Here is a 51,227-nt window from a genome sequence, read left to right on the forward strand (position 1 = left end):
TAGGAGCTTCTATTATATGCATCGATAGAAGTTGTAAAACTAAATGATATAGGTATTGTTTGTTTGAATCTTCCTATTGATGCTTAGGACTTCGACTGGTCAGTCTCTAATTGGCATATGTGCATACTGTGCGTATTGCCTCGATATTGCCTTATATCACAGGCAAATATGGACAGTGGCTAGCAATGGAATCCAGAACTTGCGTTTCGTCCTATTTGGGACTCGTCAGTTGGATGTACCTACATCGTAGAGTTGATGTTCACTCTAGAACTCGAACCCAGTACCTTTCACTTCAAATTATACAGGGGTTAATTTGGGAAATTTATTGAGCTTTATTTACATCTTTGGCAGTCTGGTATTAATAACCAGTAAATTATGTGTAAGGATGGCTCGTTGGCAAACTCAAGAAGCTCAGAAAGAGCCGGAGACATTCCATGCAATCACCGCCAGAGGAACATTCTAGAATGTTAATGTGTAGCTTTCCTATTGGGTGAATAAAACGGATCCCATATGTACCTATTGGCTGTCCGAAATGATGATTTACTTTCAGCCAAAAACGATCAATACATTAGTTTTTTTTGTAGTATATTTGACATTGTGTTGGGTATAACATTCCTACTTACTAGTCTTCTGTCTTGCGACGTTGCGGGTTCGATCGTTCAAGTAGTCTAGTAGTACGCAGCATAGAAAGCAACTAAAGCTCTAGATATAACATTATGTCATAGATTCTATAATCTAAAACGATGTGCATACTTAGATTAAGAATCCCAGAAATAATTCAACTTGTTAGTGAATCATTCAGTTTACACATATATCACTGATTCACTCTGTACATTGTTAACTGCTTAACTGGCATGATTAGATTTATACTAAAATGACTAAAAATTGGGAAGTAAAAGTGTTAAAATAACACGATTAGTCATTTATCAAATTATTCCATCTAAGTTTGTAATACTAAACTTGATAAAATAAAACATCATCTAGTCAATGAATGACCATTGACTTGTTCGATTTTATATGTAGTTTTCAGTTTAAGTTTGGAAAGGACAAGAGGCTAGATGACCTGTGTTAGTCTTAACAATGATGGTCTCTCAGTTGATCCAACTTTCTTTTGAAAGAGTCGACGGGTTGAGCTTCAATCATATGTTGAAGTAATGAATTCCATTCATTGATGATTCGATGGATATGTGAGGTAAAACATCTTTTGTTTAACCAGTTATTTAGATTTCTGTTCTTTTATTCTCTACAGGTTACATGTAACTAATGTCTAGTCTAATTTTTCATCAGGTTATTTTTTTTATTGGGAATACTTAATTACTTACCTACGCATGTTACTCCCAATGGAGCATAGGCCGCCTACCAGCATTCTCCAACACACTCTGTCCTGGACCTTCCTTCCTAGTTCTATTCAGTTTTAGTTCATTCTTCTCATGTCTGTATCCATTTCTTGGCGTAATGTGTTCTTTGGTCTTCCTCTTCTCCTTTGGCCTTCGGGATTCCATGTGATTGCTTGTCTTGTGACGCAGTTGGCTGCTTTTCTCAGTGTTTGTTTGTTAGGATATTCACAGGAATATCCCAAAATTATCTCGAAAGTAAAGTCGTATATTTTCAGACTCTTCACATATTTCGCATGTTATTTTCTATTGGTCATTATTTACAGTTGTCCTAACTATGACTTTCACGTGTCGTTTTCCTATTTGTCAATTTTGAGTTGTCCTAATTATAACCTTTACGTGTCCTTTCTTTCCATTGGTTACTGTTCATAGTCATTTTAACTGTATAAATATGCCTTGTCTGTAAACCATTTTTGACCTGCTTCTTACCCTATAAACAATTCTCATTTAACGGCTGTGTTCTGATTTATTGGAGTTGGGGAACAGTATTGGGGTCGAACTAGGATTTATTTATTTATTTAATCACATATATATTGGTACAAAGGGCACCGGATACATATGCGCCACACAAACTAATGAGAATGGGAGGAGAAGGAAGAAGATGCGTATATATAAAAGAAGGAAAAAAAAGAAAAGGAGAAGAGTAATGATGGGGGGAACTGAATGTACAACCAGAAGAGCTCTCTCAGTTAGGAAACTTAGCCACTCTTTATGAAGAAGGTAGAAGAATGTTACAGCAGGCACGCCACTGGCTTCTATTCTGAACCATATCTGATAACGTCTCTAGCCACTGTGTTGTACCATCTCTCGGACCCCACCCAGGGAGTCGTGAAGGACCAACAGAAGCTAGCCTTTTGCAGCTCTCTCTCATGCCACGACACCATGTCATACACTGACCTACTCTCCGCTTTTTCCAACCAGTCCCAGAGTCGGCAAATAATGCACGACGTGGAAGTCTCTGGGACGACATTCGTAAAACATGTCCAAGCCACCGAAGTCGGTGTTTCAAGATGGTGACACCAATTGAATTATCGTCTCTGCGCCCGAACACACGATGCCGAACCTCTGCATTACTAACATGGTGTTGCCACTGAATGTCAGCAATCCTTCGGAGACAACAGTGATTGAACACAGAGTTGTCTAACATCCTCAACTCAGAGAGGCCAGGTTTCACAAACACAGAGCAAAACTGCTCTCACCGACGCGTTGTAGATCCGACCTTTTACAGCCAGACTAACATCACGAAGGCGCCAAAGATGGCCCAGATTGGCATAAGCCGATCTGGCTTTCCTTATACGTGCATTAATCTCATCACTCACGCCACCACTAGCACTTATATAGCTACCTAGATACACGAACTTCTCAACCACTTCAATCTGCTCACCATCCAGGGTGAGTACAGGATTAGAATCCTGCCAGTCTTGTAGGAGTACCTTGCACTTGGAGGGTGCAAAGCACATACCATACCTGTGGACACTGATTGCCAACTGATTAAGCGCGGATTGCATGCCTTGGGCATTATCGCACAGTAAGACAATATCATCCGCATACTCGAGGTCGAGAAGTCGTTCTCCAGGCAACATATCCACACCGGCATTACTTACATCCATCAGAGCTGTTTCCAGGATGTCATCGATGGCAAAGTTGAAGAGGAATGGTGAGATCGGGCAACCCTGCCTAACCCCACTGCTCGAATGGAACAAGGGAGAAAGGTGGTTGTATGCCCTCATTCTGCCTGAGGTGTTCGTATACAGAGCCTTTAAGATGTTAATGAACTTCTCAGGCACACCCTTCTTCAATAGACAATCCCAGAGAACAGTCCTGTCCAACGAATCGAAGGCAGCCCTGATATCAAGAAACACTACGATTGTTGGCCTGCGATAAGCATGACGGTGTTCTAACATTTGGCGGAGGGTGAAGATGTGATCAATGCATCCTCGATCAGAACGAAAACCAGCCTGCTCCTCGCGAGTCAATCGTTCTCGGGTTTTAAACAACCTACGAAGAATGACAGAAGCCAATAGTTTGGACGCAATCGGGAGTAGACTTATCCCCCGATAGTTGTTACAGGAACAACGTGAACCCTTTTTAAAGATAGGGACGACTATCGACTCATTCCATGATGTTGGAACACTTTCTTGCTCCCAAACCTTTGCGAACAATACCGTCAGTTCCTTAGTCAGAAAGTCACCACCATCTTTAAAAAGAGCCGGAGGTAAGTCATTTGGGCCCGGTGGTTTGTAGCGCTTCAAGAGTTGGAGTTCCTTGCGGACTTCCGCCTCGTTTGGTGGATCAGTCGTCACCGGCCATGGGGGGCAGGACAAACTGGTCGATGTTGCCGGAGCAGCAGGCCAGTTGAACTGCCCTTCGAAAAATTCCGCCCATCGTCCAAGACGTCGAGAGATGTTAGTGATTGGCATCCCGTCATCCTCGTAGATTGTTTCACTCACACCAGACTTCTTGCTGCCAGTGGCTCGGATGAGTTGGAAGAGCTTCCGGCAGTTACCAGATGCAGCTGCTGCTTCCATCTCATTAGCACGCTCCGACCACCAGGCTTCTCGGTCCTTACGCAAGCTTTGCCCGATTTCATTACGTAACAGCCTTCGTTTGTGGTCATACTCACGGTCACCCGGAGTAGACCGACGGGCTTCGATCAGTTGTAAGGAGCCAGAAGAAACCCAGTGCTTGTAAGCGGGACGTTTCGCGAAGCCGCAAGCGGCTTTACTCGCCATTTTCATGGCGTCGTGAAGATGCAACCAATGCTCATCTATACTTTTCGGTGGGATGGTAGCTAGCCTAGAGGCTAACTCCGCTCGATACTTACTTGCAACAGATGTTGCAGCCAGTTTACTAAGATCGATCCGTTGGTGGTGGTCAATCCTTCGGCCACTGAAAAGTAAGGTGAGATTGGCGCAGACCAGGGCTTGATCAGACTCCAGATAGGTACTCCAAAAGGAGCGGCAGTCTTGTACACAACCACACCAGCGGTAGCTGATCGCGATGTGATCAATCTGAGTCCAGGCTTGGGATGCAGAGGGAGGACGCCAGGTAGCACACCAGCGATGACTGTGCCGGAAGTTAGTGCTGGCCAGAAACAGGTTGTGGTCTGTGCACAGTTGCAGCAGACGGTCCCCGTTATCTGTCCTGCGACCAACAAGTCCCCATCGGCCACCTAGACGCCCGACCTGTGCATTCAAGTCTCCGGCTAGTACTACAATATCTGTCGAACGCGCTTTCTGGAGAAGAACTGTTAACTGGTGGTAAAACTCATCCTTGATTGCATCCGGGCTGCAATCTGTCGGGGCATAGGCGGAGATGACGAAGAGACACCGATTCTCACGCCGATTTCTTCTCACTTTGATGGAACTTTCTTATCTAACAGCACATAACCGACTGTTAATGGGGATCCAGTCGATTAGTGCTGCCTCAGCTCTAGCGCTTAGTGCGACACCAACACCTGCAAGACCAGACGAAGATGCCACAGGGTCCCCGGATAAGCGCACGTGAAACAAGCTTTTCGAGGCGACAGATGGAGAGCGGATTTGTAGTACTTCACTAGAGTCCTGAATACGGGTCTCGGATAGACAGTAAACATCAACATTAAGACTTTCTAAAGACATAGCCGGCCCCATCTGTTGTCCAATCTGCATTAGTGTGCGAACGTTGAAGGAAGCCAGCTTGAACGGCGTACGTGGTTTCAGAAAGACTGCTTCAGTATTCGTAATCGGTGGAAGCATTCACTTTCAACCAGACAGTGACTGGAGATCGTTTATATAGGACAGATTTTCCACCAAGAGCGAGCTACTGCATAAGTTGAAAAGTAAGGTTACACAAATTGGGGATGTAAGGGGGTGAATTAGCGATATGGAAAATAATAACAACAATAGTAATAATAATAATAGTAATAATGCAAATTGAATTGTTTCTAGTATGAACGAGAATATAATTGTCAGCTGAATGTTCCATTTCATTTATTTGCGAGAGGGCTGTGATACTGCCCGGGTGCCCAAACCGAAGCAGGTGGTTTTCTTAGGGGGCCACACCCCGAGCGTTTGACCTAGAGGTCTAATCCACAAGGCAGTGGAGCATTGTGAGGAGATGCAGTCCCATGGTAGCCGTTGACCAACAATAGGTTCATTCGCCATTCGTCCCATCAGGATACTGGAGCCCATGTACACCATTGGTTTGGAATCAGGGTTTTCCAACTCCCCTAGGTGGACCCTCCACGTCCACCAACCCGGTTAAAGCGCCGGACATTCGCTTTTCGTCCTCTCACTTTCGTAAGCAACACCCCCGCCACGAGAAGGCAGTGAGTAGGACTTCTCTGGCCGAGGCTATATATTCGCGTGGCCATGTGAGAGCATTTGGAGAGGAAGATCAGACTCTCCCCACTCTCGGCCGTACAAGGGCATTTGGGGGCAAAAAACTAGGATATCTGAATTTGGTCAATCGGTAGAATTTCGTGTAGTCCAATCGCAATACGTAATATTTGGGCGATTTATATTAGTGATCTACCTACTTCTACCACTTCTTCCTGATTTCTTCCTCCACTGAAATTTGGTTTGTTCTCTCCCACAGTAGCTTGTTGCTGATACTGTCTGGCCGCCCACCAGCTTTCTCCAACCCATTCTGTCCTGGGCCTTCTTTTCTAGTTCTATCCATTTTTTGTTCATTCTTCTCATGTCTGTCTCTGTTTCTCGGCCTAATGTGTTCTTTGGTTTTCCTCTTCTCCTTTGGCCTTCAGGATTCCATGTGAGGATTTGCCATGTGACGCAGTTGGATGCTTTCCTCAATGTGTGTCCTATCCACTTCCAGCACCTCTTCCTGATTTCTTTCTCCATTGGAATCTGGTTTGTTGTCTCCCAAAGTAGGTTGTTTCTCATAGTGTCTGGCCAACGGATCCGAAGTAATTTGCGTAGACAACTGTTAATAAATACCTGTATCTTCTGGATAATGGCTTTCTTAGTCTCCGCCCCATACAATAGAACTGTCTTGACATTTGTATTGAAAATTCTAACCTTGGTGTTGGTTGACAACTTTTAGATTTCCAGATGTTGTTCATTTGTAAATATGCTGCTCTTGCTTTGCGGATCCTTGCCCTCACACCTGCATCAGATCCATCGTGTTCATCAATGATGCTGCCCAGATATGTAAAGTTTTTCATATCCTCCAAAGCTTCTTCGTCAAGTGTAATTCGATTGGTGCATGCTGTATTCTATCAGAGAGTCTTGCTTTTCCCTTTGTTTATATTGAGACCTACTGCTGCTGAGGCTGCTGCTTCACTGGTCGTCTTATCCTGCATTTATTGTTGCGTGTGCGATAGAAGAGCCAGATCATCTTTGAAGTCTAAATAGTCCAACTGCATCCTAGCTGTCTACTGTATCCCGTGCTCCCCTTCAGATGTTGACGTCTTCATAATCCAGTCGATCACTAGGAGAAAGAGAAAGGGTGAGAGTAAGCAACATTGCCTAATACCGGTCTTTACCTCGAATGAGTCGGTGAGTTGTCATCCATGCATAGGAATTCCGTATGATATTGACTATCTTCTTAGGTAAGCCGTAGTTTCGAAGAAGCTTCCAGAGTATTGTCCTTTCTACACTATCAAATGCTATCTCGTAGTCAATGAAGTTGATGTAGAATGATGAATTCCATTTAATTGATTGTTCCACAATGATCCGTAGAGTTGCGATTTGGTCTGTACATGATCGATCCTTAAATTCATGGATAATTATAATTATTTGCAGTCATTCTAATTAGTTAGTTTAGTTCTCATAATATTTAGATTATGATTGATTATCAAGACACATATGATTGACTTCGTTACTTTTCATATTGTTACTTCTTGAAGGTATCTATCTACTTTCCGATTCTATTATATAAATCATAGATTCCATGTTATATACGTGTTCCTACTTTAGAATTTAAAAAGGTAATTAATAAGTTTTTCTATGAACTAGATTTTGTATGACAGTAGTTATGTAATCTTTTGTGTCAAAAAAAACATTCCACATAACTCCATTCAGTCTACATGCTTGATAGATCACATCATTATCATATGAGTTACTATTATCTCTACATGATAGATTATTATTATGTATTTATTTGAACACATAAATATTGGTACAAGGAAGCACCAGATACATATGCGCCGCACAAATCTCATTTGATTGATGTATGTGTTATGATACTACCTAGGTGCCCAAACTGAAGTAGGTGGTTTTCTTAAGGGGCCACACCCGGAGACTGACATAAAGATCTGATCCACAAGGCAGTGGAGCATCATAAGGAGATGCAGTCCCATGTTAGCCGGTGACCAACGATTGGTTGATACACCATTTTTTCCCTCAGGGCACTGGAGTCCATGTGCACCATTGGTTTGGAATCAGGGTTTTCCAACTCCCGTAGGTAAACTTTCCGTGTCCACCAACGCGGTTAAAGTGCCGTACATTCGCTTTTCGTTCTCTCAATTTCGTAAACAACATGGATGCCACGAGAAGGCAGTGAGTAGGACTTCCCTGTTAGAGGCTATATATTCGCGTGGCCATGTGAGAGCATTTCAAGAGTGAGAGTTGACTCTCAAAATCAAAGATTATTTGAATATGGGATAAAAAGTTCAAAGTAGGAACACATTGATTATATTATCATCATTTTCGTTTTTTATCATTATCATCAATCACGACCTGTTTTGAACATCGAAACTACCTGTTCCTACCATCTAGATATTTCAACAAATGATCTAATTTTGTTTCAATACATCATTATGGTTATTAATCGCATAACCTATTCAGGCGTGTTTCGTTGTACAAGTTAGAAAAAGGCCCAATCAGAGATATCGTGGTTACTGTCAATATGTATGCAGCGAAAAGACTATACATTATTATTTAGATGTCGATCGACTGGATCGCTATGTTCTAATTGGTGATCACTCAATATTCATCGTCAGGAAGGATGAAGAAGTAAGAAATGGAAACTTGTTGAAGTACTTATTGCTGAGAATTCTATATTATATCAAAAATATAATAGTGAATAAGCCCATTAGTAATAATAATACTAATCAAAAGTGTATGCATTTTAAGTATTTAATAGAAAAGAAAAAGTAATCCCAATAAATAACCCAACAAAAAATGAGTGGGTTGGAGAATGTTGGTTGGCGGCCTTTGTTCCTTCACGAGGGATAACAGGAGTAAGTAAGTAATTAATTTAATCTTCAGATTTTAAAGTCATTTCCGGTGGTGTAATTGCTATTGGATAAAATTTATGCCATTGTGTAATCATTTGATCATTTGTAGCTAATACACGTTCCCAATGTTCTAATTCATCAATGCTTGTATTATATTTACCTTAAATGTTTATACAAAAAAAAAGAAAAGGATGGAAAACAACACATAATCATAGAAAATGTGTTTTAATTATTCTACATAATTTGAATAGTTAAGATCATGAATTCATTGAAGCTAGACTACCATGGAAAACCTGGAAGCATTGAACAGTCGTTTCGTCTTATCGTGAGACTCTTCAGTAGTACGCATCCACAATCTCTCCTCGTCCTACAATAGGACAAAGCGACCGTCAAGTGCTTCCAGGTTTTCCATGATAGTCTACCTTTAATTAATTCATGATCTCAACTATTAAAATTACTATAATATTCCCTCTTCTGATATTCTACATAATCTTTATGATAACAGTAAACTTCATTAAACTTTACAATAAATGAATAATGAATTAAATGAGATCATCAAAAGTTTCACTTTACATGATGAGGATAACCAAAGAACTATTTGTCATCATAAGCACTATCATAATATTGAGATGATGGAGAAGATTTATAAGTCAGATGGATGATTTTGATAAAGTTTTGTTCTCTAAGCTGGACGATGAAAGCTCCACGACTAAATCATCCAGTTCAGACAAAAAAAACTCCATCAAAAACTATCACAATATATTGACTTAACCGTGGAAGCATAACACTTTTTACATGAACAAAGTTGATGATTTATAAATTAAATGACATGACTCAAGATCGTTTGCAATGGTGAAGGTGCATTCACTCTTTGTGTTCTACCAAATTCTAATCTTCTAGATTCTTCATGTCTCTATCTTTTTTATCTTTTTCAAATTTATTTCACTGTATTATACTCCTTGAATAACATCTTCAAACCCTAATCTTTCGGATTACTACTTCTACCACTATGGGATTTGAATGGACAACTGTATCTCTCCGTGTTAATGTGGTATGGCGACTCGAACTGATCTACGTACGTACGAAGTTCTACGTTTTGACTGACTGATTTATAAATTAAAACATCTTTAAAGATCAGTTAAAAGTAGTTGAAAGTTTTAAGTCCTCCTTGTTTTAATCAATCAAATTATGAATAATTGATTTCATGTGATTATGTTTATTCTCTCTTTTCAAGTACTAAATGAATCTATTGTTAGTGGATACAATTTGGCAAGTTATTACATCTGATTGTTCTTCAATTCAAATCTTCATTCAAGTGGACATTCTTCTTCTTATTATTATTATTTCATATGGTTTCTTTCGTTCTCTTAATGTTCTAATTTGAAACAAAGAAACTTGCATCGATACACATTCTTGTTTTAAGTCTACAATGTCTCTAAGTGACGAATCCTACTTATAAAAGACTAGAATAGTAGTACTGTAAATAGTCACTTGACGACAACATGATAAATCTTTATTAATTTATACTCATAATGTCTTGAATTATCAATTTTTTAAAAAAGAATGCTGAAAAATTATGCTCCGATTAGCTAAAGCACTTTGTTCTCATACATGATAAATGAGTTGCTTTTAACTTATGTATTCAAATACCTTTCAAGGCTAATATTCATATATATTTTGTAAGCAAAGATGGAAAGTGGCTAGCAATGGAATCCAGGATGCACGTTTCGTCCTATTTGGGACTTGTCAGTGAATTTAAACTTTAGCACATTGCACAAGCAATTGGCTATCAGGATTTAGTAGCTGAATGGATAACGTGATGTCGTTTGAAGCGAACGATACTGGGTTCCAGTCCCATAGTGACCATCAACTCTGAGATGCAGGTATATCTAGCTGACGAGTCTCAAAAAGGACGAAATGCGCGTCCGGGATTCCACTACTAGTCACTATCCATCTTTGTTTATATCAACACATAGTTCTGATAATCTTCACCTTCTTATTACATTATTCATATAACTTACCTATTTTACATGTTCCAATTGTAATTCGTTTATTCAATGCTTTTCTTTTAATTAATAAAAATTCTATAGTGATTTGACCTATTTGATATGGTTTTATATAAAATGCAAATGTTTCATTCATATGGATTGTGGATTGTTTTTGATGAGATTCACTATGGGCTTTATGAATTAAACCATCCTCTTCTGTTCTAATAAATAATTTCACATAGATGCCTAATAAATGAAAAAAAAATTTAATAGATTATAATCAGAAGGGGAGATTTCAGTATTATAAGTATTATAATTGTTGAAAATATGAATCAATTGAAGCCACCAAGGAAGCACTGGATGGCCGTTTCGTCCTATTGTGGGACTTCTCAGTGGAAGTGCCCATCCACAATCTCGCCTCGCGAGATCCGAACCCTGGGCCTATCAGTCTCGAACCAGAGGACTTAACCGATAGACCACTGAACCGGCCGGCATTCGATAGTGTTAGTGTCTAACTTCAACCAATCCACGAAGTTGAGCAACCAATTACCAATTTTTTTCAGTGACTTACTATCTCACAACAGACTTGGTTGAACTCCACTGGTTACTGCTTGTCACTAGAACTCCAGCAAATTATAATCATTATTTTTTATTGCCTATAATTTTCATTATTTACTTGAATAGAATAAATACATAAGCAATTCATACAGTTTTACGGTTTTTTTTGTTTAAAAGCTCCTAATGGTACTTAAAATTGATTTATTAAAGTGTTCCATTTAGTAAATATAATGTATTAACGAATAAAAATCGTCATAGCAACTACACTGGGTTTATATATAAATGTTCTTAAGAAGTACATAGGTGACCATATGGTTTGAAATGTATTGCATTGATATATCATCACATATTTACTTGGTGTTGTCCACACAGGATACACATATACCAATAAGAGACTGATCAATTTGAAGTCCTAAACAACAATGGGTAGATACAAGTAAACGACACTAATTAAATTTAAACTTTACCCCATTGAACAAGCAGGTGGTTATTAGGACTCGGAAGTTGAGTGGATAACGTGATGACATTTGAAGCGAACGGCACAGGGTTCGAGTCACAGAGTGAACATCAACCCTGAAATGAAGGTACGTCTAGCTGACGAGTCGGAAATAGGACGAAACGCGCATCAAACTGGATTCCACCACTAGCCATTATCCATTTTTGCTCATATTATCACATAGTTCTGATAATCTTCGTCTTCTTATTACCCTATCCAAATTTCCAGTATACTGCTATGGAGATTGTTCAATTTCGTTGGAAACGCTGACCAATCAGAGCGACCATTGAAAACCTCAATCATTAGATGGCCATTTTTTCTTAGCATAAGACTTCTCTAGAGGTTAAGCATTCGTGCGCGAGGCCAAAGGTCTTATGTTCCATTTTCCGCTTACGAGGTCGTATATACCCTCCTCTGAAGAGTTCCATACTAGGATGAAACGACCATCTAGTGCTTCAAGTTCTCAATGGTTGTCTAAATTTAATCATTTCGCGGTTTCATTGAAAATAATTTTTATCACTATGCTTACCTTTATTAAAGTTAGATCCTAATTATGTGTTTAGAATCAAATCGATCTTCTATTTGGCTACTCATTAAGCAGTAGGATTTGATTTGATTTTCAATTTAGTTGTCAAGTCTTAAGTTTTTTCGAGATTTCAAAATAAATAAATCAATCAATATTATGCTTCAGAGTTTCCCGGAAAAGACTGAAAAAATTTATGTTCTAGTTTTATAGTTTGAATTTTCCCATTTGCATAGTAACAATTAGTTATAAATTAAAAATTCATACTCCCTATAATGACTAACTTCACTTTTTTTTCATTAGTTGTTGAATCTTTAAATGGTCTAATTTGTTAAACCTCTTCTAAGGTTAGGGGGTAAACTACATGTACAAGAAAATAAACTCAAACCTATTTAAAGCTTCAAGGTCGAAAAAAGAATTTTAGATCTCTTCATAACTGATTTCTAACAAATGTGAATGTTTTATAGTTGAATTCATGAATCAATTGAAGCTAGACCACCATGGAAAACCTGGAAGCACTGGATGGCCATCTCGTCCTATTGTGGGTATTCCTCAGCAGTGCGCATCCACGATCTTGCCTCGCGAGATTCGAACCCAGGATTTATCAGTCTCGCGCGTGAGCGCTTAACCACTAGATCACTGACCCGACCGGCATCCAACGGTGTTAATGTCTAACTTCAACCAATCCACGAAATTGAGCAACCGTCCACTATTTCAACTATTTCTTACTAAAATCGCCACAAACCCTTTTCTGAAAATGTGAGTGTGCTTACCAATTACCAGCTTTTGGAAACGAGCTACTTATTGAAGGTATATGTATGAATTTCCATACAGTCACTAAGTCATAAAACTGATAAAAGAATAGGAACATTAGGTACTTCAAAGTATTTATTTTCCCTCCTTAATCAATTGTATATTGTCTGATATCTTACAATTATGATACTTGGGTTGAAAGCTGAGAAGTTATTAACTAAGAGGTAACAGATATCCAATATTTTCTGGCTTTCATTGGTTCTCAAAGTATTATTAGTTCATGATGAAAAACAAATCTTGAATTTTAATAGTTGAAATCATGAATCATTTGAAGCTAGACCACCATGGAAAACCTGAAAGCATTGGACGGCTGTTTCGTCCTAGTATGTACCTCATCAGCAGCGCGCATCCATGATGCCGCCTCGCGAGATTCTAACCCAGGACCTATCAGTTTCCCGCGCGAGCGCTTAACCACTAGACCACTGAGCTGGCCGGCATCCAACGATGTTAATTTCTAACTTTAACCAATCCACGAAATTTATTGACACATCCACCAATGTCTTCATTGACTTACTATCTCACAACAGACCTGGTTGAAATCCACTGGTCACTGATTCTCTCTAGAACTGCAGGAAATTCCTCATGGAGCCATTCACTACTGAGCATATGTTGATTATTATCTGAAGGGATTTTGTGGATATTATAGTAATTTTAATGAGAGTCCCACAATAGGACGAAACGGCCGTCTAGTGCTTCCAAGTTTTCCATGGTGATCTAGCTTCAAGTGATTCATGATCTCAACTATATAAAATTACTAAAAACTCCACAAAACCCCTTCCCACAAAAATCTAGAATAGTAATTTAACCAGATAACTGGTTGTTGAGTTCTTTGATTACTTACTGTTTAGCTGTGATAAACGATTCAGTAGAATGATGAATTACCTGTTCTAGCTCTCTGGTCAAATGATCACTTAATCAACCTTCATTCTAGTTATTTCATTATCAAAAGTATGATATTCAAGTTATGAGATAAGTTATTACTTCATACTTCAGAAAATTTCAGTAAGTTAATGATAAAAGGCTTTATTTACGGCGAGACTATAATTTATGGATGAGCCAATCAGAAGCTTTTGAAGGATTTCAGGGTCGCGGCGCCAATTTCAGTACCTGATGCTCATGTACCATCTGTTCACAGAGGATTTTAGAGTAGACTTGACAATTAAGTGGCTACATTAAATGAGACTACAAATAAATTCCTTTATTTGTAATTGCAATAATCAAATGACTTGTAGACCTTGTGCAGACTACCGTGATGTTGTCCTTCGATGTTATACATTTCGAAGGAAGACGTGTGCTAGGATAGGAACCTTTATCGCTCGATCCAGATTGAGACTAAGGCATATTATAATAGTTGCCGCAAACTGTATACTAAAAGCATCAGTAACATTGGTTGCAATGATCGCAGATATCGCTGAAGCTTCGACTGTTCAGTAGTATGAGTATTGTAGGGACATATCCATAATAAAAATGATAAAATTACACAACCAGAGCACACATAAACAATAATGAAGCTATATAGTCGAGGCTGAGAGGGTTTTGGTAACCTTATCATGGTTCCGGAGATCAACTATTATGGAGCCGTATGGATGAGTTCCTCTACTTTATGCATTACGATTTTAGAACCTTTGAACCTTTTTCTAACCTTGATAAGTTTTTGGACCATATAAAAGAAGTGTATCCATTTTAATTCTTTGGTTTTGTATGACATATTTCTACTCTATGCTGATTGTTTACTGGTTGGCTAACATTTCTCAAGGTCACTTAAGATTCGTTCAAAGGTCGTCCATAAATTATTGTCTCGCCGCCAATGTTATATTTGTCTATTAGTTAGTGCTGCCTAATATTGTCAAATAAGTTACAACATAGCAACTAGTTTAAGTGACTTGAAATGGTGTTCGTTGTAATCGATAATCGGATCATAGAGACAATCAACAAGAAATTCATGACACTAGGTAACCCAGTTTCGATTCTAATATGGTATGAGATTATAGGTACGCTTTACCAATCAGTGACTGCTAAGATAAAACCTAACTCAAAGTATTCCTGTCAACTGGCTTCAATTACTTCATATTCATTTTCATATTAGGTTGTTCTGTATTGAACAAAACAGGACTGGGGACAATCGAATGTATTTAAGCATAAATCACAGACTATCTCACTAAATTCTGACAACCATACAGTAAACAGTTTATTGTGTAAAGTATTAATCAATTGTCTCAATCTTCACTGTTTCTTCTGTAAGTATCAGTTTATCTTCTCTAATTCCACTGTTCATGCATTTCCTTACCAATTGCGCTTCATTTCAGTTCTTTCCTTATCGTTCTTCTACCAAAATACATTTTATATCTGATCATCGCCATATACTACTTATATGGATGTAAGTAGACCATACTACACTTCGATTAACTTGAATATTTGTAAGATTTATTCCTTTAGTAAATCTTTCCTTAGGTAAAAGAAACTCATTATAAGATAAATATTTACGCATAACTTACTTCGTTTTGGTATTTTACTTATCCTTATATCAATAAGATTAATTTGTTGAATACAACATTCAAATCGTCCAGTAGTTTGATTCAATCGAAGCATCAATAAAACTTTAGATAATCGTGTATTCAAAATTATGACATTTTCATTCTGTGGACAAATTGATGGTCGATCTTGATCGGTTGGTTTTGAAGTTACAGTCTTATTATTACCGTCTGTTTCATTTTCTGTCTGTTAAAGAGATGGTAAAAAAATTATTTTCAATGGAAAGTTTGGATAAATCATTTGTATATAAAGATTTTTGGGCAGAGACTTACTTACTTACTTACGCCTGTTACCCCTCACAAAGAAGCATAGGCCAAACACCAGCATTCTCCATCCAACTCTGACCTGGGACTTCCTTTCCAGTGGTTATTCATCCTTTTCATATCTGCTTCTATTTCCCGACGTAATGTGTTCTTTCGCCTTCATCTTTTCCGCTTCCCTTCATCATTCCAAGTTAGGGATTGCTTCGTGATGCACATTGGTGATTTCCTTAATGTACGTCCTATCCACTTCCAACGTCTTCTCTTAATTTCCTTTTCAGCTCGAAGCTGGTTTGTTCTCTCCCATAAAACGTTGTTGCTGATAGTATCCGGCCAATGGATGTTGAGTATTTTGCGTAGACAACTATTTATAAATACTTCTACCTTCTTGACGATGGATGTAGTAGTTCCCCACGTTCCTGCTCCGTATAGTAGGACTGTCTTGACGTTCGTATTGAAGATTCTGATTTTGAAATTGGTTGAGAGTTGTTTTGAGTTCCATATGTTCTTCAATTGTAGAAATGCTGACCTCGATTTGCCAATCCTCGCCTTTACATCTGCATCCGATCCTCCTTGTTTATCAACGATGCTTACCAGGTACGTGAATGTTTCCACATCTACCAGAGTTTCGTAATGAAGTGTGATTGGGTTGATGTTCTCCGTGTTGTATTTGAGGATCTTGCTTTTTCCTTTGTGTATGTTGAGGCTTATTGATGCAAAGGCTGATGCTACATTTGTTGTCTTCGTCTGTATTTGTTCGTGTGTGTGAGATAGGAGGGCTAGGTCATCTGCAAAGTCCAAATCATCTAATTGGGAAGAGAAGTAAGTCAGAATTCGGAGACAACTTTGAGTTACTGTGGTAACAGATTCCAATTACCGTTTTGGACTAGTGAATTCAGACTCATTGCGATAAGACTATAATTTATCGATGACCTTTGCGCAACGCTAAAATGACTATGGAATATTCATCTATTTACTAGGGTTAAATGAGAGTTGCATATTAGTGTGAGTGATTAGAATCGGATTTTAAAGTTGAACGTCAGGGTTAAGAATCAGATTCATTGTGTTCATCACGAACTGACATCAGCTATAATGTCAAATAAGTTGATGAATTTTGCGCCAAAAACGAAGATCTGCTATTTTAAATCTGATTGACTCGTCCATAAATTATGATCTTGCTGAAGAAACAGATGTCCATTAATTCGTTAGCTTTCAAAGTTGTCCACTTGATTTCAATTCATAGTTAGAGTCGACTTTGAATGGTAACAAGAATCCAGTTATATGCTAAAAGTGAGTGATAAATTTTTACATGAACTAAACTGTAAATAGATAATTAAAGTCTTACCTATCAGGAGGGTTAATAATCCAAACCAACGTTTTTTACTAGACCAGTTCGATCAAACTTAAACTAACATCTTAGAAGGTTAAAAACAAGACTAATAAATGATTATTTCAACTAATCAAGAATATCTTACTTGAAGGTATGAAGAAATTAGCTTCCAATGATATATTGAATCTTGTAATTAGAAGATGGTAAAACTTAAAGAAAATCACAATAATAAGTTAAGATTGGCTTTATTGTTGTCATTACTTTGTAGTGCCGTGACCCTTAGATCAGAAGGCTGCGTGTTCGAATCACGTCGAGCTCACCAAATCTGTAGTGACGTGCTTATAACGGTTATCTAGGTGAACGATTAGCGAAGCACGGTACTACAACTTAGCTCTTGTAATTATTAAAATAATCCACGACAATATGTTAAGTAATTGTGATATGAAACCGTTTTATTAATCCTCTTAACGGATTAGTCGAATGCGCATTTTCCAATTCAGTGGTCACGATGGTTTACACCTACAACTATTTACACATGTTTTATATGAACACACCATAGTAGCTCATTCTGATTCGCTAAATGAATGAAGCAAATTAAGTAAAAATTAGAGCTTGAAATAAAATCCCCATTGAAAATTATACCCTTTTATGTAACTGTTATATCCCGAAGCGAATTATGAATGGTAACTTTTGAGAACTATTTATGAAACCTATATGATATGTATATTTCCTATTGTATCATTACCAAGTAACTTAACTATTCATATTCATGTTCCTTTCATTGTGAGCTTTATGTTGACCTATAGACTATTATTATACGATTAACCATTTTTGAGTAATCCTTAGTCTATTAATTACTGCCTCCCACATTTACAGTCACATTTGGCTGAATCTTGTACAAATGTTATTTTTTATTTTATGGTACGATGTGGTCAGTCTGTTTGGTATATAAACTCAATATGTTTGAAATACAATGATTCATTCCGCAGAGGCTGTTCTGGATTTAACTAGCTGGACTAGGCAGATAACAGGACCGATAAGTACTCAAGACTGCTCATACGGCTTTTGTGTATCATAGCTCTGATTGATAATTCGCTCCTCTCTGATGGGCGGCGATCAGGACGTTCATATATCGAACAGGGCATGCACGCACTCAATTGATATAATAGTAACTTTCGTCGTTTAAATGAATAGGAAGATGTGTGATACTGCATACATATTGAACATGGGTAAGACGAACGCCGTACAGAATCTCGGACACGTATCTTATCGTATGTGTGCAAAAGATTGCTGTTAAAAGGAACTCACGTCAATAAGAGAGGGGGCATTAAAACGTGAGTTCTACAATACAGTAAAATAATGCCTTCGATAAATAAGTCAAGAGCAAGCATCCAAAGAGGCGTACATTAGTAAACTTATTTTACTTAAGATATTAAACCAAAATAACGATTCATTCAATGTAATAGAGTTGTGATTGTTCATAAGATAAATTAGTATCCATTTGTTATAAAATAGATTACCTGATTAGAGTTCATAATAATACAATTATGCATAAAGATAGTGAACTACATTCCAGGTTATCTTTCGTTACAATTAACTGAGACGGAATTAGGTAAGAAGTAACAAGGCCATTAACTTTTTGGTAGTAAATGTCTTCATCTTTAGAAAAGAGATGTTCCATCCAATCACTTTTAGAAGAATACTCCAGATTCTCTACCTGTAGCTTCCTTATCAAACAACTGTTAAAGCTCTCTGTGTGCGGATTGGGTGACTATTATGATGATTTTCCTGTTACTAAAAAACTATAAATACGAGGTAGTTTTGTATCATATTTGACACTGGAATAGCATTCCATTCATTTGACTTCTGTCTTCGCATTTTGCGGCTTCGAGGTTTTAAGTTGTACACGGTATATTAGGAACCTAAGCTCTAGATATAACACTTCATCACTAAAAATCATCAAGATTTGTGAATGTTCAAATGAAAGACAGAATAATAGAGATCAACTATGTTGTCAATCATTATTTTTGTAATAAATGTTTTACTACTAAATTAAAAATAAGTACGTTGCCTTAATCGAAAAAAATATTGGCATCCATTCCAATTACCTTTGTTAATTGCAAATCATGTGAACGCGGTAAAATACGGATCGGTTGAAAATTTACTGTGAGAACATTTTCAATATTTAAATTTAAATTTTCAAATGGCAACTGAGCTTCTCCATACAGATATTCTTCACTTCCAAAATATCCGACGATACGACAAATAAGCGTAGATTTATGAATAGTAACTTGACAATTGTCAAACAATAAATGAATAGAAGGTAAACATTAGAAGATTTTGGTATATATTTAAAGAAACAGTCAAGAATTAAACTAAAATTCTCATACATCTACCATTGTGACTCTTCTAATACAAATATCATATAAGGAGTAATATACAGTATAACTGTACAGAAATATAGAGACATATAAAACTGTTGAAAACATGAGTCAATTGAGGCTAGACCACTATAGAAAACCTGGGAGCATTGGACGGCTGTTTCGTCCTATTATGTGACTGAATCTCCACAAAACCCCTTCCGATAATAATAATATGCTCACTAGTGACTGACTTCGAGAGGTAAATCCAGGAGTTCTAGTGAGAAGCAGTGACTAGTGGAGTTCAAACTACGTCTGTTGTGAGATATCAACTCACTGAAGACAATTGATGAACTGTTGCTCAACTTCATGGATTGGTTGAAGTAAGACATTAACATCATCGGGTGCCGGCCGGCTCAGTGGTCTATCGGTTAAGTGATCTGGCGCGAGACTGGTAGGTTATGTGTTCAAATCTCGCGAGGCGGGATCGTGGATGCGCACTGTTGAGGAGTCCCATAATAGGATGAGACGGCCGTCCAGTGCTTTCAGGTTTTCCCTGGTGGTCTAGCTTCAATTGACTCATACTTTCAACTATGAAAATAATAAATCTCCACAAACCCCTTCTGACATATAAAATTGAAAGTCAGTTTCTGTAAAGAGATTTAGAGGTAAGGTTTGTCTAGAAAGCAGGTTGTAAGTAGATTTTTTGAAGTGGTTTCATTGATCATTAAGACATTAGGATGGATGATTTAGGTGAAAATAAAATATCAAATCAACGTTAAAAAAGTGGAAATGTAGATTCATTGTCAATTAAGTTGGTTCCTGTAGTGACTGTGAAATATAAAATTAAGGATAAACATATTTATATACTTTATTTATTTATTTGAACACATAAATATTGATATAAAGGGGCACTAAGTAGATATGCGCCACAAAAGTCACTTCATTTGTGTGTGGGCTGTTAAACTGACTGGGTGCCCAAACTGAAGTATGTGGATTACCTAAAGGGGCCACGCCCGAAGACTTTGACCTAAAGATCTTACCCGTGAGTCAGTGAAACAAAGCCAGAAGATGCAGCCCCATGGTATACGGTGACCAAAACTAGTTTCATACTCCATTTGTTCAATCAAGATACTGGAGCCCATGGTATGCCAACCATAATCTCTGCTATCCAGAATTTCAAGATTAGAGGCCTTATTTAGGAACAGAAACAGTATATAACGATTTCAATGGGTAACATTTCCACACTTTAAACTAATATGCTCTACATTTAAACACTTATTCACATTTTGTTCAAGAATATGACTGTTTGATGAATATTAGTATACCCGATCATAATACTAAATGATGCTTAACAGTAAGTATTCGACTAGGACATGTTATCTGTTAGTTATAATAGCTATGTTAACCGAAATATTACTGTGTTAATGCACATGACGTCGATGGAGACGAAAAAGTTAGCCATCTGAATGCTGTTAAAAATATGCCGGCTGCTTATCGATCACTTTCACAGTCAAATTATTTTTCTTCTTTTAGTATCTATACATTATACTTTTGTGAATGATTGTTCCATCTATTCTTGTGCCAGCTCTGACGTTTAAAAACCTTAACTCTGTTATCAAGCGTTAGCAGTAAAAATGAATAATATATCTATTTCTAGAGTTAGCCCATATTTGGCAACCAATAAACGTATAATGGAAAAATAATCCCAAGTTTGAAGGATTTAGCATGTTTAATATTATTATCATTATTATTATTATTATTATTATTATTATTATTATTAGCTGTATTCAATAGTGGATCTTTGGTACAATATAAAATTCTCAGAACAATGTTCTTCGAACAAGTTTACATTTCTTACTTCTTCATTGATCCTGATGATAAATAGCAAGTGATCGCCAGTTAAAAGTTAGCGGTCCAGTCAACTGATATCTAAATAATGTACATTATTCTTGGATGTATATTGCCTTCAAGCAACCACGATGTCTCTGATTGAGCCTTTATCTAACTTTTACAACGAAAAGTTGTACACTTTTCATAACTCCAGCTGAATAGGTTATGCGATTAATAGCCATAATGATGTATTAAAACAAGCAAAATTAGATAATTTGTTGAAATATCTAGATTGTGGGAACAGGCAGCTTAGATATTCAAGCAGGCCACCTTTTAATATATCTAGCTGAAGTTTTTGTTAATTTTTTTGAATCCTTTGTAATCATATGGATTTTCTGCAGATCAGTCATTCGATATCAAATACTTGATCATCTTCGAAATAATCCCAAGTTAATAGGCATCGTTACCAAGGTTTAACTTGATAATTTCGAATAGATTGAGCATTAAGTCGATGGTTATAAATAAAACTAATATGTTTATAGATATCTCAATGTGTAGATTTTCTGATGTTTCGTAACTCAGTATAAACCACTTCTTCAAAGAATAATTAACCATTGAAATATCTTTGATTTTATGTGTTGGCTAAGATACTCTCGGAAAGCTCAAAGTGGTTGGTTATTTATTCTCTAAAGAAGTGATTTAAACTGACTGACGAAACGTCAAAAAATCTAAGCTTTCTACTCATTGGGATATCTTCAAATGTATTACTTTATTTTATCCCCAAGTTGATATTGAATCATACAATTTTCAAACGATTAACTGTGATTATACTATAAAAATAAACAATAAACATACCAAGAGGAATTTTGAATTTCCATTCTTCTAAGTATTCTGGATTTGGTGCTATGCGTATTTTACTTTCCCAATATTGTTTATTATCTGGTTCCATAGATAATCTAATCTTTTTTATAGTTTGGTTTTTTAGAAATAAAAAAATGTAGAAAAAAGTAGATTGTTATTTATAAAGTTTATCGAATCTCGCGAGGCGGCATCGTAGAGACATACTTCTAGGGAGTCCCACAATAGGATGAAACGTCCGTCCAGTGCTTCCAGGTTTTCCTTGGTGTTCTAGCTTTAATTGACTCAAGATTTCAACTATGAGAATAGATTTACGTCTAAATGATGAAAGAAAACTTATTTTAAACAAACGATGTGACCACTTATATTAGATCAAACAAGGTTATCAATCGAATGCAGACTTAATTGTTCATTGTAGTACCTTAATCTAATAAAAAAACTTTTATTCGAAATATTTATCTTAATGAAATTTCAGTGACACGTTTTCACCCTGGCTAACTTTTAGATACTTTTTGAATACAGAGTTATACTACTAATAAGTAGCTAAATATTTAACGTAAAATAAGTTGGATTCACCTCAAAACTTATGATCTGAACCTTAATAAATTATTATAATTTTTTACTTATCATCAAGACAACCATCTCAGAATACAACAATTCAGTCAGTTATTTGATTATGTAATGGCTGTATTAATAGTAATGAATCTATAGGTATGACACAAATTATTATAAAATCACTTAGACATACTTGATAAGCTGAAGGTCCACCAGCTTCTCTGCCTGGTACATTGTTTGCACGAATAACATTCACATGCATTTCTTGTTCTGCATCATTATAATGAACAGACAATTGTAGTTTGCTTGAATTCTGCAAAGTGTTAAGATAAATCAGTGTATTAGTTCAACATACGGGACCATTTCATTTCTTTAAATGAATTAGGAAAAAATCATGTTCATAGTGAGATGGTGGAGAAGAAATAAACAATGACAGATTTAAGGTCGACTAGAACCAATCAACATCGAGGTGTACACGACGAGTTGTGAGCTATATGTGGAGAAATTCAAACACTTCACTTCTACCCGAAGTTTGTGCTGATGATCATGTCGTTCAGAACGACGACAAAACCATCCAGCTCAGAGAACAAATCTCCACCAAAATCATGTTCATAGTCTTAACAGGATTGTTCTGAAATAGTAGATAGAATTATTTTCTAATATTCTTATCTCTTCCAGTTTTAGAGGGATATAATCGAAACATCTCATCAAGTTGATAATTCACATATCTCTCTGTTTATTCATTGAAGAGAAGTCACTTTAATGTTAGACTACATTTAATAGCCAATAATACTTCAGAAATACCTTAATGAGTGTTTATATTAGCATTTATTGGTATCACACTCATTTAATAGCTAACTCGGAAGGACCTGATAGCTGTCCTTAGTACGGAAATGCTTATAAGTATTTATCCACGATTTTACTGTAGATTGAACCCAGGAACGGTTTTATCAGAGAGTGATGTTAAGTGCTTGCTGCAAGGAAATAACTGAAAACAAAGAAAAAGTGCTCTCTCAACGATAATAGAGGGAACTAAATGTATGAAGAAATAAGTCAAATACTACTTTATTTTAATATGAAACCCTTCACTGGTACACACCCACAACCACCCCTGGGATTGAGAGTATAACCCCTGGGTTTGGGAGATATATCGTTATTTTAAAACTGGCAATTTGGAAGACATTTGTTTACAGTTTTTATCTCAGTAAATTCAAGACACTGACCGATTATTGCTGATTGTCGATGCCATCAGGTTAAAGTTAGTTCATGATATCGGCTAAAAATTGAAAAATCTTCGTGAACTGTCCTAGCTAACGGTTATATGTCGGTTCAGGTCGACTACTGAACTTATAATATTTGTTAATATTTACAACTCATTGACCACTGATTGATGATCAATGTCATGTATGTCAATTCCTCCTTAGTGCAGATCGGATCCTATCGAATCGGTGATCAATCAATTGTAAATGCATCCCAATCCTACAGGAGGTTAGTCGCGGCTCGGATAGCTCAGTGATAACGTCTCTGACTATGCAGCTGGATGACATGAGACCGAATCCGTCAGACAGTTAGTTGAAACGTTTAGGTTCATAATATAAATCCAACAACTAATTACCGGTAATGTAAAAGATTGGATTTCATCTTTGTCATTATCATTTTCCTCATCAGAAAAATATTCCCCTGTATCTGTATCATCAGAGGATTTTGGTTCATTGGTTAAATGATCCAATTCTGCTTCATATTCTTGTATCGAAAGAATTTTAGGCTTTCCACTCTTTGAATTAGTAGATGTTTTTCTTTTGCTGTTTTGGCTATTAGAACTGGAGAGATCTTCTGAAGCTAAAATTTTTAAAAAACATGAGTGATTTCATGCAAAATATGGATGCACAGATTTGTGTAGCAATTAGAAATCTACCTTGGTAAACTAACTAGTCAAAGTTAGAGTTAGGGGAAGTGTGAAGGTTATAAGGAAGTAATTTTTGAATAAACAGCATGCAAATGTCACCACAAACGTAATTTATTTACATTTGTATAAAACACTGTTCGATATTAAACATGGGCTCCATGACAATAATAATTTCCACCGCAGAAAGAAATTTATACTAGCTGGGAAGCGGTTAAGGGAAAATGCAATAAGTTTAAAACCTGATGAAGTTATATTATTAACCGTCATCATCATCATCATCATCATCATCATCATCATCATCATCATCATCATCATCATCATCATCATCATCATCATCATCATCATCATCATTATCTGATTAAGCTGATTGACTATAGTTGTAGTTATATTAGAAATTGTTCGATAAGGATCGAATTCTATTGACCTTGTTCACCTAATAACAATTAAACTAAGTAGTAGTACATTAGACTTGATCGGCTTGAGGTAACTCAGTAAAAGTTCACTTTGTTGTTTGTACATTTATGAAAATCTACTAATGATGGTTGAAAACTGTCATCGGTTCATCTAATTACAATTTATGTAAGTTGTTCTTTAGATGAAGGATGAAATCATTTTTCATTGAAATTATAAGTTGTTGCATGGTTTTGAACTTTGAACCAAATCAGTGACAATGTTAGACCATCATTAAAACTTTGAAAGCACTGGATCGCCTTTTCGTCGTGGTATGGGACTCCTCAACAGTGCGTACCCACGATCTCACACGCTGGATCCGAATCCAGTACCTTCGGTCTCGTGCGTGAACGCTTAACCCCCTAGAGCATATTGTGAATTGGTCGATAAGATCCGATCTGCACTAAGAAGGCACAGACGTACATGACATTGATCACCACTCAGTGACCAATCAATTGTAAATGAATCTATTTATCCTGTTAAATAATGATTTATGTTTTCATAAAATTTATCAATAAAAGAAAATCAAATGAAGGCATACATATATTCGTGTAGACGAGTAACCTGAAAATTTTAAAAAAATCATTACTTTTTTTAAAGTAAGGAAATCAGGAAGAAGCTCTGGAAGTGGATAGGACACATCTTGAGGAAATCACCCGATTGCATCACAAGACAAGCCCTCATTTTGAATCCTGAAGGTCAAAGGAGAAGAGGAAGACCAATGAACACATTACGTCGAGAAATAGAGACCGCCATGAGAATGAACAAAAACTGGATAGAACTAGTAAAGAAGGCCCAGGACAGAGTGGATTGGAGAATGCTGGTCGGCGGCCTATGCTCCATCGGGAGTAACAGGCGTAAGTAAGTAAGTAAGATATTCCTGGATCCTTTTACAGTAATGAAAAAACTGAGTGTATTTTCTCTGGTAAGTGACAATTACTGTTTGATAAAATTTATATCTTATTAAAAGAATACAAACACAATGGGATGGATTTGTTAAAAGAACAATACATACCATTGAAAACATGCATTACATATAGAATTCAACGATGGGACTGATGTATGTGTATAGATTACTTGGAAAACTACATTAAATACATTAAGCTGAAATCTAAGTACTTTTTGATCCAATCATAATCTATTCTACTTTTTTCAAGTATCTACCTACATTTTTCCCAAAGTGCAGGATCTTTAAGTGCAGTAGTTAATGGAATGATAGTTAAGGCATTTCTACCAACAGTTTCTAAAAGTGAATTATTTCTGTCTAAATAAATAAAGAAAATAAAGAAAATATGTACACAAAGTTACACTTTTGAGGTTGGATCTGGGAATTGAGGGATATTATGAAAATTTGTCGATAAAACCAATCTTATTGGTGCTGAATGTGTGCTCTCTCCCTTCCAAACCAATGGTGTGCATGGGCTACAGGATCCTTAAGAAACAAATGGTTTATGAACCTATTGTTGGTCACCGTCTAGCATGGGACTGCATCTCCTCATGATGCTCCACAGACTTGTGGATTAGACCTTTAGGTTGAAGGCTTGAGGTGTGGCTCCCTAAGAAAACCACCTACTTCGGTTTACGCACCCCGTCAGTATCACAGCCCACACACAAATGAAGTGAGTTGTGTGACGCATATGTATTCGGTGCCCCTTCGTACCAATATTTATGTGTTCGAATAAATAAATAAGTTGTATAATCATATTTGCAATTATTTAATTACGTTAGATTACTATAACTTGATTAAGTTTTTTGTCACTTACAAAACAAGTTGAAGCTTTCAAGTAATATAATAGAAATCACTAAATTATCCAATAGTTAATAAGAAACAGTGTGGTTAAACCACAACCAACTGAGGGATTGACCATGTCAATTTCGACCACAGAGATGAGGTTTAAGTTTATAAATTTCTTAAGTTTCCGATCTTTATTTTATTCACACTAGTTTGCTGAAATTCCAAGGTTCAGGCATACCTGTGTGATATTTAACTACTTATATATTCCAGTCGTAACTCCCCCCTGTAACTCTTCTAGAGTTACTACCGGTCCCAAGCCCTGGTAAAGGAGGCGGGTTGGGCATAGGGTTAGCGACCCTATCCCATAGAAAAACTAACTCGCTAAAAAACGCTAACCCGTAATATTCCAGTCATACCTGTAGCAGGAATTTCATTTTATCCAAACTAATTTAAATTATTGAAACATGCTAAATTCGTAATCAAAAACTTGTGACTAATTTGAAAATCATCCAGATTAATGCAGAATGAAATTAACTCATGTTCTTAATCAACATAATAAAGCAAAATGAATATGGAAATGAACCATTATTCTTAAATTCACTTAGTATTGTTTGCTTAAATCTTCCCATTGATGCCTAGGACTGAAACTGGTCAGTCTCTTATTGGTATATGTGCATACTGTGCGTATTGCCTCGATATTGCCTGACGAGTTCCAAATAGAACGTAACGCGCGTCCTGGATTCCACTGCTAGCCACCATCCATCTTTGCTTTATTCTTAAGTTTTTAATGTGGGTCGATATGTTGTTCAAGTTCACGATCCATAAAATTTTTAATCACTTAAGTTTTACTTGGAATTAAAAAAAACACATTGACATTTCTATCAATCTTGATTAAAAACAGCTGGTTATTTTCAAGTCTCATCCAACTAGGTTGTAGAACGACTGTATTCATCATTACAAGTCAAAACAAGAACGTTGAATACTTGAGTAAAAAAGTTGTTCTGAAATAATATCTGATTTCCATTTTTTAAAAGAATATCCGATCACAGAAACCGTTGAAACACAAACGTTTCCTTATTTGGTTTATCCAACGTATGATCTAAAATGATAAACACATAAAGCTGACGATCATGAAGCCTTCAGTGATCAACTTCATTGGAATGTAACCACAAAATAATTAAATTTGCTAGCTAATACTATTCGAATCCATTGGTCTAAAGATCCTGTGACAATTTATATCATTAAAAGGCTTAGCAACGAAGTACATCAATGTTGTATAGGCTCCCTACCTGAACACTACTAATCTAATTGTAGCTTAAAGCCAAAATTCATCAAAGTTGTCAAAGTCCAAGGATGGTCATCAAAATTATCCGCTTTCATAATTTTTATCTAAATTCGTGGCAGGTATTCTTTTAGAGATAAGTCCTGATCCGAACTTTCAGACACTATTATTTTATTAAAAGACTCACTTATCCACTTAAAAATGTGTAGATAACATTGTCGTATTTGATAAAGATGCTGACAAAATACAGAGTTTTATGATCATCTTAAACAAAATACAAGCACATTCAAAATGCATAATGGTGCTTTAGGACTGATCTGGATTATCTCCGTGACCGATCATAATCAGTGAATTAGTTTAGTGCGTTAGTCATTTCACTTATCTTAAAAGGTTCATCAGTCATGAAAAGTTAGTGTCTGACGAAATCTCTGCACGGGTTCAAATTTATCATCTGGGTTTTTCTAACTTATACCTCTATAGTATATGCGAGATATCTGAGTGCCAACCAAAGGACGAGCTAACTGAGCATCGGTGTACACTGTTCCACATTATCTGAAAAGCATGGTCATTAAAAACAAAAGATATTCATAGGTTACTAGTATTCGGTTGGAGGTGTCTTCGAAGCATTGTTCATGCTTTATTCGACCATCGAGGAAACAATCATATGTTTAGGCAGAAGGACGCTGAAAAAAAATAACAAATCGATCGATCAAGTAGTGAATCTCTACTAAATGAGGTGATTGGAATGTGTATTATGAGTGCTTAACCACTGCATATTTGAATGGGACAATCTTGTTTGGTGTAGAAGTAGGTGGGAAGAAAGCTAGGGGTAACTAAACCAAGACATATTATTATCAATCTATAAAGTCGTTGACTATTGGAATAACTTATTTAGGTAGGTGTAGATTCCCTGGTTCGGGTCCACGCAATTATCGTGACTGGTGGTTGAAGATGTTAGACGATAAAGTTCTGAATCTATCACTGTTGGGCTGATTCATTCACACTTTTGGATCCTCAGTCTCTAAGTCTACTACTCACTGCTTTCTCGCGGCATCGTCGGGTAAAAATTTGTGCTGATGATGTTCAGAATGATCGACAAAAGCTCCAGGACTAAACTACCCAGCTCAAAGAACAAAACTCCACCTTAACTACAAATCTTCTCCATCATCTCAAAATAGTTACACCTGAATAAATTTTATTTCATTTTATAAAACTTAATCAATAATCTGAAATAGAAAAAAAAAAGAAAATCGATTCTTTTCTTCACAGAGTGATAAAATAAAAAAAATCTGAACAAAACTTTTAATTCCGTTTTTTTTCAGCTTATTGATCGTTGTTTACTTAAGACACAAAAAAATTGATTAGAAACTCGATAAAAACAATATCGATCAATATTACTTACTGTCATATAATGAGTAGTTTACATGATATGACCTATCATGATAGTTATTCATATATATAATACGAATAATGTACAAAATCAATAGTATAGTCATGATTATAATGATGATAATCGATTGTTAAAGCAAGTTTACTCATGAATCTTAACTAGTTATTGGAATCAAGTTACTTCTTATCTAATAAATGAGATTTATATCATTATCTAATAAAGATTATTGGTGGTCTATCGGTTCAGCACCCTGGCGCGAGACTGATAGATCTTAGGTTAGAATCTCGTGAGGCGGGATCGTGGATGTGCAATGCTGAGGAGTCTCACAGTAAGACGAAACGGCCATCCAGTGCTTCTAGGTTTTCCATGATGGTCTAGCTTCAATTGACTCATAATTTCAACTATATATAAAAATTAATGTATATTTGTTTGGAAAAAATAATATTCATGTACAGGATTAACATTTTGGTGGGGGGGGGAGACAACTGAGGACAAGCGTTTTACCTAAGGTTTCTGCTACTTTGTGTATATATGTGTGTGTTTATCAGTTAAACGTACATGCAACTTTAAAGATCTAAACTTAATTATCCAATATTGAAGATATTATTACTGAGATGGTGGAGAAGATTTGTAGCTCAGGTGGATGATTTCAATGGAGTTTTGTGCTGATGGTGTCGTTTACAAGGACGATGAAACCTCCACGATCAAATCATCCATCTGAGAGAACAAAACTCCATCAAAACATTATTATTGGATGAATATCGGTAAGTAAAAATAGGTGCTTAAATTTGAAACCGAACAATGTGTTACATTACTATACACTGAATTCACTTATCTCAATGTCTCAATAGTTACTAAAAAAGTGATTAGATAATCTTTTAATTGATAGTAGTATGTGTTATACTCCATATAAATATGACATAACTAATCATATTCATGGAAACTCTACGTCATAACTTAGAAAAATGGCTCTATTCGCTATATGGTTTAGTATCCTAGTGAAATGAAGACTGATATCAATCTAATTAATCCATCATATACATAGAAACGTTCTGTGCTAATTCCCAAATATCAGTCAGTTAGGGAAACGTAGGACCTGACAAACATTTTAATTAGTTCAAGTTACCGCATAATATTAGTACACGGTGGTGAAATTATCGAGCTAAATCCCATAGTAATAAGAGTATCGACAGTATCTGTAGTGGAAAAGTTCAAGCATACAATCAAGAAACAAAGTATATGACTCAAAGACTGAGGATCCAAAAGAGTGAATGAATCAGCCCAATAGTTTAGTCCTGGAGCTTTTGTCGATCATTCTGAACATCATCAGCACAAATTTTTACCCGACGATGCCGCGAGAAAGCAGTGAGTAGTAGACTTAGAGACTGAGGATCCAAAAGTGTGAATGAATCAGCCCAACAGTGATAGATTCAGAACTTTATCGTCTAACATCTTCAACCACCAGTCACGATAATTGCGTGGACCCGAACCAGGGAATCTACACCTACCTAAATAAGTTATTCCAATAGTCAACGACTTTATAGATTGATAATAATATGTCTTGGTTTAGTTACCCCTAGCTTTCTTCCCACCTACTTCTACACCAAACAAGATTGTCCCATTCAAATATGCAGTGGTTAAGCACTCATAATACACATTCCAATCACCTCATTTAGTAGAGATTCACTACTTGATCGATCGATTTGTTATTTTTTTTCAGCGTCCTTCTGCCTAAACATATGATTGTTTCCTCGATGGTCGAATAAAGCATGAACAATGCTTCGAAGACACCTCCAACCGAATACTAGTAACCTATGAATATCTTTTGTTTTTAATGACCATGCTTTTCAGATAATGTGGAACAGTGTACACCGATGCTCAGTTAGCTCGTCCTTTGGTTGGCACTCAGATATCTCGCATATACTATAGAGGTATAAGTTAGAAAAACCCAGATGATAAATTTGAACCCGTGCAGAGATTTCGTCAGACACTAACTTTTCATGACTGATGAACCTTTTAAGATAAGTGAAATGACTAACGCACTAAACTAATTCACTGATTATGATCGGTCACGGAGATAATCCAGATCAGTCCTAAAGCACCATTGTGCATTTTGAATGTACCAAATAGAGAAGCGTATATGTTTCAACGGTTTCTCTGATCAAATATTCGTTAAAAAAGGGAAATCTTATATTTTTTTCAGAACATCTTTTTTACTCAAGTACTCAACATCTTTGTTTTGACTTGTAATGATGAATACAGTCCTTCTACAACGTAGTTGGATGAGACTTGAAAATAACCAGCTGTTTTTAATCATGAATGATGAAAATTTTAACCTATTCCTTTCAAATTTAAGTAAACATTAAGTGGTTAGAAATTTTATGGATCGTTAACTTAAGCAAAATATCGACTCACATTGAAAACTTAGGGCTAGCAGTTCATTTCCCTATTGATTTTGCTTTATTATGAGGTGAGGCTGCAATCAATCATAATGAATTGGCTTAAAAAGGATCTCACCTCAATAATGAGAGATCTAAACGTCAAAGTTGTAATGAATAACACCGAATATAAAGATATCATGCGACTAAATAGAATAGGAGAGAGAAATGAAAATGAGGAGAGATTTGCAAACCTTTGTGCATTCAACAAATTGGTTATAGACGGCACAATATTCCCCCACACAAATCATATCTAAAGCAATATGAATCTCAAAGGAGCACACTAAAAAGAACCAGATAGATAATATTTATATCAACAAAAAATTTCCGAAGGACAATGGAAGATGTGAGAATGAGGAGAGAAGCTGACATAGCTTCAGATCACCACCTGATTGTGGCCATGATGAAATTGAAACTAAAGAAACACTGGATAATTTAAAAAACAGCATAACAAATGTTCAATAAAGACTCCTTACAAGATACTAAAAAACTCAACTAATTCAAGATAACTCTAAACAATCATTCCTTGACCAATAATTGTGGGTTTCCTGTTGACTACTTTGAACCACCATATTATCTTAACATAGTGCACACAGTGTTAACATTTCAACTTGATCGATAGCATTTGATCAGCATTAAGAAGGATTTAACACACATGAAATTAATCACCACCCAGTGATATTTTAAAAAGTTATTATGTAACATATCTTGATTAAATAACTCAGTTTACTTACAGGATATTGTACTCCCCATTTTCTAATAATCCAAAATTTTTAATCAATTTCCCAAGATTTTACTTCATTCTGTTCTTATGTTCATTATATCACTTTTAACTAATAAAAGCTTTATCATCCAAAATCATAATGATGTCTCTTTTAAAAAGTGACTGTTTTAATCGGTTAACTATTTAAGTCAGGTCTTAGAAACAGATGAAAAAAAAGTGAAACATTGATCAATAAGCTAAACACAACAGATGAAACATACTTTATGGTAATACTATATCCAATGAGATGTTGTACTTTTTTTAATAAAGAAAAGTGCAAAAAATTAAATCCGTTTTGTATGTGGGTGTATGTGTGTGTGTGTGTATATGTGTATCCATCTGATAAAAGTGCTGTACTAATGAAATGGATCGATGATGAGTACTGGTAATAGGTTCAAGTGTATTTTTATGTAGAAAACTTTTAATTATCATAGTTGAAATCATGAGTCAATTGAAGCTAGACCATTAAGGAAAACCTGGAAGTACTGCACGACCGTTTCGTCCTATTGTAAAACTCTTCAGCAGTGCGCATTCACGACCTCGCCTCGCGAGGCAACTAATATTTTCCTTTTTCCCATTTATTTTAAAATTTGTTGCCATGATAACATGTATATGTATATATATTTCTAAAATTATTTGTGTTATAATCTGATTTATTTATTTAAACACATAAATATTGGTACAGAGGGGTAACAGATATATATTGGCCGCACAAATCTCATTTGATTTGTGTGAGGGCTGTGATACTGCCCAGGTGCCCAAACTGAAACAGGTGGTTTTCTTATAGGGCCACACCCGGAGCCTTTGACCTAAAGGTCTGATCCATAAGGTAGTGGAACATCGTGAGGAGTTGCAATTTCATGGTAGACGGTGACCAACAATAGGTTCATATGTCATTTGTTTTCTAAGGATCCTGGAGCCCAATATGCACCATTGGTTTGAAGTAAGGGTTTTCTAACTGTACATTCTCTTTTTATCCCCTCATTTTCATTGTATTCTTATTTCTTGTGAATTAATACGTGATACAATCGTCAATTAGAACTTCAACCAATTGACCAGGCCAATGATGCATATACCAGTAGGAGGAGTCTAGAGTCAATTCTTAGTTCTTATTAGATTACCGAAAGAGTAGCTTCTTTCCTAACCCAGCCGGTTTAGTCTAAAATACCAATATCAGCATCTGCTATATGAATCATATATTTCAGATGTACTGGGTTTATATACAAACTAACCAGACCGCACCATACCGTAAAACAGAAAGTAACACTAATACAAGATTAAGCCAAAAAGTGGCTGTAATTGTGAGAGATTGTTACTAATAAATTGGGAATATCTTAAGAGCAGGAAATTGTATAATAATAGTCAAGAGGTCAAGTAAAAGCTCATAATGAAAGGAAGATGAATATATATATAATGTAGTTACTTAATAGTTATACAATGAGAATGTATGTAATAATCGACCACAAATAGATCCTAGCGGTTACTATTCACTTATTCTTCGTCCACATATAACAATTTGTTGTAAAGTTCTTGGAGAAAAACTTAAAGTGGGTTTTCTCTACGGATCAATATCATTCGAGGAATCAATAAAGATCGAGAAAAATGGGTAATTGTTTCATCTTGCTTGAGAAATTCTTATCAGTACACAATTTGACTCAGAACTTTGAGGTTACATGGTGAGAGCGTTTCTCATACACCAGGGACTTAGAATCTATGGATGTAAGTTCCTAGTTAGAGACATCTCGACATTCGTTAACTTAATTAGCGCGCAATTATTATCATTTTTATTGGCACATTTGGACTAGATCACACTTTTAATACCATTTAGTTAATTCACATCGTTCAATTTATTACATATACATCGGTTATTCATAATCAATCTCCTTCTTTAATTCCTATTACTCCTCCCACTTCGACTTTCAATACTAAACTTCCTCTTTCGGCTTTCTCCTCAAGTGTTACCATGGCCAACGATTCTAGTGCGCGGAACACTGTTCCAGGTCTACTAAAACCTGTCTTTGTTAAAAATCCCCAATACTAACATAAACTTCAAATTCAATGAATTGACTTATTGCATTACAATTGGATTGATTATAACTTGACACTGGACCACAAATCGTTCTGACCTTCATTTAATGACCTTTTCTAATTTACAAATAATACTACTTATGTAGTAACAGATGAGTACGTTCACCATTTTTAACATACAACATTGTCCATTTCATCAATACATGTCTTATTATGATCTTTGTAAAAGACTAAAATACCTATGGACTTATAACTGTAGAGCCTGATGATGAAGTTATTGAAATCAATTATTTGCTCAAATTTTCTTTGTCTTTCAGTATTCTATGGAGATTTTTAAACTGGAGAAATATTGATTATTCCGTTGTAGTCCAGTCTATGGTCCAATTCAGTGTAGGTCATTCATCTATTTTACTGATATAAAAAGTCAACAAAATATTCCACACTAATATTCATCTTACAGGCGAACAGAGTCCGACCACATCGGTTACTTCACGTTACTCACGTCCAAACCTTGGTTTACCAACCGTTATTCGATAAGCTATTCAGTCTTACTATTTTAATTGAATATCTACTGAACAAATAAATTCTCTGATTATAGTAGGCTCAATATTTCGGTTGGGATTTACCGACCAAATTTATGAGGAAGTTATTAGAATCGTTAAGTGTCATAAACCAGTCGATGAAAGTTTACAACTACATTAACCAATTTAGCCTCATTCTCCTGTACACTATAATCAATCTCAACACTGCTCACTTGGTCGTTACGCACTACTCAAGAAATGATCCAAACACGCCTGTGGTCGAAATCTACAACCTAAGAATGTCGTCTTTGTTCAATGCCATGTATCATAGGCAATGGGTAATAAGTATGAACTATTAGATAGTACACTTGTTCCCTAGTCGACAGATGGATATCTCTCCTATTTCACAGAGACACAGGTTAGAAGATGCCAAATGATAAATTTGAATCCATACCGAAATTTCGTCAGACACTAACTCATCGTGACTGATGAACCTTCCAAGGTTAGTGATTTGGCTAACACACTCAACTAATTCATTGATTAGGACTGGTCTCGGAGATAATATAGACCAGCATTTAGAGGAAGAGATACCCATCCTAAGCAGGATTTCACTGTTACTCAATAAAACTGAATCACATCAATGTCTTTACCAAGTATTGCAAGTTCATTAGTGAACCTCCTGTTTAGAGACTGATCCTTTCAAAGTTGTCCAATGTTATGTGAATTCCTAAAGTTATAAAAGTGATGTCGGGAACTCTCTTCAAATTAAAATTAACACCAAGAGGAATTCAGCTAAATACTTTTTTATTCGTATCATTTGCTATGTAGAAATTTAAACGGTCTTCTCATTAGTTAAATCCTCTACATAACCAAGCCGATTGTAACGTTTCAGATCAGGTATATTCTTTACGAACTTTCGAATTATAGTATGGGACTAAATGGTTCATTGATTCGTTTGACAGACTATGTTTTGACAGTGTCTATTCACGTACGTAGATTTGAAAATAGAAAATACGATGAATCAAATTATGAATGATTAGCTAAATCATGAAATCCATCCCAAGAGGTTCATTAGGATGTTGGTATTTAGTATGGAAGTACTTCAAAGTCACGTTAAGTTTATAATAATTCTCCAGCTTTTGATGAGATTGAATTCCTTATTTATTAAAGTACCCCAAGTCATCGGTTTAGATAAAAGTAATCACAATTAGCTTAATTACTTACTTACGCCTATTACCCCTCGTGGAGAAGCATAGGCCGCTCACCAGCATTCTCCATCCAACCCTGTCCTGAATCACACTCAGCATTATAAAGCAAATACAGGTATTAAAACAAAATTGTTTATGATATTTTATTGAGAAATGAACATTACTTGAATATATTAATTAAAAATGTATCTCAGTGCTTTAATCAGTAGGATCCATGTACACTTACTAGCTAAAAGGTGACCTTCTTGTACTGTTATATTGACTTGTAGTTCCTAGTGTTGGGTAATTTAAATTGCCACTTGATGGTGTATTTGGTCTGTACCCTCGAAAAGTTGCTTTATTCAATGCTTGATAGTTTGGAACCAAGTAAGCTGAGAACATTGGTCTTCTAAAAGAGTTAAAAGGTTGTCTGATAAACATGTTTGGAGTATAAATTGGTGGTTGCTGATTAGGTTGGAATCCAGTGTACCTATTCTTTCGAATAATATCTACCGGTGGCCCGAGGCTAGGTCTTTGTGTAGGAAAGTTGGTTTGTTGTGTTGTGAAAGCACTTGAGTAACTAGTTGAAAATGAATTCCTTCTATTCTGATATGGAACAGATGCAGTGTAGGCCGGAGTCAATATTTGTCTTTGCGGTGGTGAAGTGTGATGAAAACTTAAGGTATTCGAGTGACGTGGCACATTCCAACCTCTATACGGCTGAGTGTTCCATATCGTTTGACTAGGTGAAACATATTCATTTCGTCTATTGTCGATTCCATTCATTTGGTGAATCCATGTCTCTAATTCACCATCTTCTAGATCATTGTCTATCGGAAATGTCTTTTGTGGTGTTGTTGTTGCTGTCGATGGTATGACGTATGCCGAAGATTCATCATCAGAACGAAGGATCCTATATCCTTCGCTACCAACAGCCGGTTTTAAGCCAAATAAATTTGAAACTTTATTCTGATAAGTTGGTGATTGGTTTCTTACAGCGTCAAATATATTAGTTGTTGGTTCTGGAACCTCTTGCCATTGATTGTTAGGTGATATATAATTAACTGAATAACTTTGATACGTGGGATTTGATAAAGTAGGTGGTGCATAAATTTGTTGAATAGTCAATAAAAAGATAATACCATAGAAGAAATTCAATTGATCACTAGATCGTAACATATTAATTGATCGAATAAATGAATGATCCAATCTAGTTGATATGTGATCAATGATCGAGATCTATTCGATTGATCTCAATTAAAATTCTTATGAAATTTGATAAATTTTTTTAAAAGATTATTACTCAAAACATTTGACAATAGTTTTTTTTGATTTAAAACAATTTAATGACTACTTAAATGTAATTCATATTAATCCATATGTCAGATTGAGAGTATACAGTAAACTCAACAAGTATTGAGTATTGTAAAACAGTTCTTTATTATTAATGTATTTATTTTAACACATAAATATTGGTACAAAGGGGCACCAGATACATATGTGCCACACAAATCTCATTTGATTTGTGTGAGGGCTGTGATACTGCCCACGTGCCCAAACGGAAACATGTGGTTTTCGTAGGGGGCCTTTGACCTTAAGGTCTGATCCACAAGGAAGTGGAGCATCGCATAGAGATGCAATTCTATGGTAGTCGGTGACCAACAATAGGTTCATACGTCATTTGTTCCTTCAGGATACTGGAGCCCATGTGCACCATTGGTTTAGAGTAAGGGTTTTCTTACTCGCTTAGATTGATCCTCCATATCCACCAACTCGGTTAAAGCATTGTACATTCTCTTTTTATCCTCTTATTTTCTATAAACGACACTCCCACCACGAAACGGCAGTGAGTAGGACTTCCCTGGCAGAGGCTATATACGCGCGACCATGTGAGAGCATTTCGAGAGGGAGAGCGGATTCTTCCCACTCTCAGCCGTACCAGGATATTTGGGGGCAAAACAGTTCTTTAGTTACATTATAATCAGTTATGAGTATTGAATATTATAAGGCTTTAATGTTGAAGCCAATCAAAATTATAATAACATTATTCTATTTAGGAAAGAACAATAAAGGAGGTTTAGATGAAACTTTTCGTTATGAGACTTAAGTATTCACAACTGTGACATTTTTATTTTTGTTCATTTATTTTGTAGTCATACGAATCGCAGCGGTTCGGATCAGTACATCTCTATTCCAGCTCCTACAATTCATATCTATCTGTGTAGTTACATTTTTCTTATGGTTAAGAGCTAAGTTTATTCGAGGTTCTGATAGAACGACCCACTTTTATGGGTAGTTGATTTCCAGAATGATTAAATGCATCTCAACTGATATCGTCATGTAGCTGTAAAAATAGTATGCTATTTGTGGAATTGTACTCCATCACAATCAGTATACGTTGGTTTAATTGAATACTGTTCATTTCAGATTAGAGATATCAAACGACTGGACTAATCTGTAGTCAATGACTGATTAACGACTTATAGGACACATTAAAGAGGTTAAACAAATCAATGTAAATATATAGGAGGGGTAATCTTAAGTGCCTATACCACTAGAATTTCGTTCCGCCTAAGTTTTTGACTTCATAGGTTACTATATTAACATCTCACAGTAGTTATAATGTTCACTAACTGTAAACTAATTGGGGTATCGATGTACAAATTCGATAAAATTTTTCTCACTAGATTTCATACTTCTGAAACCTACATTTCTTCTAAATTAGAATCATATGTTTATCAAATGGTGTTTGAAAAAGTCATTTTCATCTTATTTATTTGCATGACCAAATCTATCTACTTGTAAGTAGTCTATAACATTGTGATTAGGTTTACTTCTGAAGTGAAATGGTTTTTGAGTTTCAGATGACTGGTAAGTGGATCCTAATGACTATTGAATATTTATTGCTACTTATTAGCCCATGAACCTATAAAGACTACAGGTGATAAAGTCAGCTTCAGGGAGAATAACTGGTTAAGCACCTCCATCTCTCGATAATTTGAACAAGTCGTCGTATAAACGAAGACACTTTAGACCTCATACTTATTCAGTGAAAAAAACTGAACATGATTGTTAGTTATCTGCTAATAGTTTATGTCCCATCGCAATCTCAGGGATATTTTGACTTGGGATCTTATACACGGGATATATGTCTCAGGTAAATGACTAAACAGAGACAGTTTAATATATGACTGTTCGATAATTGAATCATAATGACAACTAGTATTAAGTAACTGGACATGAACGAAGGAAATAAAAATAGCTGAAGTAGTCAATATTCAAAATGCTCAGAAACTCCTATTATCAGAATATATCATAACTAGAAATAAATAATGATGAATTATTTCGAGTGTACAACAGTCAGAATGGTCATTTATCACAAATAATTTGGAGGGAGGCATGGTATACAGTGGACAGGTAGGATGCAGCTGGACGATTTAGACTTCCCAGATGATCTGGATCTTCTATCACACACGCAAAAACAAATTCAGGAGAAGATGACCAGTGTAGCGGCAGCCTCAGCAGCAGTAAGGGAAAAGCAATACAACACAACATTCACCAATCAAATTACACTTGAAGGAGAAGCTTTGGAGGATGTGGAAACCTTTGCATATCTGGGCAGCATCATTGATGAACACGGTGGATCAGATGCAGACGTGAAGGCGCGAATAGGCAAAACAAGAGCAGCATATTTACAACTGAAGAACATCTGGAATTCAAAACAATTGTCAACCAAAACCAAAGTCAGAGTTTTCAATACAAATATCAAGACAGTTCTACCGTATAGGACGGAAATTTGGAGAACTATGAAAGCCATCATCCAGAAGATACAAGTGTTTATTAACAGTTGTCTACGCAAGATACTTGAGATCCGTTGACCAGACACTATCAGCAACAAGTTACTGTGGGAGAGAACAAACCAGATTCCAGTGGAGGAAGAAATCAGGAAGAAACGCTAGAAGTGGATTGGGCACACTTTGAGGAAATCACCAAACTGCGTCACAAGATAAGCCTACACATGGAATCCTGAAGGTCAAAGGAAAAGGGGAAGATCAAAGAGCACATTACGCCAAGAAATGGAGACAGACATGAGAAGAATGAACAGTAATTGGATAGAACTAGAAAGGAAGTTGCAGGACAGAGTAGGTTGGAGAATGCTGGTGGGCGGCCTATGCCCGATTGGGAGTAACAGGCGTAAGTAAGTAAGTAATTACTGCAATGAATTTTAGATGATTTTAGCTTTAATCAATATGAGATTTATTTTCAAATGTTAAACAAAGATTTGCCTTATTGAAGAAGACTTTTCAATGGAGAGATGTATATACTTTTCATCATGGTCTAATGTTATTTTGGAAACGATTGAAAATCAGTGATTAATGGAAAGTTATTTAAATTTAGTATTTCTAAAATGTTATTATGTTTCCATGTCTAATACGTCGTTAACCAAGTTAGTAGGTAACATGTAGTTGTTATCCAGTTAATACTTTTATTAACCCGATATTATACTTTTTCTTTTTAGAAAATATAGAACCAGATTAATTGAAGAGTTAACAAACAGTTTTTAAAATGAGAAAGCATTAGTTAGTAAATGATAAAAATAGTTGATTATTGAAGCTGATAGATCTGATAATTGATATTATCTAAAGCAATTAGTCTCTTTTCAAAATTTTGATAGAGCAATGAGAAGGTGGAGTTGATTTGAAAAATGTGATACACTTGCGCATATATATGGCAAACAATCGATAACAAAGTATATATTTGAATTCACTTTGTATTGTTTGTTTGAATCTTCCTATTGATGTTTAGGACTGTAACTGGCATATGTGCATACTGTGTGTATTGCTTTGATATAGCCTTAATTCACAAGCATTGTAAGCAAAGATGGATCAAATCTGAGATGCAGGTGCATCCAGCTGACGATTCCTGAATAAGACGAAACGCGCGTCCTGGGTTCTACTGCTAGCCACTATCCGTCTTTGCTTATAAAGCACATATTTGCCATAGAAATTGTTTAGAACGTATTCTCAGATGTATAGAAGCCTTGGTTATTCATAAATTTATACCTACCCCCCTTATGGGTACAAAAACGACTTGTCGTAGCCTTAAATTGGCTCGTGGACTGGTATTGAATGCAGTTATATAAATAGTCTCAGTCAGTATGTAATACATTATTGTAATGCATGTGATATGATGATTATATGTAACGCTTTGATTTGCTTTTTTTTGCATGTGGTAACCTGTCATCTTTGTTTTCAAGACTGTATTTTAGAAAAGGTGTGTTATCCCTTTCATTGGGGATACACTCCACGTTTTTATGTCAACTAAGTGCATTGTAGGACGGAATAACAGTCATATTTACACTTATATAGTCAGTGAAATAGTCAAATCACAATACAATTTTTGTTAAGAAGTTAGATTATGTTGTGAATTATGCTATCACAGTAGTTTTTGTTCATTTTTGTTGATCCGAAGTATTGAATATGAATATGAACTTAGTAGGTACATTCAGTAAGACGTAAAGGTCATTTTGTAAGGAAAAAGTGAAATCACTGTGTTATGGTGGTTATGGTAATAGAGTCAATGTTAACGAAATCAACACTGTCAAAGGATGTACTAACCAAGGAGACTGCATAAACGTTATCCAAAAATATAATTCGAACAGAGGAAGGCTGAAACCTCTAGACTGCTACACATCAAAGTATCCTTAAACTGCATATTTGCTTCACTATAGGCAGAATTCCGGAATAAGAACAATGTTGAAAGTAGGTAAGTCTCAACAAGCAAGGATTGATTACTGAAACTTGTCAGATACTCTTTGTCGCAAGGATGGTTGTGAGCCATCTTAGATGAATCGATTATGTATCGGGTGACATCATACCGCAAGCGAAACATCATTTGGCAACCGGTAAACGTTGGGTTATAAACATGTGGTCAGAATAACAGGTATTTACTCTTTCAGTCTCTGACCATGGCCTTCTGGCTTCCGTTTATGGCCAAAACAACGAACCTCCACAACATACTGATAACGGATTCTCCGCTTTAGGTCCTTTAACTTGCTTTCACGTACCACGTAATGTGTCCGAGTCATCTATTAATGTTATATGATATATTTTCCATAACGAATCTTCAGCAAAAGATTGATAGCATCTCTGACCTGGTCTCGTGTTGTTAGGTACCTGGATGTCATAATCCTTTCAAATGAATCACTAGTACTTACAACAACTGGACACTAAGTAATAGTTTGATTTGTTGACGTGAGAGGGTTATCCATCACAATAGAGAGAATAACAAACAGTAGATCTTTCATAGTTCTCGATAACATCATAAGAAACACTTGGGAACAAGTATGAGGACAGATAGAAAATCCCAGGTGGAGGTAAGGTTGATTTTAGCTAAAAAAAACACGTTAGTGTTCGATAGCTACAAGAAAATACTCGAAACAAAACAGATTAACATTTTATGATACAAAACACGTAAGCATAACGGAAGGATACACTGACCTGAATAAGCGTTTTTTTTTGGTTAGCGTTTTTTAGCGAGTTGGTTTTCTACGAGATGGGGTCGCTAACCCTATGCCCAACCCTCCTCCATTGCCCGTGCTTGGGACCGGCAGTAACCTCCGGAGGAGCTACAGGCGGAGTTACACTGACCTGAATACTAGTAGCAAAACGCGAGAAAACTTGATTCATTCGAAAGAAATAGCGCAAATATTTATAGCATCAAATAAATTACAGAGATTCGGTTCAATGAAAGATCAAATACTTCAGCAACATTAAAAAGCCAAAGGAAAACACACAGAATTAGGAAAGCCGATCACTACTGCTTACAAAGACGGTGGAAATGATAATTCTTGCTTCATTTTGATCGATCGATAAATGAATTGTCAAAATTATGAACTGAAGTTAAGTTCATTTACAGCGATCACTTTTAATGATCAATAAGTCTGGTTGCATTTCTTTTTCTTTTCATTTCAAATTTTCTCCACCCCTATCAAAAGTCTCAATAAAAAATAATTTATTCCCGGTATATTAACCTAATTTATTTTCAGTAGATAAAACTGTGAAGTATGATATGCTGAATTTTTAAACAAATAGTAAATGATTTATAATACAACTTGATAACTTACTTATTTACGCCTGTTACTCCCAATGGAGCATAGGCCGCCCACCAGCATTCTCCAACCTACTCTGTCCTGCAACTTCCTTTCTAGTTCTATCCAATTACTGTTCATTCCTCTCATGTCTGTCTCCATTTCTTGGCGTAATGTGTTCTTTGATCTTCCTCTTCTCCTTTGACCTTCAGGATTCCATGTGAAGGCTTATCTTGTGACGCAGTTTGGTGATTTCCTTAAAGTGTGTCCTATCCACTTCCAGCACTTCTTCCTGATTTCTTCCTCCACTGGAATCTGGTTTGTTGTCACCCACAGCAACTTGATAAAACTTATGGTTAATGATCAAAAATGTATTCGAAATGCAAGTTTTTTTTCAATATTAAATTTAAGTTAATCTGATGTATAGATAAGATAATGAACAATTTATTGATTTATATGGTACACTTGTTAAAGTTTGAAAGATTATTTATGACGTTTGTGACTTCAGACAATATCGAGGCAATCCGTACATCATGCACATATTGCCAACAAGAGACTGATCAACTGCAGTCCTAAATAACAAGGGGAAGATACAAACAAACAACACTAAGTGAATTTAGACTGTCAAATGGTTGAAGAAACTAGACCCTCAGTTTATAGGTTTTTTTAAGTCGTATAAGTTGTATCCCCATCAACTAGGTACAGTCTCACAGTTGATTACTAACGAATAGTTTATATCGTTTGAATTTTAGCGGTTGCGTTGAATTAAATATCACTTTGGATTTTTATTTTATTGTAATAGTAAGAACTCATGTAAAATTAGGGTCTCAATGGTTCGAACACTGAAAAAACGTTAAATGTTGAATGATATGGAACACTTTTTAATCTCTTTTACTTTGATACCTACTTACGGTACAATACAATAGCTATTAGGAAAAAAAACATTAGATACTAACTATTAAGCTAAATGATACATATTTATACGTGTGTATCAAACCAAATCGAATTCAATTTTCTAATGATTGTTACAAACAATTCAGTGGCAATACACTAATATTTTCATAGTTGAGATCATGAGTCAATTGAAGGTAGACCACCATGGAAAACTTGGAAGCACTGAACGGCCGTTTTGTCCTATTATGGGACTCCTCAGCAGTGCACATCCATGATCTCGCCTCTCAAGATTCGAACCTAGGACCTACCAGTCTCGCGCGTGAGCACTTAACCGATAGACCACTGAGCGGGCCGGCATCCGATGGTGTTAATGTCTAACTTCAACGAATCATCGTCTTCTTACTTCAGATATGTTGATGATACATTTATTATTTGTGATAATATGGATCACGTTTGTAGCTAATTTAATCATTCAAATAACTCTCTTCTAAACATAATGTTTAGAGTGAAATATGAGAAAGATGAACAATTCAATTTTTTAGATCTTAGCATGAAATAGAAAAAAAACAACGGAAACTTTGAAAAAATTACGTCTAAGAAGGAAGTTATATAATATACTCTTAAAGGCCAGGGTAATCTTGCACTGGTTTTCAGGAGAACCAGACATCATACAGACTTTCACGCAACAACTCAAACAGTATAGCTCAATCCCGTTTAACAGGAAAGCCAGACACTGCCCAGGCTTAACTCAAACAGTACAGCTCATTCCCGCTCCATAGGAGAACCGGACACTATATGGGCTTCAACGCTACAATCCGAACAGCACAGCTCAATCCTGTGACACAATGTCACAGGTGCCAAGCACCCTGGTGGACCATCTAAGAAAGAAGCGTAAACTATAGTAGATATTGGCCTATCAATTACAAAAGATGCTCTTCAATAGTGAAATAATTATATTGGACGCAATCAAATTTCGCTCTCTCTCTCTTATTGACGAATTAGAATGAGGCGACATTAAATGAGCACAGTTTTTTTAAATATGAATGATAAGATTTCATATTTGAACCACCGTATTTTATTCATTTTTTGAAATAGTAATTCTAACAAAATAATGATGAAATCTTTAATTATTTTACAATTTCTTATAGAAATCATTTGTTGATATATGTGTTTTTCGACTGGTAGGTCCTGGGTTCGAATCTCGCGAGGCGGGATCGTGGATGCGCGCTGATGAGAAGTCTCACAATAGGATGAAACGGCCGTTCAGTGCTTCAAGGTTTTCCAGGGTGGTCTAGCTTCAATCGACTCATGATCTCAACTATAAAAAAGTAATCAATTTTAATTGATTACTACAAATGTGTTACCTATAATGTCAATGTTATACTTGTTTCACAACTTTGAAAATGGTTAAAATTTTGCACAATGAAAAATTAATGGTGAGGCTGTGAATATAATATTTCTCCTTTATTAACCAATTATATTATGATTAGCAATATCAATACTATTACTACAACTGTGGTGTATGCTACTGATGTCAGCAGATATAAGTAGTATGTATTATCATTCGAAAGTGAAATGCCTAGAGCTAGAAGATTAAGAAGACCAAAGAAAAGAAAACAAGAACCGAGAATGATTGGTATGGAAACGAAAGGAAAATGAAGTCTGAGACGAATGACTGATATTTACAAAAGAAACAGTCAAGTTTGAGATAATTGATTGATATTTGGTTTATGTTTGGTTCGATTATCCCCATTTGTGTTCTCGTTCATACTACTACTACTACTACTTCAATACTACTTACAATTAAAATAACTATCTTTAATATTTAAGATAAATTTGTGGAAATTTTCTGAATCTTTTTTCGTCATTTATTTTACGTAAAGCGGCTCATTTTTAAAAACTTGGATTGTTTCTACTCTCTAGGGTATATTCATTGATTGTAAATAAAGAATTGATAATTATTAAAATACTTTTAAAATAAATGTATTTGAGCTTTACATACATACATACATTTTAGTTAACTAAGATGTTAGTCATATGCATTATAATGAGCTTAAGCTGATACTCCTGGGAGTTGGTGCGAAGTGTAGGGATTCATCATCCATTAGTAAACTATTAGTTAATTTAAGGAGAATTAGAAGTGACAGTTGCTTGTCTGGGGTTTATTGGGATATATATATATATATATATATATAGAAACAGCAACTTTCTTGTACAGAATGTATCAGTTATCATGCAGTGTATCATGAGAAAAACAAATTACTTAAAGATAAGGGATCCCGTAAACGTACTACATTTCTGAATAGTAGTGATTTAAAGACGGTTTTTTGAACTAAATTAATGTAAAGTAAACTGATACATAACAGTATGGGGTTGTGGAGGTTATTAGTTTTTTGATTGAGATCATGAATCGATTGATGTTAGACTACTATTGAAAAGCTGAAAGCACTGGACGATTGTTTTGTCCTAAAATGGGACTCTTCAGAAGTGAGCATCCACGTTCCTGGGATTCGAACCCAGGACCTTCGATCTAGACCACTGAGCTGGTATCCAAAGGTATTGATGTCTAACCTCAACCAATCCACCCGTTCTTTAAAATGTTTATCATAATGTCGGGTGAAATCATTGGTAATTCATAATATACATAACAGACAAATTTAGTAGTTTAAACCCAAATGAAAATAGATTTAAATGTAAAAACTGTCAATCACCTATACTATTTATTTCACATGCATATGCGAATAACTATGATAACGAGTCTTTTTGAATACATTGTAAAGCATCAAGTAAGCATGCGACAATATACAAAGAAACTATCATTGTATACAAACTGTACAGTAATCCATAATAAAGTGAATCATGAATAGGATTTAACTGAATCGAATAGCCTATCATTTGTCACAAGGTTTGTGTATATTAGATGAGGTTTTTTCAGTTACGTAATCATTATTTCTTCCTCATAAAAATTGTTCTTTATAACAGAATGTTTTTTTCAGGGTTCAAAACACATACTGTAATCTAATTACTTACCTCTGACTTATGGGAATTCAAATATGTTTAAGAATGAAAAAAAGTTGATTTTATATGACTTATGTAGGTTATTCATTTCGGTAGGACTATTGAGTTTGTATAGGATAAAGCTATATTTTGTGATCGGTAAATAATCCGGTTGATTTTTAATGACTTATAACTGGCGGCCTGCTTGAATATCTGGGCTCCCTGTCCGTACTTACTTAATTATTTACGCCTGTTACTTTTCGTGAAGGAGCATAGGCCGCACACCAGTTTTCTCCATCCGACTGCTCCCTGTCCTACCATTTAGATACTTCACTAAGTTATCTATTTTTGTTTGTTTTGATACATCATTATGGCTATTAATCGCATAACCTATTCAGCTTTAGTTATGAAAACTGTACAACCTTTCGCTGTAAAAGGTTACAAAAGACCAAATCAGAGACATCGTGATTGCTGGCAACATGCAGCGGAAAGAATGTACATTATTATTCAGATGTCGATTGACTGGACTGCTAACATCTAACTGATGATCACTCAATATTTGTCGTCAGGATTGATTAAGAAATAAGGAAAGGAAACTTGTCGAAATACTTTGTGCTGAGAATTCTATATTATACCAAAAATATAATATTGAATAAAGCTATTAATTATAATAATAATCCATATATTTTACCTTATTACTTTGAAAATATCAAAAACAACGATCAAAGGACTTGTTTTACCACAGTCTTTTATAGAGTATTATAGAATAATTTCGTTATTTTAATGTGAAGATCATGGGTTAAGTTGATGAATTCGACTTGACATAAGTTCTATGTGAGACTGGTAGGTCAGGGGTTCGAATCTCGCGAGTGCGGGATCATGGGTGCGCATTGCTGAGGAGTTCCACAATAGGACAAAACTGCCGTACAGTGCTTCCAGGTTTTCTGTGGTGGTCTAAGTTCAATTGACTCATGACTTCAACTATATATAAAAATAATGTATCCAGTTCAATATACTGACAGAATCTTACATCTATAAACTAGTCTTAATTCATTTACATTCACCATTTTTATGAAACAATACGAATTCAGTGTCATGGAGTGAATACGTGCAAACACGTTTTCTTACTGTCTAGTCATGTAATTCACATTAGGGAATTGAAATGTGTAACATATAGATATCTTGTTTTAGAAATGAGGATTATTTTCTCCCTGATAATGCATACTAGCCTATGCTCCATTGGGTGTAACAGGCGTAAGTAAGTAAGTAAGATAATGCATACTGTCGTAACGTATTGTTAAGATTCATTTTCAAGTGATGAATTTTAACTTAACATTCGAAATACAACCATCAAATCAAAACTCTACGGTTAAATAATATATACTACCAAGGAACTGTTAAGTAGTAATTGTAGAGTATTTCATTCAGTTACTTACTTACTTAAGCCTGTAACCCTTCGTGGAGGAGCATAGACCGCCCACCAGCATTCTCCATCTCACCCTGTCCTGGGCGAACCTTTCCAGTTGTTCGTGATCAAATAAGTCTCTCAAACAAATGATTGTCCAAAACAACATACATCTAAAACGTACTTTCGACATTCATGACTAGTATTTTGTGATTTAGAGTAAATATATACATGCTATATGCCAAGGTTTGATGAAAAACAAATTTGATTAGTACATTCATCAACTCTTTACACATTCTCATGATGCCTTGCTTATTTCTTTAATAACTATGATCATTTATCAGGAGTCAATGAAATGAATAATCGGGTTTTTAAATGTCCAGTAACACTATGCGTCTTTAGATTAGAAGAAAATCTAGACTTCTACATAATCATACAGTTATTTCATAAAAAGCTTTGACGAAAGACATTAATGATGAACTATTTTATCCTCTTTAGAACTGCAATTGATCCGTCTCTTATTGGCTTATATGCATACTGTGCGTATTGCCTCGATATTGCCTTAATCCACAAACATTCTAAGCAAAGATGGATAGTGGCTAGTAGTGGAATCCAGTTAGACGCGCGTTTCGTCCTATTTTGGACTCATCAGCTCGATGTACCTACATCTCATAGTCGATGTTCATTCTCGAACACGAACCTAGTACCGTTCGCTTCAAATCTCATCGTTATTATAACCCAGTAGCTGAGTAGATAACGTGATGGCATGTCAAGCAAACAGTCCTGGGTTCGAGTTCCATATTGAACATCAACTCTGAGATGCAGGATTGTCCCAATAGCGTTTTTTAAGCGTTTTTTTTAGCGAGTCGGTTTACTACGGGATGGGGTCACTAACCCCATGCCCAAACCTCCTCCTTTATCCAGGCTTGGGACCGGCAGTAGCCCCTGGAAAAAACTACAGGCGGAGTTAATGTTTTAATAGAACAAAGCAAAAAACATTTGAACTAACAAATGAATGTTAATACAAATAAACAACATCTATCTATGTCTAACTATTCTTTAATGAAGATAGAAAACCAACAAATTTATCATATGAATGATTTGTTTAAAACAATGAGATTTAGAAAATAAGAAGAAGAAATAATTAGAAGCTTTACAATGAAATGAATTCAAGTATTCAATTTTCATTACTGTCATAGATTCAGCTTTTTTTGTTTGAATGGTACTTCTTTTTTCTGTCACTATTTTCACAGTAACTAGGCAATGAATAATTTTGTAGTTCAGTGAAATGGAAAGTTTTCGTTTGTTGTTGTTGTTGTTGTTGAGTATAACACGTGAAATGTCGAAATTTTCCTAATAGTAGTAGTATGGTTTATTTCGTCTCACTTTTTTTCCCAGTCATATGGAGACTAATCTGCGTAAATTACTACATCTAGTTAAGTAATACAAATTATAGTAACATAATAAAAAAAACTGAACAATCTACTTCAGAATAGGAAAGATATAAAACAACAATTATGTTTTCATTAGATACTGAAATATTTCATAAAAGAAGCTGTAAGGATGGCTCGTTGGCAAACTCAAGGAAGCCTCAAGAAGCTCAGAAAGAGCCGAAGACATTCCATTCAATCAACACTAAGGGGACATTTTAGAATGTCGACGTGTAGCTTCCCTATTTGATGGATAAGAATAACTCCTTATGTGCCTATTGGCTGTCCGAAATGATTTACTTTCAGCCAAAAAACTATAAATACATGAGATTTTTGTATTATATTTGACACTGTGTTGGGAATAACATCCCTACTTACTAGTCGTTTGTCTTCTCTCTTTCGACGCTGCGGGGTGAAAAGTTCAAGTAGTCTAGTAGTACGCGGCATAGCAAGAATCAAAGCTTTAGATATAACAGAAGCAATTTTACAGATTGTGGGTATAAACGTTCAATTGTTTTGGTCACTGAAAAATTCTGAATATGACTTGCTACACGCACCGAAAATCAGTCATATTCTGAATAAGGATGGAAGATTTAAAAACAAACCCAGTTGTTCTGACTATAATCGACAAAACTCGTTAAATCTAAGTTTCAAGCTGGTTGGAATTTATTTAAAATCTAGAAGTAACTAGTATTTTATGTGAGACTTAAATCAGTGTCATCTGGTTTCATCGTGACATATGTTACTACTGCGTGATAAGAATCCTGAAGAGAAACGGAAAAGAGGGTGGCCAAAGAACGCACCATGTCGGGAATCGGATGCAGACATGCAAAAGATGAATAGCAACTGAAAACAACTGGAAAGGATTGCTGAGGACACAGGTAAATGGAGAATGCTGGTGGTGTGTCACAGGACAAGCCTTCAGATGAAATCCTCAAGGTTAAAAAGAAGAGGAAGACCAAGGAACACATTACACCGAGAAACGGAGACAATATGAGAAGAATGAACAAAAATTGGATAGAACTAGAAAA

General features: G+C 35.7%; 1 protein-coding gene across 1 annotated transcript; it reads right to left on the reverse strand.

The window, feature by feature from the left end:
* Nucleotides 1-8,370: 8,370 nt before the first annotated feature.
* On the reverse strand, nucleotides 8,371-37,559 carry Smp_150350 (synaptotagmin, putative; the record flags this gene model as incomplete). The annotated part of the gene is made up of 9 exons (XM_018789676.1): nucleotides 8,371-8,734; nucleotides 10,596-10,808; nucleotides 15,448-15,670; nucleotides 19,183-19,364; nucleotides 22,123-22,228; nucleotides 22,874-22,993; nucleotides 24,296-24,519; nucleotides 26,205-26,300; nucleotides 37,091-37,559. The coding sequence occupies 9 exons, from the start codon at nucleotides 37,557-37,559 to the stop codon at nucleotides 8,595-8,597; spliced, it is 1,773 nt and encodes a 590-aa protein (XP_018646447.1). The 3' UTR covers nucleotides 8,371-8,594.
* Between the last annotated feature and the right edge of the window lie 13,668 nt (nucleotides 37,560-51,227).

Source organism: Schistosoma mansoni (assembly GCF_000237925.1).
Source record: "Schistosoma mansoni, WGS project CABG00000000 data, supercontig 0134, strain Puerto Rico, whole genome shotgun sequence".
Classification (NCBI taxonomy): domain Eukaryota; kingdom Metazoa; phylum Platyhelminthes; class Trematoda; order Strigeidida; family Schistosomatidae; genus Schistosoma; species Schistosoma mansoni.